Source organism: Astyanax mexicanus, chromosome 12 (genome assembly GCF_023375975.1).
Source record: "Astyanax mexicanus isolate ESR-SI-001 chromosome 12, AstMex3_surface, whole genome shotgun sequence".
Classification (NCBI taxonomy): Eukaryota; Metazoa; Chordata; class Actinopteri; order Characiformes; family Acestrorhamphidae; genus Astyanax; species Astyanax mexicanus.
In genome coordinates this window covers 14,325,609-14,386,556 of record NC_064419.1, presented here as the reverse complement: position 1 = coordinate 14,386,556, position 60,948 = coordinate 14,325,609, and the positions used below count along the sequence as shown (strand labels likewise).

Genomic DNA, 60,948 nt, shown 5'->3' with positions numbered 1-60,948 from the left:
GCTTTGTTAATGTCATACTTCCTGACCATTACACCCTCGACACGCGGCAGATACACCTACTTCCAAGTTGAATATCGTTCAATGAACTCAGTGGCGTTCCTAATTGACACCAAAGTTAAATTTTCTCTTAAGGCTTACCCAATTGGTTCTAACTGCTCACATCAGGCTCAATATACTTTAAATGCCTTCTGTGAGCCTTTAATCTGTTACGAACAAGCCCGTCTTAACAGAACTCCAAGAGCTGTGGTGCATTCCTGGGAAGCACAGAGACTATTTACATTTGATTCCTTAGACCCTAATGACTTACCTGACACAGATAATGACCCTGGTGTAGTAATTTCCCAATATGCTGACCAGAACATGTTCTATCAATATTTAACCTACACCGCCCAATCAGTTGCTTCAACTGACTGTTTTGCGTGTCACAATGGAAACAGCGTCCCAACTATCACCCCCATAGACGGTTTAGATATTGTCACTAACAGAACAGTTCCGTCCCCTCTGCAATGCTTGATGTCTTCATTGACCATCCCCGGCCAACACTCAACTGTTGATCCAAGATGTACTGACATTGATGGCCCAATTGTTCCACCACCTCCAGTCATACGTGACACTGGAGCTCAGTATCCTTTTTGTTTTTGCAGAACCAATACACGACACACTCTTCCTGAACTTGACAATAGGTGTCGTATTAGACTTAACCCTTTTGGCACTGATGTACTCACAGGATACAGATATCTTAAGGTTAACTTAGCTAACGGTACCCTTCCCCTCGCTGATCTTTTCTGGATATGTCACTCAGACACTAAACTGCTCCAGTCCCTTACTAACACATGGACTGGCTGTTGTGCACCTGTCACTTTAACCGGTTCTGTTTCAGTCATGACCTTTGATGATGCTTTACCCAGACACAAACGGGATCTCTATTCTGACATTTCAGACATACAGAATGTTCCTGAGCTCAATTACCTAGGCATCCCTGTAAAAATTCCTAAAGAACACTTAGTTATGAGTGATGGTAGCATTGGAGCCACAGGTATATTGTTTGCTGGAATGCAAGCCTATAGAAATGGCCACTGGATTAATTACATTTGGTACAATCAACAGAGATTTCTTAACCACACCATTACTGCTTTAGAGGCACTTGGTGAGCAATTGGACGCTACTTCAAAAATGACCCTTCAAAACAGATTCGCTATTGACCAAATGAGAGCACCTGATGATGGTGTCTGTGTTTTGATTGGCGAGGAATGTTGTTCCTATATTCCCCTACATACTGGCTCTGATGGTAACTTTACTAAGGTAATGTCCAAACTTAGAAACCTGCGTGATGAACATGTTAGAAACACACAAGCTGCACAAGATTCTTGGTTTAACTGGTTATTTTCTGGTCAATGGAAAGCTCTTTTAATGAGATTGGCTATGATGCTTTTGTATGTCATTTTGATTTTGATGTTTGTGGCATGTTGTGTTGTACCTTGCCTGAGATTGTTGATTGAACGAACTATTTCATCTATCTCTGGACAATATGCTGTTTTTCATGCGTCCGTTGACTCATCAGCGGGACTTGAAGTTATTTGTCAAATGGGCCAGGGCGTGGCCCCGGACAAATAAAGCAACTGCGTACCCTGGGTCAAGGTGAAGTGCTAGTAACCTCTCCCTTGACCTGCACCGTGCCTTTCTACGTGGCGCAAAGTCACAAAAGGCAGAAGACATCTTCGGCTACCAACTGACTTTGTGTTTTTTATCCTTTTATTTTGTCTTTGCATTTTTTCTCCATATATATGGACTATTTAATCCTACACCCTTGTGTTTCATCTGTCCCAATGTTCCATAATAACTGATTGTGTGTTTTTTATTTTTACAAGCATGCCTTTCACTGTCTGGTGAAATGTTTTACAGTTACATATGTGTATTGTGCCTAAGGGGGGACAGGCTTATTTGGATCTTTCTTACCTACTGCTCGTGTTCCCAAATTCCTCTGAAGAGGTGTGAAGCGGAGCCTCTTGACTGTGCATTGTCTTGGTAACGCTACACATTCCCATATGGGACCTATCAGGTAGCTTTTCCAGGCAGCAACCAAATTGACCGGTATTTCTCCATCAGTATAGCGCCTTGGCTCTAGGGGGGTTGGCCATCCTTGACTTTGTGCTGGGGTGGTTTGCCTTAACCCTTGGTTCTTGAGGTATGGGACTGCATGTGGGGCCTCGTCGGGTTGCTTTGCCAGGTGCCATGTTTGACATGCCTTTCTATGCTCAATTAGTCGCCAGTTACCAGGGAGGAGACAGAGGGGAATGTGGGGTTTTTAATCAGATACTTATGTCAATTTTGACAAAAGCATCTCAATACTTGAGATGCGTAATTCGGACCTGTCTGACCCTCCTTGTGAACAATATATTAATATGGAATTTAAACCATGTATTCAATTTATCTATCACATGTAATCCAATCATGTTATCCATTATGTAATCCATTTGAAAGTGTGCATTTTCATACCTTTTTGTAGCTACACCATCATTTATCCATTTGTTTTGGTGTCAAGTAGAAGAATGTATAACCATGTATTTCCTAACTATTCTGTCATGTTTACTCACCTATATGCATAAGATTGTGTCAAATCAATGTGGTTTAAAAATGGACTTGGGACTTAAACTATTTACGAGCACGGAACTTACATATAATAATAAAATAATTAAAACATAACTTTAGCTGTACTCATAATCTATGTTCTGAATAACAGCCTGAGATACCAAATTATCCCATTATTGTTCCGTGGGACTAAATCCCACGGAAGGGGGGAATGTGGGGCCTAAATTAGGATATTGGAGATCGATATGCATAAATCTTCACATACTAAGGCACACTTGGCCTTATATGAGCAGGTTCATTAAGTTCGTTCATCCTCTGTCTGCTCTTTTCCATAACAAGTTTAAATATCTGGCACGAGAGACAGCTGCTATAGATAACAGGGCATAATTGGCTGTTTTCCCGGAAAACGCTACATAATGGCTAGGGAGCGTATCTCTAAATTCATTGGACAGAAACCAGATGTCCACATAGGCCTTAGTTCTCCTGGGAACATGAGGCAGGTGAAGGTCAGGTTTTTAAAAAAACCATACCATGTTGATTTGATCACAATTAAGTTCAATTATGGGGTTGATGGCATTATGCCCATAGCCTTGACCGGAAAAAACCTCCCTGAAAGATGATCATGTTGAGAACAATTATGTTCAACTAAAAGATGGTTATATAACGGTAAAAGGTGGAGCCTAAAGCCCCCACCTTTGTTCACCCAAATACTGTATAAAAGTGTGTGTATTGCTTTGTATGATCAGAAGACTGGATCCTTCTGACTGAAACTGGCTGACTTCAAGACAATAAAGAACATCTTAAGAACTTCGAAGAACTCCATCTTCTCCTTTCTTTAACTTAAGGCTCTCGTCTGTTGATTTTATCTTCTTTCTTTTGAGTTTAAATATTTGTAGTGATGCATGATTAGATGACCTTATAAGAGTCGATTTAAGCTAGCCTAAGGCTTCCCTTTAAGGGAGGCCAAGAGTCGTCGAATTACGAACGACATATGTCAGTTTAGTTCAGCGTTGTTTAATGTCTAAAAGAGATCTATGTAATCCATGATCATTAGCTAAGGTATTTAGGTTATATTCGCCTCAAACGTATATTAAATGCTTTCAGTGCATTTAATAAACTATTCATTTAGGCATTTATACACGTTAGTTAATTAATTAACATACAGGATAACAAACACCTTTCGTCTCCATTAACCTTTACTGTTATCCTTCATCTCCATTAACCTTCATGATAACCTTCACCTTATCATGGTTTAAATCATACTTAACCGATCGTTATCAGTTTGTGAGGATAAATGATATGTCTTCCAGTTATACTAAGGTAAGATATGGAATTCCACAAGGCTCTATATTAGGACCGTTATTTTTTACATTATAAATGCTCCCACTGGGCAAAGTTATTAGAAAACATGACGTAAATTTTCATTGTTATGCGGATGACACTCAGCTCTTCATATCAGCCAACCCTGATGACAGAATGAGAAAATCGAGGATTGTGTAATGTCACGCCTACCACAGACTCTGTAGTTCCCATCTCTGACTCTGCCGTTCCCGTCCATGGACAATCCCCCGTCCGGAACTACACCTCCCAGCATGCTCCTGACAACACCATGTGTTCAGACTCAGCCAACTGCGGCTCTTTCGTGCGGTCTATGTCACCGGAATTCTAGATTGTGTTCAGGTGTTAGTAATTTAGTTTAGATATAAATACCTGTATGTTTGTTTCGTTTTTCGCGAGGTATTTTCCCTGTTTCACCAGTGATATACTGAGCGTTATTTTCCTGTCTGAATTTTCCGTGTATGACCCTTGTTTTGTTCCTTTTCGACTATGTTTCTGCCTTATCCTTTTGTTCTGTTTGTATAGAGATTTTCTGGTTTATTGAACTCTGCTTCTGTTTAATGGTTTCGTTTTCCGTTTGTGATTTGGCTCTGATATTTTGGTTGGTTGTTTTTCTGGCTTTGACCCACGCCTGTTATCTGACTACGCTATCTGCTTACGTGCTTTATAATAAAGCCTCGTTTTGTTTTTGCCGCGAGTGTCTGACTCCCGTCTGTGGCGTTACATGTAAAAGATGTGAAATCAAGGATGTCGCACAACTTCCTCCTATTAAATAGTGATTAAACAGAAGTTCTCCTATTAGGCCCCAAAGCTGCTAGAAATATATTATCAGACTTAATGCTAAATCTGGCCGACTTCTCCGTCGCCCCTGGTTCAGCAGCTAAAAATATTGGAGCTATCATAACTTCAGATCAAGCATTCGATAAACACATATATAATGTTACTAGAACAGCTTTTCTACACATCCGTAATATTGCCAAGCTAAGAAATGCTTTATCTCTCGTAAGAATTACAGTACTGGCCAAAGGGTGACTGGCTTACCTCACATCACTCAATGGCATGATTATCATAAGCAACTCACAAACCAGGGTGTCTCTCCCCAGACGTGTGGAGAAAACTCTCCCCAAATGTGTGGAGGAAAAACCATTTGGCATAATTAGCATACAAATAAGGCAAACTGAGAAGGGCTTCTAAAGTTCTTCTGTGAGGACGTGTATTCAACAACCATCACAATCAGAGGGATCTGGCCTAGATATGAAGGTGTCATAATTTAATCAAGAGTCAGCTGCTCTCCTCTCAGTAATACACATTTGGTACCACATCCTTAACAGGAGGAGTTTAGATAGAAAGGTATATATTTTAAATGTATATATGGTGTGTTCTTTAGCTACTGGTGGTTCAGTCCAGCTCTGCTGAACCCAAGTTACATCCATGTATCTCGCAACTGCTTTCTGTAATAAAGACTGACCATTTTTCATCAAGTTAAAAGAGAGATGTCCTTTTTCTTACACCCTGCATGACGCAGAAAAATTAGTTCATGCCTTCATTACCTCAAGGCTAGATTATTGTAATGCGCTACTGTCTGGATGTTCCTGCAGTAAATTAAATAAACTTCAGCTAGTTCAAAATGCTGCAGCCAGGGTCCTCACTAAAACTAGAAAATTTGACCATATTAGTCCAGTCTTATCAGCACTGCACTGGCTTCCAGTCAAATTCAGCATAGACTATAAAATTCTCCTGTTAACTTATAAAGCCCTACAAGGGCTCGCTCCTGAGTATTTACGAGACCTCATCTCCTATTATGAACCACCGCGATTACTTAGATCTCAGGGTGCTGGTTTCTTAGTAGTTAGGAGCTCTGCAGGAGGAAGAGCTTTTACTTATAGTAACAGTTCATTTAATTATATTTTATAATTAATTTATTCTTTACAAGCAGTCCTGACCCACCAGTTGAGAATCGCTGTTTAATGCATTAGTATTAATTTTATCATGTAACCTGAATGTTTGAGACTGATGTCTCATCATTGGGTGTCCACCTCCTACCTGAAAGTCCTATGGCCATCTTGATCAGTGTTTTAATTATTTTTGTAGACATTTATATGTACTGTATATACAATTGTGTAGATCACTGATGGATGGTTGGTATCTGGAAGGATGAATGTATTTTTTATTGATCCCCAAGAAAACAGTAGCAGTAACACAATAGACCACAATACAATACTGCTCTCCGCTGGTGGAGTTCCTGATAGTCAAGTGCAGACCTTTTTATTTAGTACGGGAGTTCTCCGCCGTGCTAATAGCTGCCGTTTACATCCCACCCAGCGCTAGCATTGGTGCTAATGCTAAAGAGGCTCTGTGTGAACTCTATCGGACTATCAGCGATCTAAAGAACAAACACCCAGACGGACTGTTTATTATCGCCGGAGATTTCAACCACGCAAATCTCAAGTCAGTGCTATGGAAGTAAAACAGTGTCACCAGACTTTGACATTTAAAAGCACTTGAATTTTTAGCACTGAATTATTTTACATTGAATTATTGCATGTGATTTTTTTTGCCTCTGAATTAAACACTTTAATTTTTCAGTATATCATTTTCACTTATTTTATTTTAATGTAAAAAATTCAAAAGCAAAAATTCAAGTTTTAAAAATTCAATTAAAATAAATTCAGGTTGCTCAAATGCGACCTGTCAAATTCGACTGCTAAAATACAACGTTCAAAATTCGCTGTAAACATCCGGGACACACAGGATGAGCAATCGATTCAGTCTTCAATCGAGCCAACAACCAGCCAATCACATCACGCTCCGAAGATCACGTGACAGGTAGCGTGTTAAACTAACTAACTAAATAAATAAAGCTCCTCTGTTCATTTCAGAAAGAGCTTCAAATACGAACACTAGACCAATTATTTATAAATACAGCCAGACTGTGTGGAAGATAGTTACTACTGTAGAATCTGAGATAGTAACTTAGTTAGCTAAATTATAGCTACCTATCTTGCTAGTGTGGTGTCTTCTCTTGAGGATGATTCTTGAAGAAATGAGACTTAGCACACTGTCTTCTATTTTTATCAATCAGGTTAGGTTTTATTATAACAGGTTTCCAGAAGATACAGTGGAGAGAGTATTTGAGCCCGATCCTAGGTGTCCAAAAAAATCTCTCTCCCTCTTTCTTTGTGCTCCAGGGTTTTATACATTAGCCCAAGGCATATCACATATCTCTTTACCATAAAAGGACATATATGTTCCAGGCAAAAGTCCAGAAGTTTAAAGTACAAACAGATGAGGGGTGTTTTTGGCCCTTGGCCCACACTCCAACAAACCCAATGACCCAGTATTCTCTTGTACAGACAGACACCTTATACATTTTAATATGGAATACAGTGTTTTACCATTTTAATACACCACACTAGTTAGCTGTGGGACTGTGTGATTATAGATAAGATACTACCTAGTTAGCGGTTTGTTTAGCAATATCTTATTTACACTTTGCTGCAAAGTATGTTGCTTAGTGTAATGGCCACTGTCTAAATAAATATATTGAGCTATATTACTCTTACTATACCCCTCTCAGGCTAGTCCTCTCATTAAATAAAGGAGATTTATTCCAGTTACTATATACCTCTCAGGCTGGTAACTAGGTCTAGATGTATGTGTGGGCATTATCTAATTTGTAATCAGTGCAATATTTATTAGTGATGTCTTTTATACATTTTTATTTATATTTAGGTCATGTTAATAAATGAGAATCAATTATTTCAACCCATGAGAGTATTATTAGTAATATTTATTAAATGTTTTATGTTAATAATAATTATCACATTTTGTAAATGCTGTCGCTAAAAGTGAATCTGATGTTTTTATTTAAGGTTGAAAAGAAGATGGAGAAGTTTCAGCTTGCAGCTGTGGAGAGTTCACCATGAAAAGAACGAAGTCAAAGAATACAAAGATCTGTCCATATTCTGAAGTCACCACTTGAAGATTTTATGCAGAATTATTTGGATTATGAATAGGAACCACATTATTTGCAACAGCTTTTATTATTTATACAAACAAGATGAACATGATATGATGTGCCAGAATATAGGGAGGCTGCCTAAAACATACAAAAAAATACAGAACACATGTAAACAACTAAAGAAAAGCAGAACATGGCACATGTAAATAAATCAAATAAACACAGCACAGACTGCATGAAATTGGATTTCTTTATTTGTTCTTTAAAAGTTTGGAGAAAGGAAACCTGTGGAATACAAAAGAAACTTGAAAAATTACTGCATTTGATACATGAATATAATTAAACATTTTAAGAACATTACCTACCTTTTATTTTATTATTATCTATTATTATCTATATCTAACTTTTTCTGGGAGAAAATATCCTGTTTAAGAAAATTAAGACAAGAAGTATGACTGTGTTAAACTTGGTGTTGTTTGGATTCAGTATTTACTTAATTTATATTTATATAAAACATTTTTGCAATTATTATTGCATTGGTTTTGGCACAAACCAATTACTAATCCATCTCATAAAATCTGAAGATCATGAGAATATCATAATTTAACAGAAATTATACATTACACTACATGTAAAGTGACATATTCCAAATCATTTTTACCTGGCTAAAAGTTCATTAAACCAGAATTACTGTCCTAACCTTAACCCAGTTTACTAGAATATGTAGTTTAAACTTAAAATAAAAAAAAGTTAAATGTGGCGCTTTAAACATAAGGTGACCGTTTACTGAACGATATTAAACACAAATATATATATTTCACTATGATGCACTAGTAAACAGGACTAATCATGCTGTATCTTAATTACACAAGCATTTTAGGACTATTATTTACTGTTGATATCCTCAGTTAAAGCCTGAGTTGAATTGTTTACAAATGTATAAAATATATATTAAATATAAACATTAAAATTAATATCATAAAACAAATACTGGTCATATCTTAAATTATCTCTGTTAAATTAGTTAGTAAAGAGACAAAAGGCAATTGTAATAAATCTCCTTTATTTAATGAGAGGACCAGCCTGAGAGGGGTACAGTAAGTGTAATATAGCTCAATATATTTATTTAGACAGTGGCCATTACACTAAGCAACATACTTTGCAGCAAAGTGTAAATAAGATATTGCTAAACAAACCGCTAACTAGGTAGTATCTTATCTATAATCGCACAGTCCCACAGCTAACTAGCAAGATAGGTAGCTATAATTTAGCTAACTAAGTTACTATCTCAGATTCTACAGTAGTAATTATCTTCCACACAGTCTGGCTGTATTTATAAATAATTGATCTAGTGTTCGTGTTTGAAGCGCTTTCTGAAATGAACAAATGAGCTTTATTTATTTATTTAGTTAGTTTAACAAAGTATATCTGGATATCTATCTTAATTTAATATGTTTACAAACCACAGAGCAAACCGTGGTTAAAGTGAGGATTTCTACACCGTTTAAGTGATATTACATGGCCACAGTGGTGAGGTAAATGCCCTGTTTTCAGCTGTTTTACACTCACCTTCTCCACAGCAGCAGCGGAGGGGGCTGTGACTTGCGTTGAGCGGCTCTGAGCCGTGAGGCGCTACCTGTCACGTGATCTTCGGAGCGTGATGTGATTGGTGTGACGCCAGGTAGAGAGGAGTGACGCGAGCCGAGTTAAAAATACAGACAGGTTTATTAGCAGGAAGGCTAACAGGTTCTGCTAACAGAATAACCAGGTAAACAATGATCTCAACGATAACCAAAGACATAGTTAAAAATACAGTCCGAGTTCGAAACCGAGAAACAGTCCAACCATACAACAAATCCAATAAGGGCAAAACAAAAGACATAAACCGATAATCCGAAAACAGGGTCGTAACGAGAAGGCAAAAACAGTAATCAGGAAAACGCTTAGTATGCAACATAAGTTGGCAATACCTTGCGGTGTTTGTTTACAAACGGATGCCTTAAATACAGGATCTAGATAAGAATGAACCGGAAGTAATTTAGTACACAGGTGAATCAGAGCGTCGGAGCGTAACGTGATTGGGTGAAGGTGAAGGGTTATTATTGATGTCAAAATCAGGGGAATTCTCCAAATTCCTATGGTCAGTAATCACTACAAAAGGGTGTAAAGCTCCCTCTAGCCAGTGTCTCCACTCCTCTAAAGCTAATTTAATCGCCAAAAGTTCACGGTCACCTATTCCATAATTACGTTCAGCAGGGGAGAGTTTGTGGGAGAAATAGGCCACTGGGTGCATTTTGCTGAGAGCCAAAATTCTGGGACAGTACTGCACCTACTCCTACACTGGACGCATCAACCTCAACTATAAAGGGTTCTTTGGGATCAGGATGTTTTAGAAGAGGAGCTGAAGTGAACAACTCCTTGAGAGATCAGAAAGCTTGACCAGACCAATTTTCTGGCATTTCGTTTTAACAGGTTTGTGAGTGGAGTGGCAACAGAACTGTAATTACGAATAAATCTTCGGTAAAATTTGCAAAACCAAGAAATCTTTGTAGCTCCTTAACAGATTTGGGAAGAGGCCAATTAGCTACCGCCAGAACCTTTTTATCGTCCATGGTAATACCCTTAGCACTAATTACATAGCCTAAAAAGGAAATGGTGGACAAATGGAATTCACATTTCTCTGCTTTGATGAAAAGTTGATTTTGGAGGAGTCGGGTCAATACTGCACGTACATGGGAGACCTGAGTAAGCAAATCCGATGAGTAAATAAGAATGTCGTCTATATAAGCTATTACAAATCTTCCCAGCATGTCACGTAGTACATCTATAATGAAAGATTGGAAAACGGAAGGGGCATTCTTGAGACCAAACGGCATAACTAAATATTCATAGTGCCCCCTAGTGGTAGTAAAGGCAGTCTTCCACTCATCATCCTCTCTGATCCTCACCAAGTTATAAGCACTATGCAGGTCTAATTTAGTGAAAATGGAAGCCCCACGTAACTGATCAAGAGCTACAGGTACTAGAGGTAGTGGGTAAGGATACGTCTTCATAACTGCATTGAGTTGACGATAATCTATACATGGACGAAGACCTCCGTCCTTCTTCTTAACAAAGAAGAAGGATGCGGCCACTGGAGAGGTAGAATGACGAATATACCCCTGAGCTAAGGCCTCTTGCACATACTCCTCCATAGCATTCTCCTCAGTATGAGTTAACGGGTAGATGCGTGATTTCGGTGGTATCTGATTATCAGTAAGCTCAATAGCACAGTCATAAGAACGGTGTGGAGGGAGTTGAGAAGCATGTGATTTACTAAATACTTCAGTTAAATCTGAATAATCTGGAGGAATATGTGCAAGTGACTCCAAACCAGGACTTTCTACAGTAGTAGATTGGATCAATAATTTAGGGCCAATAATACAGTGATCATGACGGTATGGAGACCATGAAGTTATTTCACAATTAGACCAAGAAATCAGAGGATTGTGTTTTTTCAACCATGGAAGTCCCAAAATAATCTGATAATTTGTGTCCCTCATCACAAAAAACCTGATCTCCTCTGAGTGCAAAGCGCTGACGTTCAGCTTGACTGATGTGGTGGTGTGGGATACGGCTCCTTGTCCAACCAGGGTCCCATCCACCGCTGATAGTCTCATTGGATTCTCCAGGCATTCAAACGGGATCAGGAGTCGTCTGGCCAGCTGCTCATTTATAAAGTTCCGCAGGTACCGCAGCATCCGGTCCAGCACGACCAGATTCTGCAACAGCTTCTACCCCCAAGCCATCAGACTCCTCAACTGCAAAGACTGAACTGATGTTTTTTCTGTACATGCACACACTGTCACTCTTACCCCACTTACCCAGAAAATGAAAGCACTAAAAACCCTACTACCTCACTGGACTCTATTGCACACTACGTAATAGAGGTAATTACTACCTCACTGGTCTTTTTTGCAGACTGCATAATTTACACACTGTTTTGATATTTATTTTTCTTTGTCTGTATTGTGTTGTATTGTCTGTCTGCACTTTTGTACTGTTGAACTTTTTGTTTTGTCTACACTGTGTTTATGTGCACCATGGTCCCTGGAGGAACGTTGTTTCGTTTCACTGTGTACTCTGTATATAGCTGAAATGACAATAAAAAACACTTTGACTTTGATAGTAAAGTGGCACAGTATTATTAAAATTAGGCATAAATTACAATTAAACTACAAATTATAATTAAAATTAATATAACACCTAAAATAAGATAAGAACATAGAAAAACATAACTTATTACAAAAATGAAAGAATATAAACAAAATCTTTATACACATCTGCATATAGCCCTGTTGATTACAAATAGGAAATATGTAAAAATATGCATTTAATAATAATAATTAAAAAAAAAGAATTGCACTGCAGTGATGAATAAACAATGTGGAAGAGGTGCAGGTATATGACAATACTGAATAATCATGTAAATGTTGGTATTTAGTAGCAAGTGGCTAGTGTCCAGGGGTAAGAATGCAGACAACGCACAGGAGTGCGAGTAGTGAACATAAACAAACCTATGATTAAACATGGCTTAAGATGGATAAATCACTTTTTGTATTATTTCTGTTTCATTAAGTGGAAATATTAACTAATGGTGTGAACCTGAGTTGTACAACAATCTCCAAATACTAAAATAACAAATAAGCATATTACACCAACATACTTCTCAGCAAAAAAAAATATTTCATTGCCAAATGTGTATATGCTCACATATACTGTAGATCACTAAAATAGTAACACATTGACACAAAAGAAAATACATTTATTGATAATGTTCCACAACACACCTTACAATACCTCACGGCACACTGGTTAAAGAAGCTACAACTGTCCCCCTGACATAAAAAAACAGTCCTGGGAACAAAAATCTGGCCAGACCACAGTGGAATAAAACCTCTCCTACACTCCTCGTTTGCCTCCTCCTTTGTAGCTGGGTGGACATGACTTGAAAAGAGTCCTGCAGGTGAAGCACTCAGAGATGGCAACTAATCATTTAAATATTCATATTGTTTTTTAAATCCAGTTTTACATCTTCATTTCTAAAATCTATGTGCCAGGCACAGTAAGGGCAAAACTTACTGTCAAGCCAGGAAAAGTAAGCCTCTTGTTTAAATCCTGGATGACCAACAATGTCCCTGAATCTACGGCATACCAAAGAAATGTTCAAGTATGCAGAATCACCCTGACTTAGAACCACCTCCAGGAGGATCCTTTGTAAAATTTCATTTGGGATCTTTGGGAGACCGGGAGACGGACACACAGACAACAGAATGAGTTCTATAAATTATACTTTTTTGTCCTTCTGTTTCTCTGCATACTTAATCATCTTCCTTTTACTCTGCTTGAGATGTTCAACAACACATTGATGACCATTATCCTGCAAGTTGTTCATCCTCTACAAATATGAAATATTTAAAATATTTTATAGAAACCTGCAGGATTGTTGCATTCTCCTGTGAGTCCTCAGCACATGTATATAAATTTGTGTGATATAACATTTTTGTGAACAGTAAAACACCTCTCAATCACAACATGAAGATATCTAGTCAGGACTGCAGCTGTCAGGCAAATGAATAGCAATCAGCACTGACTATGCCACATAAGCACTGATCTAATGAAAGCCTTGAATAAATTATTTAAAATTCACATTATCCTATTCCTTGATTCCATATGAATTATTTATTTACACCGTAGAACACAATTAGAGCAGAACACCTTATGCTCAAGTTCTTTTTCTGTGGGTATCTGTTTTAGCATTTACTTAATAGCAACAACCAACTGTAGCAACTGTTGTTAATCAGTTAGTTAGGTGTACCTAACAAAACATTGTCTGCATGAGTATGAAGCAAATTTGTATATCATCTTATCAGAGAAAATGGATTTATTGTAATCTATCACACTGTTCTAAATAATGAAAAAAATCAATGTATACCTGTGTAATCTGATTGTTCCTGGAGGCGTTGCTTCTTATAAGGAGGCTCATCACTTCCATCCTCTCCTTCAGATAACTTACATCTTGGCCTTAATGCATCAAATCAAAAATCAAAAATATAAAAAACAAACAAAATATACACATGCGCACACAATAAGAACTATTAAAATTATATATATATATACATATATATATATGTATATATATATGTATATATATATATATACCTACATTTGCACAGCGAAGTTAGTCATCAGCAGAGTACACAACCATCGTCTGATGAAAGGCATGTCTTCCTGAAATAAACAAATAACCTTTTTTGTCCAACTCAATAGACAGAATGTACTTTGAAAGTAAGTTACGATCATTAAGGACTTGCCAAGTTTTGTCATCAATCATTTTTTCTATTTTTCTACAAACATACAAAAAACATACAATATTTTATTCTGCACATATTAATATTTTAGTCTAGACAGGTAACATCTTCAATGATGAACAATAGGAGAATGTTTTTTTAGTAACAGTTTTAGTATTATTAAGCTCTTAGCTCTTAATACTCCTGCTGTCACTGTTTCTTCATAAACAATAGCTTGCACAGCAATGCAGAACACAGAATAAACAGAACATTCATATGGAACATATAGAATAAAGGACAAAAAGGGAGATTACAGTTTAAAACTGAACTACTGTAATCTCAGAACAGATGCAAAACACTTGAGAGAACAAGAATGTGGCAATGTATTGTCCAAATGCAGACTGCTCAATAAGGTCAAGAAAATACATTTCTCATTCCTTTGGTTTCAATATCTTTAAAATGTAAATACATATTCCTCCATACAATTTTCACTTAATGTAATTGACACTACTGATCCAAAACATGCAACATATAGCACACTGCAATAATTTGAGGAAGGCAGAATTAAATGACTGGTTTGAAAAATGTTGCAAACCACAATGATTTAAAATCAATGAGAGATTAAGAAAATGTTACTTTGCTACAACACAATTCAAATTGTACAATTACACATTACACATACTCACACATAACATCCAGTGTCCAGGCATCCAAGAGGGAAAGGCCACAACGTCTTTCTGGGCAATATCAGCCTGTAAGTCAACAATTTTATCGAGGTATATACTCAACTGACAGAACCAAGAAATGCATACAATGGAGACTTACAGGAAAGGACAACTGTGGCTCTGCACAAAGTGGTGGCATCCAGGTCGCAACTATGTAGCAATTTGCAACAAACACATTTATGTCCTATGTCACCCACGGCCGCAGCGGCAGGAAGGAAAGAGCTCTCAACGTTCTCAGCGCTCTGGCGAGGTGCGGACCTTCCCTGCGCTCTACCACTGTCCATGGTGCTGAACAAACTGCCCTGCCACTCAGCCCGCACGTGGCGTTGACAAACAAACACAACCCGTGGCTAGGGGGCGGGGCCGCTTCACTCGCTGCGGCTGGGCGCCACTGATGAGCACACATGGAGACACTCACTCACGGCTCAGGCCCAGGTATAAAAGCAGCATGGGAGCACCAGTGAGTGAGTATGCTTGCTCCAAGAGGCTGAAATGCTGAACCTCTGCTTTTTTTTCCCTCTTCTCCGTATCCCCCTGTCGTGTACTACAGGAGAGTAGCTGATCTGGACAAGGGACATCTGGCTCCAGCTCCCCAAACTAACCAGGACCCAGTGCCTGCCCGGCGGCTGAGAGAAGGACTGGTTTTCTTTTTTTCTAAAAGTGTTTTTGTGGCTAATTCCTGCTGGATAAATAAAATCCCCTACGGGGTAGTTTGAGTTCGACCCCTATGGTCTCTGTCTGGTTCTGGTCCTTTGGTTGACTCGCTGGTGACATCTGGTGGAGAATGCGGGAAGGACCCAACCAGAACCAGAACCCCTAAAAAAAAAAGAAAAAAAAGAGGAAGAAGAAAAGAGCTGAACTCTCCTTTTGTTTTTTCCAGAGGCAGCATAGTGGACCAGGTCCTACAGCGGCTGTTGGAGGCCAGTTTGCGGCAACAAGAAGTAAGCCAGGAACTGGCACGGGGGCTGAAAGAAGTCACCAACGACCTCATCGCCAGCCGTCAGGCCGTCCCCAAAGCGCCTCTCCCGGATCCCCGCCGCAGTGCCCATCTGCTTTTGACAAACCTGGCCCCAGGTGACGACGTAGAGGCCTTCCTCTATACTTTTGAGAGCATTGCGGAACGGGAGGTCTGGGAACGCGAGGAATGGAGTTCCATCATTGACCCTTTCCTCTCAGGGGAGGCCCAACTGGCTTACTATTCGCTGCCCCCAGCCCAAGCGCAGGATTATGAGGACCTGAAAGTGGAAATTCTCGCTAGAACTGGTCTGGGTCCAGCCACTGCTGCTGCGGAGTTCCATTACTGTTCCACAAATGACTCAGCTTCTCCGCACTGCAAAACGGTGGCTGCAGCCTGACCTGCTGAACGTCGAGGCCATAGTCGACTGAGTCACAATGGACCGCTTCCTCCGAGCACTTCCTGCTGAACTTCGGAAAGCTGTGGGGCTCAAAGGAGCGAAGGACATGCGGGGTATGGTCGAGGCCACCGAAGCTGCAGAGGGAGTACTGGCCTTTCCCAGGACGTACCGACGTGAACCCGGCCCCACCCCTCCACCCTGTTGAGAGAATCCCCTTGCAATGCGCCCCGAGTTCCGCCCTCGGGACAGGGAGACACCCCGAGTGAGACCACCTTTCCCTCGACCCCCGCAACCCTCGGGCAGCCCCCAGGATTAGCCCATGCCCGTCGAGGCCGACTCTCCCGGACAACATCTTGTTCCCCCCAAGGCCTTGCTGGCCGGCTGCTCCCACCATGGCCGTCGTACACCCTCCTCGGCCCCCACAAAGATACGCCGTCTGGATGCACATGACATCCAAGTAGTATTGGACACGGGAAGCACCGTGATCCTGGCCCGTCCATCTGCCCTGCCCTGCCTGCAACCCCAGGAGAAGACCCTAAATGTGTCCTGCATCCATGGGGACACCTGCCAAGTTCCCACTGCCCGAGTTACCCTCGAAAATGCCAGAGAACAATGGGAAATCACTGTGGGCCTAGTTCCTGACCTCCCGGTGCTGCTGTTGGTCGGACAAGACTACCCCGACTTTGAGGCGGAGCGCCGGGGATCCACCAATCCACCCTCTCGTACCCTCTCCTCCCTTTGCCCCAGACGACGCCGGAAAGCCCCTCTTAGGCCAGCCCTGGCAGCTCGGGATCCAACAGACAGCAGTGGAGCATTGTCAGAAGGTGAGGTCCCAGCACTGACTAACCCTCTGTTCTCTCTTCACCACCAGGTTCTGAAAGACAGAAGTTTCTCCAAAAAACAGAAATAAGACCAACGTCTACGGCAGGCCTGGATGGATGCCACAGAAATCAATTATGTGCCGGTTGGCGTGGGCCCCCTAATCCCGCCATATTTTATGATTCGGGACAATTTGGCATACAGAGTTGCCCTACACCAAGGTGAGCGTGTCGAACAGCTCCTGGTCCCCCATTCGCGCATTGATACAGTTATGCACCTAGCCCATCAGCACCCCCTCGGAGGTCATCTGGCAGCCGATAACACCCTTGCCCGGATCCTGTCAAGATTCTACTGGCCCTCCATACGTGCAGAAGTTAAAAACCACTGTATCCCCGTAAGCCCCCGCCTGCTCCCCTGGTTCCCCTTCCCATCATAGGGGTCTCTTTTGAGTGGATCGGAATGGACATAATTGGCCCTCTACCCAGGTCTGCCCGGGTGTGGTCCTACACTATGCCACACGGTACCCCGAAGCTGTACCGCTACGAAAAGCCACCTCAAAAGCCGTGGCCAGGGAACGAGTGCTCCTCATGAGTCTTGTGGGCATACCCAAAGAAATCCGAGAATTCCAGCCGGGAGATCGGGTGCTGGTCCTTATCCCCACAGCCTCGCCAGTGATCTACCGCCTGGAACAGCCGGGAAAGAGGAAAAAGGAACAGGTATACCACATTAACCTTATCAAAAAATGGTATGAACCTCCCCCTCCTCTCTCTGCCTTTTGCCAGATACTGGAGCCCTCAGCCAGCCAGGTCAGCTATGGCGAGGACCTAAGCCGGGCCCAAAAGCAGGAATTGACAGTGTGTGTCGACCGCTACCAAGATCCCCAGGGTGTACCCAAGTGATCCAACACCACATCCATGCTGCCCCCAACACCATCGTGAAGCAGCGGCCATACCGCCTACCGGAAGCCCGCCTCACTGCCATCGAGGAGGAAGTCCAGAAGATGCTCAATCTTGGAGTATTAGAGCCCTCCACGAGCCCTTGGTGCAGCCCAATCATGCTAGTTCCAAAGCCAGATGGTAGCTGGCGATTTTGTAATGATTTTCGTAAGTTAAATGCAGTCTCTCAGCTCGATTCCTACCCTCTACTTCGGGTGGATGATCTGATTGACCGCCTTGGTAGGACGCGGTTTGTATCTACGTTGGACTTGACCAAGGGCTATTGGCAGGTTGCTCTTGCTCCTAAGGCCAAAGAAAAGACTGCGTTCTCAACACCGTCATGACAGTACACAGTCCTGCCCTTTGGCAGAGGACTCCATCCTCCGGTGGCCCCAGCCATTAACCAAGAGGGATGTGCGGGCCTTTCTGGGCCTGGCTGGCTACTACCGGCGCTTCGTGCCCAACTTCTCCTCCCTAGATTCCCCTCTTTCTGACCCGACCAAAAAGAACCAGCCAGACAAGGTAGCATGGAATCCTGAAGCAGAGGCCACCTTCCAGACCCTAAAAGCCCTCCTCACCTCTGAGCCCGTCCTGAAAAACCCAGACTTTAAAAGCCTTTCATTGTCCACACGGACGCGTCAGAGACGGGGCTCGGGGCAGTCCTAGTTCAGGAGACGGGAGGAGAGGAACATCCCATCTAAATACAATTGCCATTAGGTACCGGGATGAGATCCTCAGACCCATTGTGAGACCATATGATGGTGCAATGGTTCCTGGATTCCTTCATTTGTGTGTTGAATGCAGTAAAGGCTGTTTTTTGAGGTTTCAGGCTGAGAGACGCATTTGGGCATAGTACTGAACTCCTCTCTCTCACTTTCTCCTTAGAGAGATGAACTGCTTTGTTTTGAACTTTTTTTTACTTTGAAACTTTTCTTTCGTTCAGAAGCTGCTAGAAATAAATTATCAGACATAATGTTAAAACTGGACGACTTCTCAGTCACACCAGGTTCAGCAGCTAAAAATTTCGGCGTTATCATAGATTCAGATCTAGCATTCGTTAAGCACATATCTACTAAACAGCTTTTCTACATTGCCAGGCTAAGAAATGCCTGATCCCTGCATGACACAGAAAAAATGAGTATATGTCTTCATTACCTCAAGGCTAGACTGTTGTAATGCGCTACTGTCTGGATGTTCCTACAGTAACTTAAAGAAACTTAAAAGTTAGTTCAAACTGCTGCAGCCTGGGTCCTTCCTAAAACAAGAAATTTTGACCATATTAGTCCAGTCCAATCAGAACTGCACTGGTTTGCAAGTCAAAGTCTGCATAGACTATAAAATTGTCTTTTTAAAATATTCAGCCCTACACGAGTTCCTCATCTCCTATTATGAATCACCGTGATTACTTAGATCACAAGGTACTGGTTTCTTAGTAGTTCCCAGAATTCAGAAGAGCTCTGCAGGAGGAAGAGCTTTCTCTTATAAAGCACCAAAATCTCTGGAATAACCTTCCAGAATGGGTTTGCCACTCAGATACTGTCTCAATCTTTAAGTCTAGACTAAAAACTAACTTGTTTGGTCTAGCTTTTGTTAATTAATGTTTTTCCCTTTAAATAAGGCTGCAGATCCATGGGTTCATGGACATAGAGACTGTGGTAAACTGAATGCTGGTGCTGTTGTTGGTGCAGGTTTGTGGACGTTGGAGTTGGCAGATGCCGGTGTTTCAGGGTGCCTCCGTGTTTTTGTTATTTTCTGGCTCTTTTCCTTTCCTTAGGCTGTTTTACTCAGATGTGCGAAAGCATTAGCCACACTCGGATAATGTATTCTCTGTTTTACATAAATCAAGTCAAAACTAATTCCATCTCTCTGCCTTTCACAGAGGTACTGACTGCCCACCTGTCAGCCTTCCCTATCCCCCACCACAGTTCAGCTGCCCATCATCTAGTTTATTCACCTGCCCTGGAATGTTCACTCTCCACTACTGACTGCATCGAAGTTCACATGAACTTTAACTTATTTCATTACTCATGTTGCTATAATATTGTAAATATAAATAATATTAATTTGATTTGACTTAAAACATATTATAACTGCGTAAAATTCACTAACATTGTGTATTAATCATTTATTTTTGGGTTCATTTGTGTGTTGAATGTAGTAGGGCTGAGAAAAGCGTTTTGCCGCGGTGTCGTGCTCCTGTCTCCCTCGATAAACTTCAAGTGTTTTTTTTAACTAAAACTTCTCTGTCAAACTGAAATTAGATTTTAAGACCCAACATCATGTAATAAACATTTCTTAAGTGTTTGGGTTAATTTGTGTGTTGAATGTAGTAAAGTCTGTTTTTGAAGGATTCAGGGCTGAGAAAAGCATTTTACACACAGTTTTAAACTCCTCAAGCGATTTGAGTAATAAACTGCTTCAAAGTTCTCTTTCACTCAAAAATGACCTGTGTGAAATGCAGTTGTAAGCTTCTCTCTCACTCCTTAGAGCATAAAACTGCTCTTTCGCTCAAAAAATTAGTTTTTTAACACATAATACATAGTTTTGAGCTCCTGTCTCGCTCTTTAGAGCGATAAACTGCTTAAAGTGTTGTTTTGAACTGAAAACTTCTCTTTCGCTCAAAAATGAGTTTTTAAGACCTAAATGAGTTTTTAAGACCTTTTAAGACCTTAGAACTGTGTAAAATGTGCTAACTTTATGTAATGAACATTTCTTAACTGTTTCTGTTTATTTGTGTATTGAATGTGGTAAAGTCTGTCTTCAGATGAGTTAAGCTGAGAGGAGCGTTTTGCACACAGTTTTGAGCTCCTCTCTCACTCTTTAGAGAGATAAACTGATTCGGTGTTGTTTTGAACTGAAAACTTCTCTTTCACACAAAAATGAATTTTTAAGACCTAAAACACATTGGTAACGCTTTCTTTTACAGTACCCTAAGTTCTAGGTATTAACCAGGTAATAGTGAGGTACAAACTCGGAAGTACCAAGTAATTATTTTTGGTAACAAGATGGTAAGTACCAGGAAAGTCTTGCCTAATTACACTGAAATGTCTAGGTATTACTCAGGTAATAGTGAGGTACAAACTCGGAAGTACTAAGTAATTATTTTGGGTAACAAGATGGTAAGTACCAGGAAAGTCTTGCCTAATTACACTGAAATGTCTAGGTATTACTCAGGTAATAGTGAGGTACAAACTCGGAAGTACTAAGTAATTATTTTGGGTAACAAGATGGTAAGTACCAGGAAAGTCTTGCCTAATTACACTGAAATGTCTAGGTATTACCCAGGTAATAGTGAGGTACAAACTCGGAAGTACTAAGTAATTATTTTGGGTAACAAGATGGTAAGTACCAGGACAGTCTTGCCTAATTACACTGAAATGGAACTAGGTAATAAAAAGGTACATGGGTGGTACAAACTCCAAAGTACTAGGTAATTATGTTGGTTAACAAGATGGTAAGAACAAGGACAGTTCAATTTAATTACACTGAAATATCTCGCAGGTTCTAGGTAATAACCAGGTAAGTGTGAGGTACAAGCCTCAGTAACATGATGATAAGTACCAATAGTCTCCTTACCCTGACATACCTCACAGGTTCTAGGTAATAACCAGGTAAGTGTGAGGTACTAACCCCAGTAACATGATGATAAGTACCAATACAGTTTCCTTACCCTGACATACCTCACATGTTCTAGACAATAACCAGGTAAGTGTGAGGTACTTACCCCAGTAATATGATGATAAGTACCAATACTGTTCATTTTAATCAGTCTTTATTTATTTGATTTAAAAATAAAAGGTCAATACCTAATAACAGAGAACAAATAGCTTATTTCTCTTTACTGAGTTCTTACCATGTAGTTCAACAAACAACCCTCTGTAGAACATCCTACTGTAAGTACCATGTAAAACACTGTGTAACTAACAGAACTTTCTGCTTAATAAAGGAGTAAAAGGACTGTAAAAGAAAGCAGAGCTTATTTCTCTGGTTTTACTCAGTTCTTACCATGTAGTTCAACAAACAACCCTCTGTAGAACATCCTTCTGTAAGTACCATGTAAAACACTGTGTAACTAACAGAACTTTCTGCTTAATAAAGGAGTAAAAGGACTGTAAAAGAAAGCAGAGCTTATTTCTCTGGTTTTACTCAGTTCTTACCATGTAGTTCAACAAATAGCCCTCTGTAGAACATCCTTCTGTAAGTACCATGTAAAACACTGTGTAACTAACAGAACTTTCTGCTTAATAAAGGAGTAAAAGGACTGTAAAAGAAAGCAGAGCTTATTTCTCTGGTTTTACTCAGTTCTTACCATGTAGTTCAACAAATAACCCTCTGTAGAACATCCTTCTGTAAGTACCATGTAAAACACTGTGTAACTAACAGAACTTTCTGCTTAATAAAGGAGTAAAAGGACTGTAAAAGAAAGCAGAGCTTATTTCTCTGGTTTTACTCAGTTCTTACCATGTAGTTCAACAAATAGCCCTCTGTAGAACATCCTTCTGTAAGTACCATGTAAAACACTGTGTAACTAACAGAACTTTTTGCTTAATAAAGGTGTAAAAGGACTGTAAAAGAAAGCAGAGCTTATTTCTCTGGTTTTACTCAGTTCTTACCGTGTAGTTCAACAAATAGCCCTCTGTAGAACATCCTACTGTAAGTACCATGTAAAACACTGTGTAACTAACAGAACTTTCTGCTTAATAAAGGAGTAAAAGGACTGTAAAAGAAAGCAGAGCTTATTTCTCTGGTTTTACTCAGTTCTTACCATGTAGTTCAACAAATAGCCCTCTGTAGAACATCCTTCTGTAAGTACCATGTAAAACACTGTGTAACTAACAGAACTTTCTGCTTAATAAAGGAGTAAAAGGACTGTAAAAGAAAGCAGAGCTTATTTCTCTGGTTTTACTCAGTTCTTACCATGTAGTTCAACAAATAACCCTCTGTAGAACATCCTTCTGTAAGTACCATGTAAAACACTGTGTAACTAACAGAACTTTCTGCTTAATAAAGGAGTAAAAGGACTGTAAAAGAAAGCAGAGCTCATTTCTCTGGTTTTACTCAATTCTTATCATGTAGGTCAACAAATAAGCACTTCAAAAAGAACAACATACAACTTCGAAACAAAACAGAATTTCTCACAATGGTGAAACGGTTTATTAACACTTTTGAAAAATCTCTTTTGACACTATTCCTGTATGAGATTATACAATAGTAAATCTTACCAGGTAAGTATGTTGTGAAAGTAAATGGAACAATTTCACTAATTTCTTAAGCGTATAATGCATGCATACCGACTGAACACTGCAGTATATTTGGACTAGTCAACCTGCCCTATTAAAAAAAATGAATAAATCTTTCTGTCCAGAGACATTAAAACAGTAACATTTAAAATATTAAGCTGTGAACAGATCTAAACAGTTAGAAAAAGCAATTATGTCATTATTTTAATTGTGAATATATTTCTGTAAGAATGATTTAACCCTCAGAACAATAAACATCAACATTGAGCATTTCAAGGCACACAAGGAAGAGCTCAGATAAGTTTATCTACGAAACTTTTGCTTTATTGGGATAAGCTCTGACCTTTTTTTCAGCTCTTTGATTTTGTCCCTGAGCTCCTCATTTTCATCTAGAAAGGCCTTGCATCTTTGAGCAAAATGATTCAGTGTTTCATCCTCTCTGAACTCTGGAACTAGCCCAATGTCCTGCCCTTGTGCAGCGATGGTGACTTCTGCTATAATCGCAGTCAGCGCAATGGTGTTCCTGTCTACATTCAGTTTCTCACAGCTTACGGTGACACTCCTTGTTCGCTGAAATTCTTTAAGTACTGCCTTGTATCGATGTAAGACATCTTCGGGGCACTTTACTACAGAACACAAAGAGGCCACAGAAAAAAGGAAGCATCTACATTATTATAACTCAGTAAAACTGTAAACAAAACAATTTCTACAAACAATGCAATCTGAGAATACTGTGAATTCAACCATGTGACCATGCTACTATCTATTATGTTTAACTATCTATTATGTTGCGTCACGATTAAATTTTTTTGGATGATATGTTGTCCCAGAAATAATCGCGATGAACTATTATTATTATTTTGAACAGCACCCAGGCTCCCCGTTCAGTCAGAAAATCTAATTTATGCTTTGAGTTACCTCAATAAGATTATGACTGGTGTTATGCAACCTTACACATACACATATACAGTGGTGCCCGGAAGTGTTCATACCCCTGGCAAATTTTGACTTTGACTTTTGGCAGACAAAAACATGCAGTGGTCCAGCCAGAGTCCTGACCAAATGAGAGTCTGAGGAGGAGCTAAAGATCAGGGACCTTATTGCTAGAGATGAATGGGTTAAAAAATACCAGTGGAGACATGCAAACAAGCAATTCTTTTAATTCTCTTGCAATCTTCGGAAGCGTCAGAATTTGTCAGGGGTATGAATATTTTCAGGCTGTATATTACTATATACAGTGTATATTCACTGTATATCCAGACTTTGTCAGGGGTATGAATTTTTTGGGGCACCGCTGTATGTACTGTAATACATTGCACTGTATAACACTATGTATACTGTATAGAATATGCCATGATTATATACATGTCCCTCCTCAGACTCTGGACCACTGCATGTTTTTGTCTGATAACCACTGTCAAAATTCAAAATACTTTCGGGCACCACTGTATATATATATATATATATACAGTGCCTTGCAAAAGTCAGCCCCCTTGAACATTTATACATTTTGTCACTTTACAACTTAAATGTTTTTTTTTTTTTGAGATTTTAAGTGATAGACCAACACAAAGTAACAAATAATTGTGAAGTGAAATGAAAATGCTACATTGTTTTCAATTATTTTTATAAAATAAAAATATAAAAAGTGTGATGAGCCCCCCTATATCAAAAGTCTTTTTTTTTAACAGTGCTCCTTGCGATGCTCAAAGGTTAGGAGATGTTTTTATAACCTAACCCTGCTTTAAACCTCTCCACGACTTCATCTCTGAACTGTTTGGTGAGTTCCTTGTTCTTCATGATGCTGTTTATTCACTAGTGCTCTTTAACAAACCACTAAGACCTTAAAAGAACAGCTGGATTTACACAGAGACTAAATTAAACACAGCTGGACTCTATTAATTAAATTAAGTGACTTCTGAAGCCAATTGATTGCACTGGATGTTCTTTAGGGGTTTCAGAGTAAAGGGGGCCGAATACTTTTGCTCATCACACTTTTTATTTTTATTTTATAAACATTTTTTAAAACAATGTATCATTTCCTTTCACTTCAAAATGATGTGTTACTTTGTGTTGGTCTGTCACTTAAAATTTCAATAAAATACATTTAAGGGGCAAAATGTGAAAAGTTCAAGGGGGCTTACATTTGCAAGGCACTGTATATATATATATATATATATATATATATATATATATATATATATATATATATATATATATATATATATATATACACAGAGGTTGGACAATGAAACTGAAACACCTGGTTTTAGATTGACCCTGTGGAGCTCCCGACGGACAGTTCTGGTGGAAACAGGAGAGTTGAGGTGCACATTGAATTCTGTCGTGATTTGATCAGCCGTGGTTTTATGTCTTTTGGATACAATCCGGGTTAGCACCCGAACATCCCTTTCAGACAGCTTCCTCTTGCATCCACAGTTAATCCTGTTGGGTGTGGTTTAGTTGGTTCTTCTTGGTGGTATGCTGACATTACCCTGGATACCGTGGCTCTTGATGCATCACAAAGACTTGCTGTCTTGGTCACAGATGCGCCAGCAAGACGTGCACCAACAATTTGTCCTCTTTTGAACTCTGGTATGTCACCCATAATGTTGTGTGCATTTAATTTAATATTTAGAGTAAAACTGTGCTCTTACCCTGATAATTGAACCTTCACACTCTGCTCTTACTGGTGCAATGTGCAATTAATGAAGACTGACCACCAGGCTGTCATTTTAGTGCGTGTTTGGGCTGCCATATCATGGCATTCCCTTGGCCTAATACTGTGTTACTGCCAAGGACTTCCGAACCATTCTGGAGGACCATGTGCATCCAATGGTTTAAACACTGTATCCTGAAGGATGATAACAATGCACCAATACACACAGCAAGAGTGGTGAAAGATTTGGTGATGATTTGATGAAGATGAAAGTGAAGTTGAACATCTCCCATGGCCTGCACAGTCACCACATATTATTAGATATTATTGAGACACTTTGGGGTGTTTTGGAGGAGCGAATTGACGCTGTATTGGCCGCAAAAGGAGGCCCTACACCATACTAATAAATAATTGCGGTCTAAAACCAGGTGTTTCAGTTTCATTGTCCAACTATAACTACCAGGTGTTTCAATTTCATTGTCCAACTAAAACTATAATACCTCTTTTCCCAAAGGCAGCTGCTTTTTTGTGTTTCTTTCTTTTCTTCTTTCTTTTCTCTTGTTCTGACTCAGAGTCTGAGTGAGACCATGATTCAGAAGAGCTGGAAGAGTCTGATGAGTAGTTCTTCCTTATCTTCTTGGAACCTTTGAGAGAGTTAAACACATTCACAATTGTACACACCCTAAAAATGATGACTTTCAGAATATCAATAATTTTAAAAGGATCAAATGCCTCCATCAGAATAACAACCTTTTATATATTATTAATTATTAATTTTTATTTAAACTGACAAAAACAATACCTACTTTACACACACACACGCGCGCGCGCACACACATCAGGGGACATTAGTTTTGAGTGTTGCATGATTTTAATACCTTTTGCAGATTTAGAAGTACTCCCAGTCTCTTTCTTGCCAAGTTGCTCACGAAGGAAATCCTTTTCTTCTTTAAGGAGTCGATTTTCTTCTTTTAAGAGGCGGTTCTCCTCTTTCAAGAACCTTGTTTCCTCATTAAGCCGTTTGGTCTCTTCACAGAGTTTATCAATGCTTAATTGTGCAGTTGGTGCTGCAGCTGGTGTAACTACAGTTCCTAAAGACAGAGAAAAAGACAGACAGAGAGAGCCATCTGAGAATACTATGGGATTTCCTAGGTGTTTCTAAAGCACAATATTATAGCTATTTAATGTTTTTTCATATATACACAATATAGAAATAATCTGAATAATTAATATATAACATTTAAGTTTATTTAAAGTAAATGTAAAAAAAATCTGTCTTTAAAACTAAATTCACATTAGGCAGTTAATATACCTTCAGAGTGGACAACCACTGAGCCTCTGGTGGAACGCTTCGTTTTTCTAATATTAGGCATGGCTATAAAACAAGCATAGCAAAGCAAGTTAAACATCATAATGTGAATATACATTAAACATTTAACCAACAACAGTGCATATGATTTAGCATTTAACAACAATGTAACAGATAGGCCCTACGAAGTTAATGACTTGTTTGTGGTTTTAAAAATAAGTACAGGATGAGTTTGAACGTGATCATCTGAACCAGTTTGACTGCAGAGTAGTGCTGGGCGATATTGAGGAGACATCCTTGAGCGATTCAGGATTACGATTTAGATTTATTTTAAGTTCTTGTATAACAATGGGACAAAAAGCAGTTTTTAGGCGCTTTTCAGATTTTCTATTTTATTTTTTTATTTTCAGACATATAAAATGAACTATTTATATGGATGAAGTGTTTTGGCAGCTCTACATTGTGCTATAATGTGTTTACAATCATCATATAAAATGATAAAATGCTGCATTTTACTGGTTAGAAATTATAGTGATCTGAGCCTGTAATGGTATTTTCTTTCTCCAAAGGACTGTAAACTTTATAATAATAAAATCTACCACTTTTATAACTCATTTTGCATTAAACTCTGGGTTTTGTGTGGTCTACTCCTATACAAACAAAAAACCGCAGTGTCTGTTTAAGAGCGGTGACCCTCAAAGTGTCTGATCTCTCTGATAGACTCTTTGTGGCCGGCCAGGTCACGCCCTCTGCCTTCCAGCTGACAGAACTCGGCCCCCGATTGGCTGGCAGCCCTCATTTGCATACTTGCATGTCCTGTAGACTCCGCCCTGTCTGGCTCTATGCGGAAACTCGCGGAGCACTGAATAAAACGGTTTTAATAAGGAGATAAAAATCAGATTACTCTCATTTCTGGATCAAGAGATTTCCAGCGCGGGTGGGATATAACTGTGGATTACAGGAGACTGGATTGATGGATTCTCTTTAGCCTGGACGCGTTTTGAAGGTAGGACCTGTGGCTGAGCGCTGCTGGGTGTTGGGGGGGTGGGGGCAGTGACCGGAGGTTACCCCAGGACAAAAACAGAGCCTTTTATTACTGTAAACATGCGCTCTGACACGCTCTTTCAGCTATAATTCAGGAACCGTACATCCTACGGAATTCGGAGAGCCGGACGGTTCGAATGGTGTATAACATGACCGCATTCGATCAAATATGGACAAACGATAAACGCAAATATGAATGTCATATTTCATACTTCTCAGAAGCAAGGCATATTTCGCCCTAAATGTTTATTTTCTGAAAGGATTTACTGCTAAACAGGCTGAATAGCTGAAAAGCAGAGATTCTAAGCTTTAAAATGGTATATTGGTTGTCTATATTGAGCCTATAAATGTCCATAACTATTCAGAAACAAAACAAGATATAATAATTCATATTTTTCTGGCCCGTCTACGGGCCAGGGCGTGTTAAGAGGTTAAAGCAAGTGACCTGTAAAGATGGTGAGACAAATAAAAGCTAGCTTGATTACTTGCGTTACCTGCCTGCAGAAATCTGAAAAAGCTCACCTTTCTAACCTAAATATCTTGGTGAGGAGACAGAGGTGACGAGAGGTAGCGCAGCTGAACCGCTCCTAAAGACGCTGTTTAGAAAACGCGCGCGTTGGTCTGTGAGAGGCGCCAGTAACCATGGTAACGCAGATAAACACGTAATTACACCATTTTAAAATCACATTAAAATTGTAACGTTAATTCGAATTAACCGAATTAATCGTGAAAATCGCCCAGCACTAGTACTACTGCAGAGATATATGTCTTATTAACTGAAATACTTTTAGTTATAACGTTACTACGAAAATATATATATATATATATATTTACCCGATTCAAATCTGCAAAACTATCGCTCATTAATTACATAGCTTCTACCACTATTACAGCCAGAATTGTGGGCTTCACAATTTGAAAGTAAAACGCTAACAACGTGTGGCCATCAGTTGTAAGCGCTGCTCTCTCTCTACGGCTCTGGCTGAACTTGGCATATAAACAAGAAAAGACCATTTCAAGATAAAAGTAATCGGAGACCAAATCAGAGAAAATAAATACAGTCTGCAAATAATCAGAATAAATACTTTCTAAAATCGTTATGGTGTGTTCCACCAATACTGTCAGTTCATTTATTTCATTTATTTTAAAAACGGGTAACGTTAACCAAAATAAAGATAAACTATTTATTTTCATATGCATCCTAGCGTTAAATAAAGCAAGACTAGATCATATCCTGACGAAGGCACCATTGCCTAAATAACCAAATAAAAACAGTACCTTTCGTTTTTTTTAGAATAATCCATGGAATTCTTCAAGCATCAGTTGTTGCTTGCATTGGAATGGCGCTGAGAGCAGAAATTTGCGCCAAAATAGGACAACAATAACAAGCAGTCTGATTGGTTTACGGCCTCAAATGTCTTGGCGTACTAAAAAAAAAATAGCTGAGTTCCAAATTGCTTCCTACTCCCTATGCAGTGCACCACATAAATGATGAATCTGTGGCTCTTCCAGCGAAATAATGCATAACATTTAAAACAGATAATCGTCCGACATAGATGTAAATAGAAATCACTCTCTAATGCACTATTTCGATGTAGAATGTTATATTGCCTATACATAGGGAGTAAGGAGCAATTTGGCATTCAGCCTAAAATGACTCAACCTCAGGCTTCTGTTGTGGCGTTCTTTGCGTGTGTTCAGCATTAGATGAACCGCTCGGTCTGTTATAATTTTATCAGATATAAAGAGTGGCTTGTTACATTGAATATATGACTCTAACTAGGGAACTAATTAAGAAGGCAGGGAAAGGTGGCAAAAGTTTGATAAAATGGCTGCAGAATCAGGGTCTTTTATCTGCAAAAAAAAAATGTTCAGTGTGCCAACACAGAATGAAACTAACTAGGACAGCAACTACTAAGGATGGCTACCGATGGTAAGTTTGTATTATAATAATTATTGTAAATAAGCATGAATTGGATTGTCTTTAGTCCAGTGATCTATAATTTGGTACAAAAATCTTTTTGTTTTGGTTAATTTTCCAGGATGTGTAGAAGGGCAAGCCACAGGGGAAGGAGGTTACATGCTCCATCAGAAAGAACTCCATATTTTCCCGGTCTCACATTTCATTGTCATCCTGGTTGCAAATAATACACAGGCGAGTACTATTTTTGGCAATTGGGTTGTCAATATTGCCATATTACCGCAATTTCCGGGGGTATAAGCTAGAGGTCTGTACGGACTGCTTTTATTATAATAATAACAATGCTACTACTACTAATACTACTACTAATAATAATGCATATATTAATTCATTTAATTGAATTAAATTGTATTTTTTTATTCCTGAATCAATCTTCATCCAGTTTACAGGCCTAAAAGAGTTTCAAGATAATAGCCAATGCAAGCAAAACTTAACCCTCAGAGTGTTACTGATAAATATCAAAGCGGAGGATGGACCGAAACACACACACCGATGGAAAATGCCTTTAAAAAACTACATTTAATTAATTAAATTCATAGGGCGGTAGAAATGTGTGTCGGGCGGGCGCGGGATTAACCCCTTTTCACGGTGGCCATACAATGCGATTTTCGCCTATTTTGGGTCCCTCTGTTCAGTTTAGAATATTAAAAAAAAACACACACACTGTACCCCTGTACCATGTGAAAGTAGATACTTGGGTTCCAAAAATGGAACCCAAAATTTGGTAAATTAAATAACCTCTCATTGATTATATATTTTGAAAATTAAAAAAAAAAACTGAAAATCGCCTATTATTGTCCCACACAAATGATCATATCTTCAAAGTACATGATGATATCAAACTAATTCTGCTTACACATATGCACTAACTACTAAATTTTGTTGAGCTACCTATAACGGTTTGAGTTTTATGAAAGATTAACCGGAGAGTGCCAAAAACGTCTCCAAGTGTCCCACACTGTATCCAAATGGCACAAAGTTCCATACAGCCCCAAACCTCTCTAAATGACCCAAAAGTATTATTATTATTATTACTGAAGAGTTACTGTACAATTCCTCCCCAGAATCACTCAAACAGCTCTGACACACGATTTGTAGCGGGAGCGGGAAAAGGCAGTCCTGTGCAGACTTCTTTTCACCTGTTTTAATTGCATTTTAAACAACTGAAACTGACTGGCCGCCTACAGTCTCCACCATTTCTGTAGCAAAATGACAAAATCAGGCACACTTCTTGGTTACGTGATCAGCTGCTTAGCCAAAATTTGTATTCAAATTAGTTTATTGCTTCCTCACTGATTCATACTGCTACTTTTTTCACATGCTTCGTGCATTTTGTGCATTTAAAGTGGCTCTAAATATCCAGTATCAGTTTTTTCCCTATTTAGTGGCTGTTAAATTATTGTTTTTGTTCATTTCTTTTAATGTATTTTTGTTTGGTGTCGTCGCCCATACTCAGTTCATTTACTTTTGTGATATTTGCGTTTTTTGTGTGTAATATTAGTTTTTCTACTATTGTGCAGAGTTTTTCGTTTTTATCTTTTGAAATTCGTTTGATTATATTTTTGTTGGTATTTTGGATGTATGAAATATCCAGTGTGTGACCTCAGCTTTCTCTTAAGAAATCGGCTTTCTGACACACAACCGACAAGATTGGGTTAAATTGCACAAAGTTCCCCCGGCTTAACTGTAAAACTACAGCATTAACCCTTTGATGCGCAACATAGGTAAAAAGTGTTTCTATGGCATATCTTAGCAATATTCAGCCTTTCAGAATTTAAGTTATTCCTCAAATAACTGTTTTTTGATCATCATACAACCTTAATTTATTTTTTCCTTTCTTACTTTTTGAATAAAAGCACTTACTTTTGGACTGGCTGTCCAAGTAATTAATCTACTTCTCCCTTTTATATTACAACTTTACTCTCGTGGCTTTTCCTGATATGCTACAAGTAATTATTATTAGCTATTGGCTGTTGACATTCTATTTTAGAAATCTATTGTAGTTTATCTATTGTAGTAGCTTAGCTAAGAACATTGGTAGGCCATTTATCTACAGTGTATTTTTGTGATAATGATATTCTTGGTGACAATATATGAAATATTTTATTAATTTGAAGAATACACTGAATAATAACGAATAAACTGATTCTGACTTTTATGTACAGATTGTGTTAATAATAATAATAATAATAATGATAACTAGATTGCAGTTCATGCAGAAACTGCGAGTGTGATTGCAGAGCTGATGTGTGGCTGGTGTTGCTAAGGTGTTGCTAGGTGGTTGCTAAGGTGTTACAAGGTGGTTGCTAAGGGGTTGCTAAGTGGTTGCTAGGTGGTTGCTAAGGAATTGCTAAAGAAATACTCAGCCATACATGAATTAACATTTTTAATGTGTGCATTAGAGGGAGAGTTCCATATAAATGTATTTTATTCAAAAAGCACAAAAGGTAAAAAAATTAAATATGGATGTATAATGATCAAAAACAAGTTAAATGAGGAATACCTTAAATTCTGAATGAGTGAATTAATTTATTGCTAAGATATATCATAAAGAAAACCCAGCCATATATACGAATTTACATAGAAAATGAATGCAGGTCATTTTTGACCCATGTGTGCATTAGAGGGGTAGTGAAACAAAAATTGATTTTATTCAAAAAGTAAGAAAGGTAAAAATAAAATAACAATGTATGATGACCAAAAACAAGTTAATTGAGGAATACTATAAATTCTGAATTTCTGAATTAATTTATTGCTAAGATATATCATAGAAACCCTCAGCCATACATGAATTTACATGGAAAGTGAATGCGGGTCATTTTTGACCCATGTTGCGTATTAGAGGGGGTGTGCATATCTTGCACATCAAAGGGTTAATTAAAAGTTTCTGTAACTGTATCTTTCTGTGTAACTATATCATGTTATATAACATGGACAACAGTGGCTTATAGTCAAATGTGGCCTGTATATGTACAAATAAGTTTCTAGTGGGTGTGGCTTACATTCAGGTGCGTTCAATAGCCCGGAAATTGTGGTAGATATGAGGAGACTATGAAAACCCTCTTTAGTTCATCCCATCTTATACCTTTTGTTTTTTTATTGTCCTGAGTGTCCCATTCTTTATTTTTAGTCTGGCTCAGGGTTTAAGGAAGAGACATGTGGATATGATAGAAGATGGTGTATGTGGGAGCAGCAAGTCCTTGACCAGGGTGACTACACATCTGCGGAAAGTGTGTGGACGAGCAATAAGGCGATATGAGAGAAGAAGGAAAATGAAAGTTGGAGGGAGGAGAGCTTTTGTTGCAATTGATGAAAGCAAATTCAGACACAAAAGAAAGGTGAGTTATTTTGAATTCTTGTTGAATTCTTGTTGAATTTTTTGTTTAATAACATGTGCACAGAGATGCATAGTAATGAAGTAGAACTACTTCACCACTGTACTCTACTGGACTATTATTTTTACTACACTACTGTACTTAAGTACTAAAATGCTGTATCTGTATCTACTGGAGTCTTATTTTTACTTCACTACTGTACTTAAGTACTAAAATGCTGTATCTGTATCTACTGGAGTATTATGTTGGTGTGTGTAGGTGCGCGTGTGTGTGCGTGTGGTTGTAAGTGCGCACCCGCGTGTGTGTGTGTGAGAGAGAGTGCGCATGTGTCTTCTGATTCACTCGTTTTACTGCCTATTTTTTTTATTGGCTTATGCAGGCAATGGGTGTAGACAAATTAAATGAGAAAGGAACATTTTCAACATGTTTTTGTTTATAAAGAGTTAAGCTCAGTGTTTTAAGGTGCTAATCATTTGTTTTTACATAAGAAACACTTGTATCTGGCCTTTGACTTCTTTAGTTTATTTTACAACAGTGATAAACCAACTAGTCACCTTTTTTATGCTGATTTGGTTAAAATATCCAAATTTCTTGTTGTCAGTTGTGTTTAGCTTCTCTATTGGCAGATTTGTTTAGAGAGTTAATGGAACATTCCGTGTACATGAACTCTATCCTGTTCATTCCCAATACTTGTACTTTACTTTCAGTATTTGAGTCGAACATTTTAGAATGAACTACTTGCAGTACTTAAGTACAAAAAATGTTGACCACTTTAGTACGTATAGTTCTTAAAGAACACTTCTACTCAAGACACTTGTACTTGTACTTTTACTCAAGCATGGGTCTCTAGTACTTTATATATGTCTGCTTGTGCACAATCGACTGCTGACTAATGTTTGTTTGTTTTTTAGTATGGACGTGGGAGGCGAGGGCCTACATGGCGTAGGAGCTCATGGGTTTTTGGCATGCTGGAGGTGAAGCATTCAAGAAGGCGCCCCATTTTAAAACTTGTGAAAAATCGTTCCAGGAGGCGTTTGTTGCCAATTATAAGGAAGTATGTTAGACCTGGATCTCATGTAATTAGTGACTCCTGGGGTGCATACAACACATTGGCTCAGCATGGCTATATCCACAATCAAGTCAATCACCAGCAACATTTTGTACATCCTGGGAATGGAGCTCATACCCAGCATATTGAAAGAGCCTGGCGAAATTATAAAGAAGACATCTATAGGTACAGAGGTAACCTGACTGAGAAATCCCTAAAAATGAATTTAAGGTTTATAGAGTGGAATTCTTGGCTAGGAAGACAGCACAGGAATGGAATACTTGGCCGTTTGTTTAAAGATATTAGAGCATGTCACAAGGTTTAAGGGTGAAAAAGTATACCATAAGAATATGTGTATTTACCCCCTTTTTAAACATAATTTGTAGAATAAGGTCTTACATGTTAAATATATATAAATTAACATACCACTTCAAAAACCACTAGAATGTAATCAAGAGGAAAATGGATAATCACAAGTGCTTGAATTGTGGCACCAGGAGTGACGGAGTTAGATCATCCAAAAGCAGTGTGAAAGACTGGTGGAGGAGAGAGAGCATGATGCCAAGACGCATGAAATAAAACTGATTAAAAATCAGGGTTATTAAAACCACCAAATATTGGTTTCTGAACTCTTAAAACATTATTATAGTTGTTTCTAAATTAATATGAACTGCTTTTTGTTTGCATTATTTGAGATCTGAAAGCACTAAAGCATCTTTTTCATTATTTTGACCATTTCTCATTTTCTGCTCTAAATAACAATATTTGTATTTAGTATTTGGGAGAAATATTGTCAGTAGTTTATAGAATAAAATAACAGTGTTCATTTTACTCAAACCTGTACCTATACATAGTAAGAAAATTTAAAGTGGCTTGGAAGGGTCAAGGGGGCGAAGGCAAGCTCCTGCCCGCAAGCTGCTTACCCCAATGAAAGCTGTCCTCAGCTTTTCTCATTGTATATATATGTAAGTTCAGTCATGCATGCTTGGTTGTGTCAAAAAAGAGATAAATAATAAACAGTAAACAGTTCTGTTTTGTTTTGAAGTTGTATGTTGTTCTTTTTGAAGTGCTTATTTGTTGAACTACATGGTAAGAACTGAGTAAAACCAGAGAAATAAGCTCTGCTTTCTTTTACAGTCCTTTTACTCCTTTATTAAGCAGAAAGTTCTGTTAGTTACACAGTGTTTTACATGGTACTTACAGAAGGATGTTCTACAGAGGGTTATTTGTTGAACTACATGGTAAGAACTGAGTAAAACCAGAGAAATAAGCTCTGCTTTCTTTTACAGTCCTTTTACTCCTTTATTAAGCAGAAAGTTCTGTTAGTTACACAGTGTTTTACATGGTACTTACAGAAGGATGTTCTACAGAGGGCTGTTTGTTGAACTACATGGTAAGAACTGAGTAAAACCAGAGAAATAAGCTCTGCTTTCTTTTACAGTCCTTTTACTCCTTTATTAAGCAGAAAGTTCTGTTAGTTACACAGTGTTTTACATGGTACTTACAGTAGGATGTTCTACAGAGGGTTGTTTGTTGAACTACATGGTAAGAACTCAGTAAAGAGAAATAAGCTATTTGTTCTCTGTTATTAGGTATTGACCTTTTATTTTTAAATCAAATAAATAAAGACTGATTAAAATGAACAGTATTGGTACTTATCATCATATTACTGGGGTAAGTACCTCACACTTACCTGGTTATTGTCTAGAACATGTGAGGTATGTCAGGGTAAGGAAACTGTATTGGTACTTATCATCATGTTACTGGGGTTAGTACCTCACACTTACGTGGTTATTACCTAGAACCTGTGAGGTATGTCAGGGTAAGGAGACTATTGGTACTTATCATCATGTTACTGAGGCTTGTACCTCACACTTACCTGGTTATTACCTAGAACCTGCGAGATATTTCAGTGTAATTAAATTGAACTGTCCTTGTTCTTACCATCTTGTTAACCAACATAATTACCTAGTACTTTGGAGTTTGTACCACCCATGTACCTTTTTATTACCTAGTTCCATTTCAGTGTAATTAGGCAAGACTGTCCTGGTACTTACCATCTTGTTACCCAAAATAATTACTTAGTACTTCCGAGTTTGTACCTCACTATTACCTGGGTAATACCTAGACATTTCAGTGTAATTAGGCAAGACTTTCCTGGTACTTACCATCTTGTTACCCAAAATAATTACTTAGTACTTCCGAGTTTGTACCTCACTATTACCTGAGTAATACCTAGACATTTCAGTGTAATTAGGCAAGACTTTCCTGGTACTTACCATCTTGTTACCAAAAATAATTACTTAGTACTTCCGAGTTTGTACCTCACTATTACCTGGTTAATACCTAGACATTTCAATGTAATTAGGCAAGACTTTACTGGTACTTACCATCTTGTTACCAAAAATAATTACTTGGTACTTCCGAGTTTGTACCTCACTATTACCTGGTTAATACCTAGAACTTAGGGTACTGTAAAAGAAAGCGTTACCAACACATTAGAACTGTGTAAAATGTACTAACTTAAAGTAATAAACATTTTTTAACTTTTTCTGTTTATTTGTGTGTTTCAGGGGATTCAGGGCTGAGAAAAGCGTTTTGCGCACAGTTTTACGCTCCTTAGAGCAAAAAACTGCTTCAAGTGTTGTTTTGAGCTGAAAACCTCTCTTTTACTCAAAAATAAGTTTTTGAGACCTACAACACTTAATAGTAAAGTCTGTTTTGGATTCAGGGCTGAGAAAAGTGTTTTGCGCATAGTTTTGCTCCTTAGTGCAATAAAGTGTTGTTTTAAACTGAAAAAAAAAATCTTTCGCTCAAAAATTAGATTTAAAGATCTAAACACACAATAACTCTGTTAAATGTACTAACATCGTGTATTGAGCATTTGTATTAAGTATTTGTGTGTTGAATTTAGTAAAGTATCTTTATACGATTTAAGCTGAGAGAAGCGTTTTGCGCATAGTTTTGAGCTCCTCTCTCACTCCTTAAAGCGATCAACCACTTCAAATGTTGTTTTGAGATGAAAATTTTTCTTTTGAACAGAAATGAGTTGTTAAGACCTAAAATACATTGTAACTGTAAAATGCTCTAACTGCTAGTTTTCAACATTTCCTAAGTGCACTCTAAAAATAATATACTGGATCTACTTTAAAAAATGATATTACAATTTAAAAAAAACTTAACCTTTTTTATTGTTTTAAAAGGTAAGCACAACAAACTGTTGCACAATAATAAAAATCTGCATAAAATATTCCAGCTGAAATAAAAACAGCTGTTAAGAAATGAAAATTAGGAATACAACGTGTTAATTAAACAATTTAACAATCCTTTCACTTTTCAGTACAGACAATTAGATTTTGAGAGCAAATTATTCTTAAAAATAGATGATTCACAAAAAACATTGTAGGCAACCAAACACTGCACAGTACATTTGTGGTAAATCAACCATATTAAATAGTAAAAATTCAACTGTTCTGTGCATTTTTTCAAAGAAAGCTCTAAACCCAACATATAGTTCACAGGTATTCCTCAGTTGTCTTGGGTAGCTGAGATTAAGTGCATATATATATATATACACGCCCTTGGTATATCCAGTCCCCTCAGGACTTCTGTTCCCTCTATCACGAGGGTGGCACTGGCTGGGTTGGATGTACTGGTAGCTTTTTTACCCATGATCATCACCTCCCCAGCAAGGTTGTCTGTTCAGAGCGTCCTTATAGAAAAATTCAGACCCAATATTTCAGTTTTAATGTTGCTGTAGTTAGCATAATATTATTAGACATCATTTTTATTTTACCCACTAAATTTTCCTTGAAGAGATTGTCTTCCTTTTTACTCTGAGGTAAAACACCAATTAATTGCAACTCCTCTGCATCTTTCAAAAACATGTTAAACATATAATTCATAAAAAAATTATGTTGCACTACAACCAATGATGAGACAGGATTAAATGACTGATACAGAAAATAGTCAGACAAAAGCAATCCTGGGAAATGGAAACACCACTTTGGATATGAGAGGCCTCGTGACAGCTTGACGACACTTTCTGATTTTTTTGCTTTGTCTGAATCAAAGTGTCAGGTGTGAAAGGGATCACAACCACAGTTTGATGGTTTAAAGGACCAGAGTTTGGTCCGAACAAAAGATGTGGAATTGTAGATTAACCCCGATTCTGACAGAGAGCTCTAATTTGTCATTTCAAAGCAATTTGCTGAACTAAGATTCTACAAACCAATTAAGATGAAGTATAATAAGTAGTAGCATGTAGTAAAATTCTTTAGTCTGCTCACTAAACTGCAGTGTGAAACCATAACTAACTGGACCAAATGTGTATAATGTAATAATCACATGAACCTAGATGCGGTCTCTGATCCAGACCTTCAGATGTAAAAACACCCTAGATTGCCTAACATTGCAGGGCTATGACTGTAAAGTTTACTCATTCAAGTATACCTCAATTAGCTTAATCTTAATTTTCTTCTCTTCTAAGATTTGAATGTTACGAATACCTCGAGAACTGTGTCTTTTCTTTGCTGAATCTTCAACTTTGCAGCCCCTCCTCTTGATGACACCACGTCCTTTTGTTTTGAGCAGTAGTGATCAAGCTTCGCCATGAAGGACGCCTCAAGGTTGATTGTGGTTATTCTCTTGAACTCTTCACGTATCTATAGATCACATAATAAACATGCTTTCACTTAATATTTAACATTAACTATTCATGTGGCTGTCAATCCTGGTCCTAGAGTACTCTCTGCTATACATTGTTGTGTTTCCCCACCAGAAAACAATAAAATGTTCAAGACAAGAGACTATTGTAGGACTAGAGTCAAGAACTAGTAAGGTGTTCCATTAAAGCACTTTCCTGGATTAAATCAAAAAGGCCTGTCTGCGAATAGAGAATATCCTTGTCATTTTGTCACTGATGATTTTAGAGTTATTCCTCTTCTTTACTTCACTCAAGAGGTCTAGTCTGACTTGCTTCAAACTTTCTTCTGTTTCTCCTTGTGGGTGAGGTGGAAAGTAATTCACCTTTGCCTTTCTTGGCTTCTTTACATTTTTTGCAACTGCCTTCTCATGTGCTCGCTTCTTTTTCAAAGAGTTCACTTTAAGCTCAGGGCACCCAAGTGTCTAAAGTTTGTATCTGTAATTGACAATTTTATATTTCAGTCTTTGCTGCCATCCATAACATCCAATAAATTAACCAGTTTTTCTGGGACAAGGATGGTTTTAAATCAATGCTTCGGCATTATGGTTCAACTTTAACAATTGATAGACTCCTAGACTTACCTGGTTTTAACTTTCCTGATTTCTCATGATTATACAAACTCTTAACAAACCTAAATCTCTAATGAATGCTGCCAAAGCATGCTCCTTCTTTTTCCTCCTTTTCCTCATAGCCTCTGTTTACCTCAGTTTCACTGACTTACTTTTTTTTAGCTCCTCCTGCAATAACTCAATGCCCTCTCTTTCTGACACACTACCCTTCTTCCACTGCTTTCACAGTAGCCTTCATTTCTTAACCAGTTTCCTATTTCTACCTGCCGCTTTGACTTGACTTCATCTTGGCCCATTCCATTCCTTTCCACAACACCATATTTCTAACCCATATTCGTAGATAACTTTACCTAATCTGTTCAATTTACTTTCTGCTGTTCCCTTCAAACCCTACAACATACCTTTCAAATCATCCTTAATACTCCTCCATGCCATCTTATCTCTGGTGCCTGGCCGTTTACCTTTTGATCTCTGACCAATTCCTTTCTCCCTACTGTGGGGCCTAATTTAGGATATTGAAGAGCATATGTGTACATTTCATATACTGAAGCACACTTGGCCTCATATGAGCAAGTTCATTAAGTTCGCTCATCCTCTATTTGCTCTCTCCCGTAACAGGTTTAGGCCTATACCTAACATATCTCAAAGGGAGACAGCTGTTATAAGATAACAGGACATAATTGGCTAGCTCCCCGGGAAATGCTATATGATGACTGAGGAGCATATCTCTAAACTCATTAGATAGAGGCCAGCATATCTCTAAATTTATTAGATAGAGACCAGATGGCCACATAGACTCCCACTCCATGGGAACATCAAACAAAGTGAAGGTCAACATTTTTAAAAAAACTATACCATGTTGATTTGGTCACAATTAAATCCAATTATGGGACTAATGGCATAATGCCCATAACCTTGACCGGAAAAAAAACCCCTAAAGGTGATCATGTTTGGGAACAATTATGTTCAACCGACATATGGTTATATAACGGTAAAAGGTGGAGCCTAAAGCCCCCACCTTTGGTTCACCCAAATACTGTATAAAAGAGCATGTAATTCTTTGTCTCATCAGAAGATTGGATCCTTCTGACTGAACTTGGCTGATTTTTCAAGACAATAAAAGAGCATCTTAGAACTTCGAAGAACTCCGTCTTCTCCTTTTTTTAACTCAAGGCACTCGTCTGTTTTTCTCTTCTTTCTGTAGAATCTAAAGTTTTGTAGTGATGCATGACTAGATAACCTTTTAAGAGTCTATTTTAAGCTAGCCCAAGGCTTCCCTTTAAGGGAGGCCAAGAGTCGTCAGATCACGAACGACATTTTGGCGCCCAAGGCGCGGGGCCCCGAAAAGAGCCCATACGCAATAACGATTAGAGACAAGCAGCCGTGACATCGTGTGGCGAAGAAGACAATCCTCTTCAAGGAACGGTGAGCATTACACCTTTTTCAATTTAATTACTGAAAAAGAAATAGTGTGTTTTTTGCTCACAAAAGATGTCATTGCTTTAGAAGTTAAAAAAGAAAAACTAAAACTTCATAAAAGATAAAGTAACATTTAATTGAATAACAAGCAGACGAGCGCTATGACTTAAAGAAAGATATATACATGTTTTAGAAATATGTGTATAACAAAACAAATTGAGATCAATTGATGAATTTAATGAAATACTTGACGAACATTTCTTGCGTCTAGACGCCTAAATTCAAGTAAATTCAAGTAAGTTACAACAAGATAAGTGTATGTTAATGTCTGTCTAGTATGTTGTATGTTTTTCTCTCCCGGGCGTTAAAGACGGGAAACGTCATATGGTGCGATCTCGAAAGCACGACGTTAGACTTGATAACAGAATATGAGAATATGAGAAACAGAGAAATATAATAAGAGCGACGCCAGAGAGAGAAGCGTGCGCCAAAGAGAAATATAATAAGAGCGAAGCCAGAGACGAGTAGCGTGCGCTAAAAAGGCCTAAAAAGAGTAAGAGATAAATGGGAAAAGACTTGGACACCCGTCTGTTTAACAGAGGGTCGTAAGAAAACCAAGTCCGTCTTTTTGTTCCATGAGCGCAAGTTGAGACACTCTATCCTGACTGTTTTTACAGCGGAGATTGATTCTCACTCGGAGAAAAAACGCTTAGTGCAGAACACCACTGTAACTGACAGAGAGACGAAGGGATAACTATTCAATTCTGACTAGTGGGGTATATGTTTTCTGTTGTCTGTTTAAAATCTGTGTATTGTCTGAGATCTCTAGTTTATTTTTAATAACTGCCTAGACTGTGTTAGAGCTTAAGTAAACTGTTTAATATGACTGTGACTTTGTAGATAACTTGTTTAAATGTTGTTGGTATTATTTGAAGTTGTTTAGTGATGAGCCCACCCAGGAAAGTATTGAGAATTTGTAACAGAGTAATAATCACCTGCTTAGTGACTGTAACCGTACACCATAGGCGTGGCATTTTTCGTAGAGTGGACTTTCGTGTTGTCCTTGTAAGGAGAGTTGGTCGTGAGGTGGTTAAGGGCGTAAAACGGCTGCAGACGTTTTTAGAACCTGAAACCTATAGAAGAGTGTTAGAATGCATCCGCCAACTACAAGATTGGAGTCGGTGAAGCAATATGCTAAATTACAGTACAAAAATTTGATAATAACCATCACCACAGTAACAGTGGTTTATCAAAAGTTCCCAATTGATTTAGAAGCCAGCGAAAGAGCTGACAGAACCATGAGGTACTGCAAACAGTACCGACCAAGTAATTGGAAACTGTTTGAAACATGGGTTGGTGAAATCATGGTTTTCACATCCAAATCATGGCTCTCCTCGCTATTGAGCGGCCAAAGTAGATTTAAGGGTATGACTCACTTACAGATGCGCCTGCAGGGCTTAACAGCCCCAGGACCATCAATTGCAATTGACATTGCACAGACACGCAGAATTCGGAGAAGAGTAAACCGAGCCCGACTTAAGGCTCACCGAAAACAGCGCAGACGAGAAGAAGCTAGAGAAATGAAGCTAATTAAGAAATGGAGTGCGTCGCGAGCACCAGGGCAAGGAGAGGAGTTTCTAGTGTAAATATTTACCTAAGGTGTACAGGCTGTATATGCGCTGGCTGTAAAATATGCACACACTTACATACGCTTATGTAATCTCACACACACATAATGACCCGCCCATATATGGACATGCACGCACATGCATAGACTCACAGGCACACACACACTCACACACTATAACATGTAAGTATTGTATTAACTCTTGAGCTAAACCAAAGACAAGCATGGTTGTAATTTCTTAGTAAGTAAAGAAGGGTGCAGTATACTAATTTTGATCTTGAAATCTATTTTGAATATAAATATATTCTCTCAGTTTCCTTTTAGAAAGCCTCAATCAACTGGACACAGTCCCACTTGAGGAGGAAACGAGAGGCTAACGTGGCGACACCCTTCACGCAGAAACAGATAAGAGTACATTTTACTCCTTCTTAACTCATTCATTATGGGTGGTAAGAATACCAAGACTTGCAAAAATGAAGTAGACCCAGTACAGCTCCTTATTGAAAAAGGGGTTGGCACTTATGCTGAACTTACTCAGTGTATGGCTAGGTGGCATAAACTGACAGCTAAAGCTGATAAGCAATGGCCCCTTGCAGGAACCTTTGACACAGAGCTGTGCAATATGATTCGTGCCTTAGAGCAAGAATCTTATGTATGGAATAGCCGACAGAGAATTGAACAGCAGCGTAGGCTGATTTTGCTGAAGGCATTCATGGACCATGGCTCTAAGCCAACTAATGCCCCGGCAAGCCCTACCAGTCCCATTCCAATTCCAGAAAGACCTCCACCATATGCCTCTGAACGCACACCGACTACAGGGCTTTACCCTGCAATAGCACAGGGCTGGCCAGATGCTTCAATTGAATTAAAAGGTACGCTGAGTTTTGAAAGAACATCAGATGAAACAATTGACCTACCAACTGCCACACCTACGACCACAAAAGAAGCTGGAGAAGGTTGCAGTAAATACACACCCAGAACGCCTCAATCCGATGGACCCCACCTGGCACCAACCTGGACAAGGCCAAGCCCCGCTCAAGACACACCCACTGCAGGTGGCCCCTCGATGCACGAGGAACAGATGAGTGGTGAGACCACACCAAAGAGCAACTGAGTCATTATCATTATAAAGTGCCTTTCAAGGTCCCAGTCAGAATCACACATTTATTTTCAATTTAATGTAAAATAATTATGTTTTGAGTTTTTATTACAAATGTATAATCATTAACACATATATCTATACTATATTTGCCATCTTGGAGTTATTTTTTATTAATTTGTACTATTTTCTTTAAGTGTGTGTAGGCGATTTTGCCATGTCCCTCTCACAATAGTGGGAGCAACTATGAGTATAATAAGTCATTAAATTAAACAAAATTAAAATGTTTTTTTTGTGGTCTTATTATTATTGACAAGAACTTTCATAAATGGGTAATTCTAGTAGTTATCAACAGATATTTAATATAAATATTAAGTAGTTAATACATGTCCCTCAAATCATTGTCCACCCTGTCATTATGTTGTAACTGGCCCTTTAATGCAGTAGCCGATGTCATCGGTGACATCACGACCACCATTTAGACGATCTTCAATGATGGTTGACACATACGACCCCTTATCAGTAAGTATTTACACCTTAATTTCACAATTTTCTTCATATTGTCTTTCTTGTTGCATGGTGTCGAGCGTAACATGTCCACCCTATCATGGGGAAATATAAAAAAATATTATTATTTTTCAAAATTTTTAAATATTGTCATATTTATTTTGAGGTCACCTTCGCTAATGCTAACTCTGCTAGCTGAGGGGCCCCCATGTGCTTATCAATTGCTAATTTTAGCTGAAAATGTCCACCCTATCGTTGTCCACCCTGTCATTAATACTTTCCTGATAGGGTGGACATGATGCATGACAGGGGGGACAGGTGGATAGTTTTTTGACAATAATGACAATAATAACGTAATAAAATAACATTATACTATATTGTTTATGTTTCAACCTTCAAAAAGTGTCCCTGCTGGCATCTGATCAGTCAAAACCAAAATAAAACCAAATAAAAGTTGGAGGCCAGAAGTCATCGAAGAGAAGCACATCGGTGAATGGTGTGTAGCCAACTACGACAATGATGGATACCTTGCAGTGGCGATTGCTCTAAGACTGCAAGGGAAGCTCAGCTTCCCCTAAAATGTAAAAAAATAAGTGATTAAATATATACTGTTGTGTGTACATGTCCCTGATTAAATATGCGCTACACCGCGCTGAACTTAGTTCAGAATCAGCTTCTTATCACTGGTAACGCCGCGGCTTTCCTCTCACTCATTCCCGCAGCTTCACAGCGCTGCTTTAAACAGTGCACAGACTTCAATAGCGGAGCAAAGCACGCGGCCAAACGAGACGAGCCATTGGATAAATGCTGGGCTTTGTCCCGCCCATCGGACGCTCAGCGTCTCTGGGGGTCTATGGGGCAGTGGGCTGGCCTCGGCCGGCCCGGACGCTCAGCTTCTGCGTGATGATTGGATGATCTGTCTGAGGCGGAGTGCCTTTTTGATTGACAGCGAAATGTGCGAATCAGCGATCTTTTAGTGTAAAAATCCATTTGATAGTCTTCCTTACGAAGAAAAACTTAGAGTTAAACAGCAGGGCAGATCAACTGCTCAGATTAATTTGGTGTAAAAGGTGGGTAAAAGTTACAGGTCTTTTCAGCTGTTCTGGTTTGATAAAGTGAGCTGGCTGACTGGAAGTGCTGTAACAAATAAAATGTACTGATGGCCATTCCTCTTGATGAATCTCAGGACATAAATGAACAGGGGCCAGTAGTAAGTATTGTGTTATTATTAAAAATAATTTAAATAATTTAAATTAATAAAGTGATTATTTAAGGAAATTAAAAAGGAAATAAATTTACCTGCATTTTTTTCCTTTACCAACTTTAAAGATTTTGCGTAGTGTTTTTTTTACTGATCATTTTATGTTTATTCATGTCATAGCGTCGTTTTTTATGTAATTGTTCAATGTAAAGAATGGGTACCTTTTTGTTGTGTAGTGAAAACTTGAAAATAATGCCTTTTGTTTACAAAAAAAATAAATATCAGGGAGAGTAGAATTTACGTATAAATAAAACTACATATGTTAAGATGTAGGCGAAATTGAGCTTCCCCTCCTTGAAAGACCAGCATCCGCCACTGATACCCTGGTATCATTCTCGATGTAGAGGAGCACAGCGTGAAAGTTAAATGCATGCACAACAAAGGAATCAACAAATTCTGTTGGCCAAGTCCTCGTGATGACATCAACTGGTATGGGGATTGGCAGATTCTGTGCCTCATGCCGGAACCGCAACTAGTTAACAGGCGTGCTTTCTCAGTGGAGCCATCTATTTGGAAGTACATGGAGGACCAATTACAGTAGACCTAGATACGTGTCCTAATGTTCTGATGAGTAGGCCTACGCTAGATGTTTTTTGATGTTCTGTTTTGATGTTCTGTTGAGAAGCATATGTGTTCTGATGTTGGTGTATGAATTAACTGAGTACAGTTTGTACCTAACTCATCCTTTCTAATGTTTTTCTGTACTTAATGAATTGCATTTGTCCACCCTGTCATGTAATTTTCCACCCTATCGTGCCGATGTCCACCCTGTCAAATTTAAGTTTAATGAAAAAAACTAAATATGTATTGAATATAAATTAACCCCGTGTGTGATTTCCTGATGTCCAAATGATGACCAAACAAAACCACTAAAAAGTTTTGCTAGTTACATTTGTTTTTGTCATTTTATTTTAAAAAACAAAGAAGACCTATGGCTATTGCTGTAGATGAGCTGTAATTTTATTCTAATTTTAGTATTTCCCAAAGACTTTTCCCATTATCTGAAATGTGTTAACTAGAAAGGGACAAAAGACCTTTCTGAAAAGGTATGTTTAATTATAATTATGTAAAAAATAACATATAGTTGAAGCTTACATTTGTCCCCGACAGGGTGGACATATTTTGCAATATGCCCATATTTTGACATAAAAAGTTTAATTCATAAAAAGTGTTTAAGCTTGACCAATATGTATTTTTAACACCCAAGGGGCAGCTTAATAACATGATTATAAAGTGAAAGGGGAAATCTTACCTTTTTCTTATCGAAATTGCAATGTCTCAAAGGCACTTTATAATGATAATGACCCAACTATGAAAGCAGCATGCACGAGCCCTCTGTCAGAGCTAAAGAACCAAGATCACGCACCCCAGCTGATGAAGAACATCCTTCAGATACTGAAGAACAATGTCCTCAAGTGCGATTCCTAACAGCTCCACTACAGCGGAGAGTTACTGGCGTGTTGGAGATAGAACCTGAAGCGAGCGCCAGACAGCGACGAGACAACTTCGAGGACACATACAACAAAACGGAAAAGGCTATAGAAGAAGAACTCAAAAGGCTAATTAATAAAAGTGCCCCAAAGAACTCAGCAACCTCACACGTTGCACACGGCCTGCGTAAAAGCCGATCTGTTGAGCTGCAAAGTCCAATAATGCAGAATGGACTTGCTGATACAGATTTCCCTCTCACGGACTCTAAAGAGGATGAGGACCTAATTGGCTGGACAGCGACTCTCGACCGAACACCACCCCAAGGTCCAAGACGCTCTGAACGTATAAGACAGAGGCAGAGGTCCCACCTGCTTAGACCGTCCAAGTCATCCCATTTCTTCCCCATCATTGCCCAGGCCCAGGGTAGTTCATATGTGCCCTGGTCCTTTATGGACTTGAAAGGCCTGGTTGAGCAACTACCCAACATAACCACAGGAGGGCAGAAGTGGATCACTGCTTTTGAAGACAAGACATCAGGCTACACTATAGCCATTGGAGACATAAAGGCTATCCTGTCACACTCTGTTGGAAAAACTAAAATGGAGGACATATTTTCACTGGCCAATTACAGGAACCTGGCAACAAAACAATGCTTTGAAGACATACCCTTCAACTCCTACCGAAACAAAATCTGGGATGCCATTCGTGAAGAATTCCCTACTGACATGGATCCAAGTCAACTGGATTCACTTGAACTGAAACCTGACACCCCTGCCATTGAATACATCACCAATTTTCAAAAGAAATGGTTAGAAGAAACAGGTACTGCTTGGAACTCCTCCAACCAGTGTCTGTTTAAGATGATGCTAAGAAAGAGCTTGCCCAAGGAAGTGCAAGATGCACTTGATGAGGTCGTGGGCTTGAATAACATGGATTGGAACATGTTTAAAGATCACATCGTCCATCATGCGGAGCGATACAAGAAAAAGAAGGCTCAGAATAAAGAAGAGTTGGAGAAAATAGCTTTTCAACTACAAAGAGCACAGCTGACAGAGTTGAAAAAGAAAGATAAGAAACTAGCTGACCTCATGGCAGTGGTGGCCTCTGATAAACCCAAAGCACCAAGTGTGACTGATCAGATTTTGCCTGTCCTGACCACACAAGCACCTGTACAACAACCAATGCAAAGCCCACAGGGGATGCAGCCACAACAAGTTGTTCCTGCAACACAGACGTTTCCTGCACCTACAACACCAATGATGCCGATCAACGCAATGCCACAAAACCAAAGCATACAGCCCAATGCTGTCCAGATTACCAACCCCAATCCCAACAACCTGTGCCACCTGTTAATGTTTATGTTAACACAGGATCAGGCAACAGGGGAGGACTCAGAGGAAGAGGTAGAGGCCGTGGGATGCCAAGACCTAATAACAACCCATTCGGTATGCCTAATGCGCAGACCCTGGGTCAATTAGACACATTTGACATTTCAGGCCAAAAATTCCAACAAGGTCAAGGATACCAGCAAGGCCAAAACTACCAACAAGGCCAAGGCTATCGACAGGCTGGAGCTTCTCCTGTTTGTTACACATGTCACCAACCCGGCCACTACTCAAGAAACTGCCCGAATGCTGGATGGTTCTGAAGATGCCCGGAAAGCCTTGAGGGGGAGAATATTCAATTGGCAGTATCAAATTCGTCTAGTAGTGACCCAAAAGTACAGGTTAAAATTAATGGTGAGAAAAACATATTGTTCTTAATTGATACAGGAGCCACCCACTCCGTAATTGGTCCAGAAGGAGTAAATCTTCCCCTGTCCTCTCATCAACTAAGGGCACAAGGCTTTTCAGGGAAAACACAAACACTAAGATTTACAGAACCTGTACACCTAACCATAAATGAGCAAACTGTGGTAGCTCCCTTATTATATTCAGAAGCATGCCCAGCTAATCTCCTAGGTAGAGATATACTATGTAAATTGAGGGCAGATATTCGATGTTCACCCACTGGATTGTGTATTGACTTCCCAACCCCAGTATACCAGATGTACATAAAAGTAAAAGAGGGAAGACCAATCAAAGACTTGCCAACAGTTTATTGGCTAAGGCTAGTAGATAGCCTACTCGACAGGCTCTACCACAAGTGGGAGCCTTGGATCGAGAGCCATCGACCTGACATGAAAAAGGTGTCAGATGATCTGCACTGTACTCTTTTGTACGATCACGATAATTCACAGACTGAATATGACGCATGTTGGCAACAGTGCCTACAGGGCAAATCAATCACATTACGAACAGGAGATATGATCATAGGTCCCCAAGGAGTCGCTGTAGAAGCTATTCTGGATGACAACTTGTTACAATGGTACAAGGTTGAGAATTCTGTACCACATGTGTCTCTTATGGTTGCTAAATACAATCAACCAATGGACTTAGGTCCAATGGTGTTGGCTAGCAAAAAGATGACATGGATTGAAACAGATGATCAGTATGTTTTCGAATCGGCTGATCGAACATACTATAAAATAACCACCAAGTCTGTTAATAGAACAATAGCTGAAAAGGTTGCTGTGGATAGACTAGCACCGTACATTCAAGCTAAACTAACCCAGGATCAGGAAGAATTGTTAAAGGCGGTACCTGAGCAATTATGGACCAAACACCACACTGATGTAGGCTTTATTAGATCTGTAGAGCCAGTTCAAGTGACTCTTAAGCCAAACGTCAGATTACCTTACCAAAGACAATACCCACTGAGTAAGGCTGCGTTTGAGGGAATTAAACCAACAATTGAGGGCTTGCTACACGCAGGAGTTCTGATAGAAACCAACAGTCGATGTAATACTCCAATTTACCCTGTGAAAAAACCCAACTCTGATAAATGGCGTTTGGTACATGACTTGAGAGCTGTAAATGCTGTTGTGGAAGGCGAAACTCCTGTAGTGCCTGACCCACACACACTACTCTCAAATATTCCTTTTGATGCTACGTTTTATAGTGTTATAGCCCTCTGCTCTGCATTTTTCAGCATCCCACTCGATGAACAATCCAGATTTTTGTTCGCATTTACATATGGAGGCAAACAATACACTTACACCCGCATGCCACAAGGCTTTAGTGAAAGCCCCAGCATATTTAACAAAACAGTAGCACAAGACCTAGGCGACATCGAACTCAACAGTACATTGATTATGTATTTTGACGATCTGCTAATTGCTTCCAAAACTAAACAGGAATGTGAGCAAGATACAATAACAGTCTTAACCAAATTGGCAGAGAAAGGCCACAAGGTTAGCAAGGCCAAATTGCAATTTTGTGCTGAGGAAGTAGACTACCTTGGCAGACGCTTAAAAGGAAACAAGCGCACAATTATGCCAGCACACATTAAAACCATCCAGTCTGTTCCTAAACCAATTACAGTAGGCCAAATGCTCACATTTTTAGGAATGGCTGGGTACAGTCGTCAATGGATTTGTGACTTTGCACTTAAAGCCGCTCCCCTCAGGAGATTGGTAAAAGCAGCCGGACAGAGAAACCTTAAAGGAATTTTGGTTTGGGATGAGGAAGCTGAACAAGTTTTTATGCAGATCAAGCGTGATCTGTGCAGTGCTCCTGCATTGGCCAACCCAGACTACTCAAAACCTTTTGAACTTTTTGTGTCTGTTAAGAAGGTGTTCGTTAATGCTGTTTTAAGACAATTATCAAACCCCATACAGGGCTACACTCAAGCAAACACCATAGCCTACTTTAGTACACAGCTTGACAAAATCGAACAAGGCATGCCACCTTGCTATCAAGGTTTGGCAGCAGCAGCATATGCCTTTGAAAAGGCTACTACAATTACCATGGGATACCCAGTTACCATGTATACCAACCATTGCCTACATACTTTGTTAACATCTAATTCTTTCGTGCTGACGAATGCCAGACGCACTGGCTACGACGTTATCCTGTCTGCACCTGAACTAACCATTAAACGATGCAACAAAATCAATCCAGCTGACAAGATACCACTCCCAACGGAGGGTACTCCACATGACTGTGAACAACACACTTCAGATTTCTTGAAGCCTAGACGTGACTTAGCAAGTGAGCCCTTGACGTACAATGACTTGATTCTTTTTGTTGATGGTTCCTGCTTTAGGGGACCAGATGGCAACCTAGCTGCTTTTGCCGTAGTAAATTACGATCAGACCACTAACCAATTTGTGACTCTCTTTAAAGCCAGTATACCACAGCCATGCTCGGCCCAATTGGCAGAGCTCAAGGCCTTGACTACTGCTTGTCAATTAGCCAAAGGTAAACAAGCGACTGTGATGACAGATTCCGCGTACGCCCATGGGGTGGCGCAAGTGTACGGATCTATCTGGGCCCAGCGCGGGTTCGTAAGAGCTGACGGTACCGAAATTGCGCACGGACAGGCCATTTCAGACCTCTTAGACGCTATTTTGCTACCTGACAGACTTGCCATTGTTAAATGTGCTGCTCATAGACATGATGATTCTTTGATTACCCAGGGCAACAATATGGCTGACCAGGAGGCAAAAGATGCTGCTACCGCAACATTACAGTGCCCCGCACAATCCAGAGACAGACTCCAATTGGCTGAGGAACAACTGACTGAGCTTACACCAGATCTAACTAGCTTAAGTGAATGCCAAGAAAATGCCAGTATCTATGAACGAAACGTTTGGATCAAAAGAAGAGCTAAACCAGAAAATGGTGTCTGGTATGGCCCAAATGGCCTGCCAGTAGCTCCCATATCCTTATTAAATATCCTGATTGCTGATGCACATGGCGTATCTCATGTCCACCGGAAAGAAATCATTAAACAAATTAAGGCTGAGTGGTGGACCCCATATTTAGTTCTTACTGTAGACCAATTCCTTAACCATTGTGCTGTCTGTATACAGTACAATTTCAGGAAATCTTTGACTGCTCCATTAGGACACATCCCTGTTCCTGATGGCCCCTTCAGACACTTGGTAATGGATTACCTAGATATGGGAAAACCCGTTAGAGCATTTCGCTACATTATAGTAGTCACCGACAGGTTTAGTAGATGGACTGAAGCTCAAGCAACTCAAAAAGAAACAGCCACTGCAGCTGCTAGATTCCTGATTCGAGAGGTAATTCCTAGATTCGGAGTACCGGATACAATTAGTTCAGATAACGGTTCGCATTTTGCTAACAAAGTTATCGCAGCCATAGCCAGATCACTTGGCATCAAACGTAGGCTTGGCTGTGTCTACAGACCACAGAGCCAAGGCATTGTTGAAAGACAGAATGGAGTCTTAAAAGCAAAAATTGCTAAGATCATTGCGCACAGTGAAGGAAAAATCAATTGGCTAGATGCCCTACCGCTAGCTTTGATGAGCATGAGAATGACCACAAATAGAGTGACCAACCTAACACCACATGAGATGGTGACAGGCAGACCAATGCCAGTCACGTATCTTAGGGCACCATACCAAGGCCCTAATCTTGAACAGCTCCAAGCTGAACTTCATGATTATGTCACATGCCTTACCAAAATTCACAGAGACCTATTTGCTCAAGCGAAAGGAGCAAGTGTTAACAGATCTGCTGAGATTGACAGCTCGCTGACTGAACTGCTCCCTGGAGATTATGTATATGTCAGAGTACACAAAAGGCAGTGGGATCAACCCAGACGAGAAGGCCCGTATAAGGTAGTTTTGGCCACACCCACTGCTGTCAAAGTGGAGGGAAAGACTGTTTGGTTCCATCTGAACCATTGCTCAAGAGCCCCTCCATTTTACCGACCCCCACAACAATCTGATGTGCAACCACCACAGCAAACTGATGAACAACCTGCTGAACAAACACAAGGTGACCCTGCTCCTGTCTCACCTAGGGCAGGACCAAGTGGATACCAGATCCTGACTCGACAACGTGCACGTCTAACTCCTCCTGACCCTGGCTCAGAATCTGATTAAAAGCTACATCACTGCCAACCTTAAACATCAGGTACATTGCAACTGATATCATTCGAGGAAGAAATGCCTCCATGGCATCCTTTTAGGCTTCCTGGTCTTTGCGGACTAAAAGGTACCACCCTTATCTTTATCATCATCTCTTGCATTATTGTTTTTACTATTCTTTTCACGGAACAATCTGCACAGACACCGTCCACGGAATTTGAACTTTGTGCTAACTGTTCCATTGAACCAAATACTACTGGACAGTACTGATTAAGTACTTGGACCTTTTTCTTGTTTTCTTTTTGTATTATTGTTGTGTACATTAACTTTCATTGTGTGATTTGTGTATGCTTTTAGCCGAATTCCACCTGATGAACCCCTGTCAAGCTTTTCATATTCCGACTCTCCCCTATCCATTACCTGTTTTTTCCTTTTTCAAAGACCTGCCTTTATATTTGATCAAAGCAGACATCTCTGTAGCGCACACATTCATAGCACAATCCTCTAACCATTCCGGACCAAATGGTATAGTAGATACTGGTCTGGAAACATACACTGCTTTTATCCCTTTTCTGGAATCCACCCTATTGATTAACCCTGAACACCTTTTAGTTGCTGAAATAATTAGACCAAACTTTACTACCGCCATTGTCTGGTATTTTGCCACTCCAGGTGATATCACTTCTTTAAGTCGCAGACAATACTTTCGTTCATTTGCAACAAGCAAGTCCTCACTAATAGAATACTGTTGTCATTGGATTGCGTCCTAACTATGCAACTCATACAAATTCAGACTAAGAGTCTTGACCTTTGGAGGTCCCATAAAGACCACCTCTTACTTGGGTTGACAGTAGTCATGGCAGCCTTTATCACCTCTGCATTAGGTGCTCTACTCATAGCTATGATATGTAGCACTTACCATACTACGATTCCCATCCAAAAGATTGACAATTCTAATCGGACTATCTTTAAACGCTCACTTGACACCAACAAATACAGACGTTCCATTGTCCATCAGACTTGATCTGAGTCGGGCAATCGCACGTGTGAACGATACTGTCCCTATGTCGACCCAACAGTTTGTATGTCCACTTCCAACCTGTTTCCATCCTTTTCTTACGCGAATATTTACTTCGAATGGACACAATATCGCCAATCCGATTACAAAACAATTAAAAAACGCTGTTTGGCATCACCTGCCAATATCTGTGACCAACCTGCTAACTGTTTCAATTCTGCGCGCCTTAGGAGACACCCATCTAAGCCTTTGCATTGCAGCTTAGCTTTATTAATGTCATACTTCCTGACTACTACTCCCTCCATGCGCGACAGATACACATACTTCCAAGTTGAATATCGGTCTATGACCTCAGTAGCATTCCTAATTGACACCAAAGGTAAATTTTCCCTGAAGGCTTACCCAATTGGGTCTAACTGCTCACATCAGGCTCAATATACTTTAAATGCCTTCTGCGAGCCTCTAATCTGCTACGAACAAGCCCGCCTGAACAGGACTCCACGAGCTGTGGTACATTCCTGGGAAGCACAGAGATTGTTCACATTCGATTCCTTAGACCCTAATGACTTACCTGATACAGATAATGACCCTGGTGTTGTGATTTCCCAATATGCTGATCAGAATATGTTCTATCAATATTTGACCTACACAGCCCAATCAGTCGCTTCAACTGACTGTTTTGCTTGTCATAATGGTAACAGTGTCCCAACTATCACCCCAATAGACGGTTTAGATATTGTCACTAACACAACAGTTCCCTCTCCTCTGCAATGCTTGATGTCTTCATTAACCATTCCCAACCAACACTCCGCTGTTGATCCAAGATGTACTGATGTTGATGGTCCAATTGTTCCACCACCTCCAGTTATACGTGACACTGGAGCTCAGTACCCATTTTGTTTTTGCAGGGCAAATGCACGACACAACCTTCCTGAACTTGACAACAGGTGTCGTATCAGACTTAATCCCACTGGTACTGATATACTCACAGGATATACATATCTTAGGGTTAACTTAGCTAACGGTACCCTTCCCCTAGCTGATCTTTTCTGGATATGTCATTCAGACACTAAACTGCTCCAGTCCCTTACTAACACGTGGACTGGCTGTTGTGCACCTGTAACTTTAACCGGTTCCGTTTCAGTTATGACCTTTGATGATGCTTTACCCAGACACAAACGTGATCTTTATTCTGACATTTCAGACGTACAGAATGTTCCTGAGCTCAATTACCTAGGCATCCCTGTAAAAATTCCTAAAGAACACTTAGTTATGAGTGATGGTAGCATTGGAGCCACAGGTATATTGTTTGCTGGACTGCAAGCCTATAGAAATGGCCACTGGATTAATTACATTTGGTACAACCAACAGAGATTTCTTAACCACACCATTACTGCTTTAGAGGCCCTTGGTGAGCAATTGGACGCTACTTCAAAAATGACCCTTCAAAATAGATTCGCTATTGACCAAATGAGAGCACCTGATGATGGTGTCTGTGTTTTGATTGGCGACGAATGTTGTTCCTATATTCCCCTACATACTGGCTCTGATGGTAATTTTACTAAGGTAATGTCCAAACTTAGAAACCTGCGTGATGAACATGTTAGAAACACACAAGCTGCACAAGACTCCTGGTTTAACTGGTTATTTTCTGGTCAATGGAAAGCTCTTTTAATGAGATTGGCTATGATGCTCTTGTATGTCATTTTGATTTTGATGTTTGTGGCATGTTGTGTTGTACCTTGTCTAAGATTGTTGATTGAACAAACTGTTTCATCTATCTCTGGACAATATGCTGTTTTCCATGCGTCTGTTGACTCATCAGCGGGACTTGAAGTTATTTGTCAAGTGGGCCAGGGCGTGGCCCCGGACAGATAATGCAACTGCGTCCTCCGGGTCAAGGTGAAGTGCTAGTAACCTCTCCCTTGACCTACACCGTGCCTTTCCACGTGGCGCAAAGTCACAAAAGGCAGAAGACGTCTTCTGCTACCAATTGGTTTTGTGTTTTTATCCTTTGTCTTTTATTGTTTCTCCATGTAAATGGACTATTTAATCCTACACCCTTGTTTTTCACCTGTCCCAAGGTTCCATAATAATTGATTGTGTGTTCATACCTTTACAAGCGTGCCTTTCACTATCTGGTGAAATGTTTTACAGTTACATATGTGTATTGTGCCTAAGGGGGGACAGGCTTATTTGGATCTTTCTTACCTACTGCTCGTGTTCCCAAATTCCTCTGAAGAGGCGGAGCCTCTTGACTGTGCATTGTCTTGGTAACGCTACACATTCCCATATGGGACCTATTAGGTAGTTTTTCCAGGCAGCGACCAAACTGACCGGTATTTCCCCATCAGTATAGCGCCTTGGCTCTAGGGGGGTTTGCCATCCTTGCCTTTGTGCTGGGGTGGTATGCCTTACCCTTGGTTCTTGGGGTATGCGACTGTATGTGGGGCCTTGTCGGGTTGCTTTGCCAGGTGCCATGTTTGACGTGCCTTTCTATGCTCAATTAAGTCGCCATTTACCAGCGAGGAGCTAAAGGGGAATGTGGGGTTCTTTAATCAGATACTTATGTCAATTTTGACAAAAGCATCTCAATACTTGAGATGCGTAATTCGGACCTGTTTGACCCTCCTTGTGGACAATATATTAATATGGAACTTAACCCATGTATTCAACATATCTATCATATGTAATCCAATCATGTTATCTATTATGTAATCCATTTGAAAGTGTGCATTTTCATACCTTTTGTAGTAGTTACACCACCTTTATTCATTTGTTTGGTGTCATGTAGCAGAACATATAGCCATGTATTTCTTACTACACTGTCATGTTTACTCACCTATATGCATAAGATTGTGCCAAATCAATGTGGTTTAAAAATGGACTTGGGACTTAAACTATTTACGAGCACGAAACTCACATATAATAAAATAATTAAAACATAAAACATAACTTTAATTGTACTAAAAATCTTATGCTCTGAAAAACAGCCTGAGATACCAAATTATCCCCTCGTTGTTCCGTGGGACTAAATCCCACGGAAGGGGGGAATGTGGGGCCTAATTTAGGATATTGAAGAGCATATGTGTACATTTCATATACTGAAGCACACTTGGCCTCATATGAGCAAGTTCATTAAGTTCGCTCATCCTCTATTGCTCTCTCCCGTAACAGGTTTAGACCTGTACCTAACATATCTCAAAGGGAGACAGCTGTTATAAGATAACAGGACATAATTGGCTAGCTCCCCGGGAAATGCTATATGATGACTGAGGAGCATATCTCTAAACTCATTAGATAGAGGCCAGCATATCTCTAAATTCATTAGATAGAGACCAGATGGCCACATAGACTCCCACTCCATGGGAACATCAAACAAAGTGAAGGTCAACATTTAAAAAAAAACTATACCATGTTGATTTGGTCACAATTAAATCCAATTATGGGACTAATGGCATAATGCCCATAACCTTGACCGGAAAAAAAAACCCTAAAGGTGATCATGTTTGGGAACAATTATGTTCAACCGACATATGGTTATATAACGGTAAAAGGTGGAGCCTAAAGCCCCCACCTTTGGTTCACCCAAATACTGTATAAAAGAGCATGTAATTCTTTGTCTCATCAGAAGATTGGATCCTTCTGACTGAACTTGGCTGATTTTTCAAGACAATAAAAGAGCATCTTAGAACTTCGAAGAACTCCGTCTTCTCCTTTTTTTAACTCAAGGCACTCGTCTGTTTTTCTCTTCTTTCTGTAGAATCTAAAGTTTTGTAGTGATGCATGACTAGATAACCTTTTAAGAGTCTATTTTAAGCTAGCCCAAGGCTTCCCTTTAAGGGAGGCCAAGAGTCGTCAGATCACGAACGACACTACCCATCAACACATCCTTCATCCTCTACTTCTTCTGTGCTTAAGTTAAGCTCCATAGTATCCAAAGGTATTGATATCCTGCAAACTGTGGTATGTAACTTGCCACTGGACTTCAGCCAACTGACTCAAGTATTGGTCAATGCAGGGCCCCTTCGCTCAAGCACCTCATCTTTCCTTGGTGAATCCTCAGCCATCTCACCGACGTGACCTTGCCCTAGTCACACACACAAGTCAGCAACTCTATTCCATCTACGACCCCACCTACCACTCTGCTTAACACACTTCTCGTAGTTATGTCCATTCCAGAGCCTGTTATCCGCCTGTGGGTGTTAGCAGTACACCCTTACATTTTCACTCAGGTATTCTAATTTGATAGTGATACAATTGCTGTTCTGAAGCTGAGAGAAGAGATCTTTGATGTCATTGTTTGCATTCTTTATGTACTTTTCTTCCCTTTTAGAATCTCTTTACAATCTCTTGGAATCTCTTTACAATCTGGACAGGCACATGTGTAGTTCAGTTCAGTTCAGTTCAAGTACTTCACAAGAGTGCCATTAAATGACTCAAAAGAAAATGGAAGTGGCCCACAAAGGACTCCATTTACTAATGCTGGCTGCAAGTGGCAATGAATAGTTAAAAGAACTGACCTCTTCTGAAGCTTTCCAAAATTTACGATCTTGTAATGATTTTTCTGGGTAACTCTACAGGAGGCTTGACTGCAAGCATTTTTTGTCTAACAATGTCTGTTTTTCTGCATATATACCATCTTTTTGCTGTGATTTGTTAAATCCAGCCACATATTTACCAACTGTCAAGTCACACCAAGACAAACACTATGTTGGTACTCTGCAAAAAAAGCCATCAATCATTTCAAAGGTTTTTAAGCTCATCAATACAGATGGGCCTTTCACCTCCATGTCTGGCTGTTCTGGAGTAACTGACATAGCATGGTCATAATGTTTTGCCTCAGATCTGAGAACAGGTTCTAGTCTTCTGAAAGGATAAGGTCCTGTGTGATAGCAAAAATCACACCCATACAGCCCATTGAATTGATCAATGTATTCTGAATTAACAGAGTCTAAGCTATATATTAGTGCAACCACCTTGGACCTCTGTTCTCTTTTCTGTGGATGTCTCCATGTGATACCATCCTTTTAGATAAGAGTTCTTCTACAAAGGGAGTCAGGAGAGAGTGCATGTTTGGTTTATTTACTCCAAACCAAACACATGGCACACAAACGTTGCTTTTCCTGTCTTTAGGCTGTAGTTCAATAACCTGACACTGAAATTGCCATATCTGGTACTTAGAGCTTTTAAAAATTGGAATTCCATTAAGGTTCCACAGTAAACTTATATCATGTTCACATAGTTGGCCAGTTTCTCTTATTTTCTGTACTCTGCTCCACACTGTACATCATTAAGAACCCCTTCTTTATCTGCTGTGTCTCTAGATAAATGTTAATTGGGATTTTTAAGAATGTCTTTAATCTGGCATGACAAACTCCTCATTAAAAAATGAGCCATTTTTAAGATTGGTACCTTAATCAAATAAAAACTGGCATGCTTCACACTGTGTTTGCCTTTTCTCCCTTGTCTCCATGTACATAGTGACGTATATTTGAGCATACATATTTGCAAGCAGGGTTATTTACCATTAAGCAGGGTTATTCACCATTATCCATTATCCTGCATATATTTTCCACACAGAATGACCACTGGACCACAGGGAACAGATGGAGTAAGCCCTAACTTAAACAAAATTTGTTTTTTCAAGCATAGGATAGTATGGGGGAGCACTTCTTTCCCCTCCCATGCATTGAGTCAGACTAACTTGTGTATGTTCTATGTATGTGCACTATAGGAGCGTATGTTAAGTGTTTCCAGATGTGAGGTGTTTTGAAACATAAAAGGTTGGACTTCAGGAATTCAAGCCAGAGAGCTACAGATCAGATTTGGGAAAAGAACTCTCTCCAAGCCAACCTTGATATGATGCTGTTTTTTTGTACTAATTATTTTTTTTTCTGTAATACATTTTCTTATATACAAAGAACAGTATCAGCTAAGACTTATTGCATGCATCTACATGACATCACAGTACAAGATACTACAATAGAACATGAGAAGGAGTAAATATTAGGTTCTTAATGACCATACTCTACATAAGTTTTGTTAAACAGGTACACACTTTTCTAGCACTAACCCCGGGACATGTTTAATACAAATCTTGAGGAGATGTTTCAGAGCTATTCCAGTCATGTTATGCTGCAGGGCACAGGACATCAACAGCAGCAGACTCTGCCCTTTTGCATTTTTGGAGTAGCACCAGCATACAGAAGTTCATCATCAGCATGTGACATCTAAAACGTAGAAACATAATTATTTTGCTTGTTTGTTGAAGAAGAAACACAGTTAGTGTGAGCTAATCTATATTTTGTAAAGATATATCAAAGCCTTCTATCTTGGAATTAGACATGAATGTTAATGTATTGTGATATACCTAAATAACTTAAATAATACACCTTTTATTTATTTTCACAATATTATATACACATTCACTTTAAAGTTATTACAGAAATGCGAATGTAATTTTATAATAATTTTAATTGTTAAGAATTACACATAGGTTCTTGGTTTTCAAAAGTGCAAGGTCCAACTGTACCTACAGTTCAGCTGCGAAACTATGGTTTCTGATAATCTTTGATCTTTGTAAGAGAATTTTCCTAATTAATCGTTACCTTTTGATTATGCATTTTAATTTTTTAATATAATTAATGTTACAATATAATGTTACAACTTCAGATTTTTCTGATGATACATCTGTTGGT

General features: G+C 39.3%; 1 protein-coding gene across 2 annotated transcripts; it reads right to left on the bottom strand.

Annotated features, from left to right (window-relative positions):
• Nucleotides 1-23,084: 23,084 nt before the first annotated feature.
• LOC111191467 (coiled-coil domain-containing protein 106-like) lies at nt 23,085-29,673 on the bottom strand. Of its 2 annotated transcripts, none has more exons than XM_049485680.1 (5): nt 29,582-29,673; nt 27,263-27,325; nt 26,829-27,041; nt 26,451-26,594; nt 23,085-23,917 (listed from the first exon to the last, which is right to left on the bottom strand). In XM_049485680.1, exons 2-5 carry the CDS (start codon nt 27,321-27,323, stop codon nt 23,595-23,597), a joined length of 741 nt encoding a protein of 246 aa, XP_049341637.1. In that variant the 5' UTR covers nt 27,324-27,325; nt 29,582-29,673; the 3' UTR covers nt 23,085-23,594. The 2 variants fall into 2 exon arrangements, with proteins under 2 accessions (XP_049341637.1, XP_049341636.1); XM_049485679.1 differs by lacking the exon at nt 29,582-29,673 and adding an exon at nt 28,826-29,001.
• Nucleotides 29,674-60,948: the final 31,275 nt, after the last annotated feature.

Excerpts from the sequence above, each read along its gene's own strand:
- LOC111191467 (XM_049485680.1), bottom strand. The coding sequence starts at position 27,323 with ATGCCTAATATTAGAAAAACGAAGCGTTCCACCAGAGGCTCAGTGGTT. Across the intron at positions 27,042-27,262 it reads AGTGGTTGTCCACTCTGAAG|GAACTGTAGTTACACCAGCT; the intron begins GTATATTAACTG and ends CTCTGTCTTTAG. Across the intron at positions 23,918-26,450 it reads AGCTGCCTTTGGGAAAAGAG|TAAAGTGCCCCGAAGATGTC; the intron begins GTATTATAGTTT and ends TGTGTTCTGTAG.